This window comes from Vombatus ursinus, unplaced genomic scaffold (assembly GCF_900497805.2).
Source record: "Vombatus ursinus unplaced genomic scaffold, bare-nosed wombat genome assembly UNPS02014945.1, whole genome shotgun sequence".
NCBI classification, from domain to species: domain Eukaryota; kingdom Metazoa; phylum Chordata; class Mammalia; order Diprotodontia; family Vombatidae; genus Vombatus; species Vombatus ursinus.
Genome location: NW_020954723.1, coordinates 2,488,509 through 2,560,597, shown reverse-complemented (window position 1 = coordinate 2,560,597; position 72,089 = coordinate 2,488,509). Strand labels below are relative to the sequence as shown.

Here is a 72,089-nt window from a genome sequence, read left to right as displayed (position 1 = left end):
AAGAACAAGATGGACGGTTTAGCTGAATTCACGAGTTTATGAAACGGAGTAATGCATAATAAACCTGTTAAAGACTGTGTTTAGGGATCCCCTAAACCTCTTTTTGAGTTACTATATTTTCCAGAAACACCATCCTCAGAGCATGCAGGAGGCTCTGGAAGTGTCAAGGACAAAGTCCCCACCCACCCATCCAAGCTGATAGAATTTGTTGTTTGCATTCCAAACTGGACTCCTTGCGTGTCCTTGGGAGTCAAGACAGGAGCCAGTCAGGCTGCACTGAGTTGGAAAACTGCTTGTGCAACTGGAAAACGTGTAGATAAGTAGACCATCCTATCTTCATAGTCTACCAATTCCCAAGGGAAAAGAATGGGGTTTTTGCTATCACCTTGCTCCTCTCTTTTGGAAGGGATTTTGCCTTTTTCCCACCTTTACTGAACCTTTCCCCATCCCATGCCATACCTCTTTAGCTGTAGATTTCTAGTATCTCCCCCTTCCTTTGTTCTGATATTATAAAAATGCAAACTTCTGTATGGATTGTGAACACTTTGGGTTCCACATGCATGTTCATTTCTCTTATAATGAACCTAGTTTTCATGCCAGTTTTGCGTAGTTGAGATTGCCTGTTGACACCTGCAAAGCTAGATTAGTTAGTGTGCGAAGGGCTTTAAATGCTACAAAGAGGATTTTGTATCTGATACTAGACATAATAGGAGCGCACTTGACTTTCTTAAGAGGAGAGAGGCCTGGTCATACCCATGCTTTCAGAATATCACTTTGAAAACTGTATAAGGATAGTTTAGAAAGGGGAGAAGTCCGAGTCAAGGAGATAAATAAGAAAGCTATTGCAACAGTATGAGTGAGAAGTGAGGGTCTGAACTTGGATGGTCTTGTGTAAACAGAAAAAAGAGATAGCTATGAGGGATATTCATTTCTCTTTACCTATCCTTGCCTTCATCATCCTTGCCATGTCATTTTGAAAGTTCATTAAGAAGTTCCCTGGGACATGGGCCTCCATAAGCAACTCCCACTTTTCTCTCTAATTGGGTTTGTTTCTCTTTGTGTCTTCAGAATTTCATTCGTTAGAATTTCCTGGGATGACTTGCCTTATCAAATTTTATTTTGTGAGATACTAACCACCTTTTCTCTGAACCTTTTGAAATCTCTCCTTAAAACCAGGCTGCAAGTCAGACTACTTTTGGCTCTCCTTTTTTGCTGTGTAATGAGGAAAATTAGGTCCCACTTCTGATCTTCTCTTTCTAGAGTGTACCCCATTGGGCCATTTGTGGCATGGAGCTGATCTCCGCAGGTCACATTTTGTGGGCCACGTGTGCTTAGACTCGATGTTAAAGGATTTGACACTTTGGGATGGCCCTTGTGATGGAAGCGGGGGAAAGGGGGATGAATCAAGAAAGAATTGGCCATTGAGCCAGCAAGAAACACCCAGCCACCATTTAATAGACTTTAAAGGGAGAGGTAACTTTCACTCTTGTTCTCTTCTTCTTCTCTCCAGAATACGTGGGGTGGAGATATCCCTTCTCCCCCACCTCCACTGACTCTGGCAGCTTTTCTCACATATATGTTCTGCCAAGGCAAGTTTGAGCCTAGATCAGGCCTAGATTTTGAAGTTTTCGGCGGCCTCTGTTTCTTTCCTTTAGCCTAAGTGATGGAATGGTGATTCTGAAGTAAACGTTTCCAGCCTTGGTAGCAACTTTGTGAGCTTGAGAAGTAAGGATTTCTTGGTCTTTCAGTCAGAGCCGACAAGCAGCAGTAAGAATTATCGGTAGCTATAACCTAGTCTAATAAGATGACTACAGATAAGAAGATGAACCCAAACCCTGGCCTTATTTGCCAGAACACATAGCAATGCAGAGATGAGGTGAAGGTGAAATGGGTTACCATTTTATCTTTTAAGTTACAGGTTACTGTTTCATGTTTTAAATCTTTGTCAGTTGGCCTCTGTGAGTCAATCAATGACATTTTAAGAATCTGTTATGTGTGGAGGAAATAAGTAGCTATCTTATACCTGATCTAGATTTACATTGAGTATCTTTGTACTCCCTTTTGAGTAGCCCTAAATATTAGCTAAATTTAAACTTTGAGTGATTTTCTCCAGGGCTCCAAAATAGAGCCATGAAGAGCCATAAACAATAAGAAAAAAAAGGGAAAAAATTTTAAAAAAGAAAAAAAAAGAAAAAAGGAAGAAAAAAATAAAAAAAACAATGAGGAAAAGAGCTTGACATTTCTCTCTTTAAAGGCTCTGTGAGCTCAGAGGTGGTGTCTTTAGTGAGAAAGGGCAGCCCAGCTTTGGCACTACATCCCTATCTAGAATATTCATTTCTCCACCCCACCCCCACTCTAATATTAATTTCCATCCTTTCCACCCTAGCAACAGTTCCTCCTTTTACTAAAAATCAGACTGAGAAGAGAATCTCCTTCATTGACTCTTCTACCTGTAGAAGGATGAAATAATCATTGAAACAACTCAAGAAATTATTAGTTACTCTGCCTTTGGCAGAAAGAGCAAGTACCAAAGGTACTATTTTTATATATTGAACTCTATCAAATACAATATCATGGCACTATGCCTGCTTTGTGATCTATTTCCCCAGATATTCTGTATTCTCCAATGTTCTGTTCTCAAATGATGATATCACTTCTGTTTCTGCTTCCATTAATCTTCACCCAAGTATTCTTAACCATGCTTACCTCCTCTGTTTCTTTGATGGAAACACTGAGATGGTGTTGTTGATCCTTCGTTTTTGAAGAGGACCAATGACATCATAGAGTGATGTCTTAACTTGTGAGTGAATTGGATTTAAGTGAGGCAATGCTGTGCAAAGTTGTCAGCCTCAATCTCTCTTCCAGTGTCATCAAAGTCCAGTGACAAGACAAAAGTCAGAATGACTGCCAATGGCCCAGAATGCAGTGGATGACCTTGGCATCTTCAATGTCTGTCCAAGCTCTAAAAACTCCACAATGCCTGCTTTAGCTGCCTTCATGGCTATTGAAACAAATTGTTCTCACCCACCCATTCTTTCTTTCTTTCTCTCTCTCTTTCTTTCTTTCTGTCTTTCTTTCTTTCTTTCTTTTTTTGGCAATTGGGGTTAAGTGACTTGCCCAGGGTCACACAGCTAGTAAGTGTCAAATGTTTGGTCTGAGGTTAGATTTGAACTCAGGTCTTCCTGACTTCAGGGCTGGTGCTCTATCCACTGTGCCACCTAGCTGCCCCTCACACATTCTTTCAAGAGAAGTCTTCATGTGCTTGAGGTAGACATCCCCCTAATTCACCAATGGCTTTGAGGCCTGTCTATTACCCTCAACCTGGTTTAGCCCATCTACCAAGACAGTTTTACTAGGATGTGGCCCTTGTACATGTACAACTTCTTGGAGCCACAGGTGAGAGTTGGGTGAAGATGGACACCAAAGGTGGATGAGCAGGCCTGAAAAGGTCTCAGCAAGCCCTCACACCAGAGGTGTTGGTCCTCCTGAGCACCCTATAAAAAAGTTAACTAAGGCACACACCATACATGGAGGACGTCCTACACAGAGTCCAAATGGAAGCTGGACCCCTATAGAAGATAAAGTTCCTTTGATCCTCCTTTTTCCAGATCACATTGTGCTAACTGTATCAAACCTCCAAATAATACAATCCCCCAATAAGAGCCATGGCCACTAAAAAGAGATAGGCCTAGGAATTCATGCAAGAAAAACCAAATGGATGAAGAATGTCCAGACTATTCCATGCCATTATATGAGCATTGGATTGAAGTAATCTCTCTAGTACCTCTAGAATTGAAGAGGATAAATACTGAAGATTGAATTGAATTTGGGGGATTGTGCAGCTGTTTCAATGATTCAAAGTTACTCTCTGACTCCAAAATCCACTTTAAAAAAACAAACACCAGTATTATTCCAATGATGGCGCATTACTGTAAATCAAGGAATATGACATTTTTTGAAAAATCAGATTCATTGTATGTGAGGTAAAGAAAACATCCTGGAAATTTATGAAAAGGAGGAGGGATGATCGAGAGTAAAGGATGATAAATGGATAGTAAAGTGTTGGAGGGGCATCCATTAAATATTAAATAAGACCTAAATGAAGACCTTAGGTTGATCCTTGAAGGGAGCATTTAAGGGAAATAGATCAGAATCTCACAGAATGCGGTATGAATTGGTTGTCACATATAGAGACATTATGAACAGGCCCGTCCATATATGTGGTTGAAAAAGAATATCCAAGACTTATATGAACTGATGCTGAGTAAAGTGAGCAGAACAAGGAGAACATTGTACACAGTAACAGCCACAATGTGCAATGACTAACTTTGATAGACTCATCTCTTCTTAGCAATACAAGGATCCAAGACAACAAAGGACCCATGAAGGAAAATGCTGTCCACATCCAGAAAAAGAGCTATGGAATCTGAATGTAGATCAAAGCATATTATTTGCTCTCTCTCTCTTTTTTCCTTTTTTTTTGTTTGTTTCTTCTTTCTTGTGATTTCTCCCATTGGTTCTAATTCTTCTTTACAATGTGACTAATGTGAAAATACGTTAATATGAATGTATATGTAGAGCCTATATCAAATTGCACACCATCTTGGGGTGGGGAGGGGAGAGATGAGGAGAAAATTTGGAATTCAAAATCTTACTGAAGTGAATGTTGAAAACTAAAACTAAGTAAATAAATTTTAAAAAGAAAAAGAATATCCAAATAAATAAGGGCAGGGATTAATACTGAAGTACTGACACTTTCCTCCTTCTAGGTAGTTATTTGGCACAATATACAGAGTGCTTGACTTAGAGTCAGTAAGAACTGAGTTGGAATTCTGCCTCAGACACTCCTTAGCTGTTTGACTTTGGGCAAGTCATTTAAACTCTCTCAGCCTCAATTTCCTCATCTGTAAAATAGAGACAACAATAATTCCTACCTCACAGGATTGATATGAAGATTAAATGAGATAACCTATAAAGTGTTTGGCAAAACTTAAAGTGCTATATAAATTCTAGTTATTATTGTATCATCAAATCAATCAAATCAAATGAGAACACGTATAAAGTGCTTTGCAGACCTTAAGGCCCTAGATAAATATCAGCTATCATGATTGTTATATTATTGTTGTTATTATCATAGTTATCTTTCCCTCATACATCCTCTGATCTCTACCTTAGAAGAAGGTTAATACAGCCAAAAGAGCTACATCTTAGAGACCTGAATTCAAATACCAGTTCTGCTGCATCATTTCACTTTAAGGGGCTGCGGTTGCTCTCTTTGTAAAGAGTTAAGAGATGAACTCTACGGTCCCTGTCAGCTCCAAGACTACAAGGGAACCATGATGAAGTCGGTGACCCACCTCTTTGATAAATAGGGAATGAAGTGGGCATGCAGATGGAGATCTATTTAGGGACATGACCAAATAAGAGTCAAGCAAAATAAATTCCTACACTGATCATGCTCCAAAAAAGGTCTTTTTCTGCATCCTAAGTCCATCTTAAGGGTTTGACTCTTGCTTTTTCTTTCCTTCTTCCTTCCTTCCTTCCTTCCTTTCCTTCCTTCCTTCCTCCCTTCCTTTCTTCCTGCCTTCCTTCCATCCTTCCTTCTTTCTTTCTGTCTTTCAAATGGGGGAGTAGGAGGGGAGAAATGCTTCCTAAAAGAAAAAAAATTTTTTTAATCAAAAGTTTAAAAATTGCTTTGCACTATGACCCTACAACTGGGAAAGAAACTGCCAAATACCAATTACCCTTTTCTTGGTCATTTCCCTTTCTTTCCTGCCCTGGGTTCTGAACCTGTGGTTCTTGGGAGGGTCCAGGACTGGGAGGGTAACAAAGGGAGGGAGGGCGGGCGGGAGTTGGGACTGACTCTCTTCTGGCCAGTCCAGCCACGCGCTAAGTCAGTAACCGCCCAAGATTCCGAGGGGCTCGCGCGCAGCTGCCAGAATGTGGGGGCACAGCTGAAGGGCTCAGCTTCGGGTTCTGAGCTTTGGAGGTGCCTCCCTGAACCAGCTCTTGCTCGCAGCAGCAGCTCCAGCCCTGGACCCACCTTGCGGTTCCGGTTCTCCCTGTAGATCTGGCTGGAGCATGCTCATGGGGGTGGCAGGGAGAGCCCTTCAGTTGGTGCTCAGCCTCCAGGCGCTTCTGGACCCCGCAGACTGCCTCCAACCCCGGCCAGGCTGGCGCTTCGCCTCCTACGAAGTGGTGATTCCCTGGAAGGTGTCTCCCCCAATGGGTGTCCCTGAAGTGTCAGGAAGGCACACATACGTTCTGTACATTGAGGGTCAGAAACAAGTCGTGCACCTGAAAGTTAGGAAGCTCTGGATGCCCCGACACCTCCCGGTGTTCACCTACAATGACCAGGAAGTTCTCACAGTGGACCTGCCCTTCATCCGCGATGACTGCTACTACCAGGGTGCTGTGGAGGGCATCCCCGAGTCCGTGGTGGCAGTTAGCACCTGTTCTGGAGGCCTCCACGGGATGCTGAAGATGGAGAATCTCACCTATGTGATTGAGCCCCTCTCCGCCACAATCACTTTTCAGCATCTAGTATATCGTTTGGAGGAACTGGAGGACAGTGGACTTAAAGTGAAATGTGCCACAGCTGATGAGGAGCTAAGTCATCACAGCTTTCAAGGACTGTCAGACATAATACCAGAAACCCTAACCAAGGCAGACGCTTGGGCACCCACTAGATTTGTGGAGCTGGCTGTGGTGGTAGATCATAAACGATTTATTTTCTTAGATCAAAACAAAACAAAAGTGGTGGAGCAAGTTTTAAACATAGTTCATATGGCTGACATGCTGTATGATCCACTGCGAATTCATATATTTTTGGTGGGCCTAGAAATCTGGACTCAAGGTAATCTAATTGACATCATAGGTCCTATGTGGACAGTTGCTTTGGATTTTCAGGTGTGGCAACAGAAAACTCTTTCAGGACGCTTACAGTATGATACTGCACATTTAATTGTCTTCAACTCATATGGGATCTACCTTGGTTTAGGCTATGTAGGAAACATTTGTAGTGAAAATCATGCCACAGCTCTTCTCTCTTTCACTGACAACAACTTGATTTTATTTGCTGCCCTTTTTGCTCATGAACTCGGTCATAACCTGGGCATGCATCATGATGGGGAGAACTGCTATTGTAAAGGGGAAAAGTGCATCATGAGTGCTAATATATTTAAGGTAGAAACCTTCAGTAACTGTAGTTATAATTATTTTTACAAACAATTAAACAGTGATACACGTTGTTTGGCTGACCCCTCAGAAAAACAAGAAGTCTACTTTTCAAGGCACTGTGGTAATAGGATGGTAGAAAATGGAGAAGAATGTGACTGTGGGTCAGAAAAGGATTGTAAACAGGATCATTGTTGCCAATCCAATTGTCGGCTGTCTCTTGGTGCTGACTGTGCTGCAGGTCACTGCTGTAAGAATTGTAAGGTTGTTCCAGCAGGACAATTATGTAGAGCTCAGATTAGCAACTGTGACCTTCCAGAATACTGCAATGGAATTTCACCCTGGTGCCCAGCTGACACATATGTGCTAAATGGAAGCCCATGTGGAAGCGGAGCCTTCTGTTATGAGAAATATTGCCGAGGCCTTGACCGACAATGCAAAAGCATCTTTGGCCAAAAGGCAAAAAGTGGTTCCTTAAAATGTTTTAAGGAAATAAACATGGAAGGAGACCGTCTTGGTAACTGTGGTTTTTTTGGGGACAGATATATGAAATGTGCTGAAGATCATATTTTATGTGGAAGAATACTGTGTGAAAATGTAACAGAAATCCCTGTTATGAAGGATTTTGCCAGCATCTTTCAGATGAATGTTAATGGTACCATCTGCTGGGGGACAGATTATCACTTTGGGATGAGAAGTATTGATATGGGAGAAGTGAAAGATGGAACGAGGTGTGGACCAAAGAAAATGTGTAAGAATAAGAAATGTGTTGATATTCCAGAAGAAAAGAATGAATGTAATGCAACAAAATGTCATGGCAGAGGCTTGTGCAACCATAATCAGAATTGTCATTGCCTGTATGGATGGAAACCTCCCTATTGTAATTTTAAAGGCTATGGGGGAAGCATTGACAGTGGACCTGCACCCAAAAAAAAGTTCAGTAAACTCTTGATTCTTTACATTGGAATGACCTCCATTTTTCTCATTCTTACAACTACATTGTTGATACATTTTGAATCCTCAATCAGGGCAATGTTATTTAATAGAATCCACCTAAGTTCAACTGATTCATCGATGAAAATATAGACTTTAAGGACTTCACTGCAAGAATTCATTAAAAGAAAATGTTGACTACTGAATTTTTGAGATTTTTTTTTCTTTAGAGATGGCATTTTTTAAAAAGAAAAAAAAAAGATCCTTTGATTTTTTTTTAACCAGTTGTTGGGTCATGATTATAAAGTGTACACATTCCTATCCAATTTCTACCTCACCTTCTCCCACTCTAAAAACTTTTATAGCACAAGTTTGTTTCCCCTTTGGCATAAATTTTGAAATTAAAAAGTTTGGTCCAATTTTACTAGTGAGGGGCCTTAACCTATCTTAGTAAAACAACAGTCTGTGATGCTTCTTCCCAAAATGGTACGAGAAAATGTGTACGATTACTTTCTGACAAAGAGGTGATGGATTCAAGATGCAGAATGAGACATACATTTTTGGAAAAGAGCAATGTGGGATTTGCTTTGCTTGACTGTACTTATTTGTTGTGAGATTTTTTGTTCTTTTCTTTTCAATGGTGGGGATTGGGAAGGAGATAAAATAAAGGCTTGTTAATTAAACATCTAATTTTTTTAAAAGAGTGAGTTCAGTGTGCAAATTTAGAAACTCTCAATAAATGGGCCACAAAAGTTCAAGGGGAGCTAGCAAGATCAGTCTTTCAGACCTCCACAGTGCAATTCTGACACATACACAAACTTGCTCCTCCTGGGTACTTGTAGGAGCTTTGCTTGAAATGCTGCCTGACAACGGTTTTGATTTTCTACCAATGGTTTTGATTTTCTACCATTTTTGTGTCTTAATGGAACACTCTCTTGTTCCAGGTAAATGGGAGAATAATGACCTAATACTCAGAGATGCAAGGATTTGGAAAAAAGTTACACTCTGCTTAAAGCAAATAGTTTTACCCTTGGCAGTCGACCAGAGGAATTATGCGGTAATATGATCACAACTATACCCAATTTTCTCTATTGTTCATAAGACCATAATGTAGTGTATAATGACTTCTAGTAAGTGTGGTGGTATATATACCTCATTCATAAGAAGTACCACTGCATTATAAACAAAAACATATATTCTGCATGTGTGTTTGAAAATGGAAGTGAAGTAGTCTAAATGTGAACATAAATATAGTTCTGTTGCTTGTTTTTTGAGACAAGGTCTCCCTCTCTCTTCTAGGCTGGAGAGTAGGGCAGCCATTCACAGGCCCAGGCACATTGTTGATCTGTGTGGGAGTTTTAGCTAGCTCCATTTCCAAACTGGCATGATTTGACCCTCCTTAGGCAGCCCGATGGCCTCTGCTTTTAGAGACTCACCACATTAGTGCCAAGTTTAGTGCAGATATCTTATCAACTTAACAAACTGCAGCTCAGCACTTCCAAGCTCAATCTAACCATCAGCCTCAGTTTCCACAGATGCAGTGTTTATAGGAATGCACCAAATGTCCCACCAAACTGGGTTGTAAATATAGTTTCTAATTTCATTTTTGCTATATACATACATGCATATGTATGGGCACGTGTGTATGTGTGTACACATACCCATACTACATCTATGTATATGCATGAAGTTTCAACATTTTGCAGAAGTTGTCTCCAAAGTGTTCATAGTTTTGCTTTGCCAGGCTGCAGCTGGAGGTTCTGTAACCAGACCCATATTGCCAGTAAATTTCAATTTACCTTAAAAGAAAACTGACTGAGGATTGGGTTGCTTGAGATGTACAATTGTGAGAAAACTCCTTGCATCAATCTTTGGATCTGAGATGGTCCAGTTTGATGGGGCTAGGTTCAAACAATGCAATAAAGTTTCTCCTAATTCCCACAATTGAACAGAGTTTTTTTCACATGAGAGAAGTTGGATTAGACCCATAACTGAATAGAAAGGGAATTAAGCTAGCTCCAGAATTAAGTCACAAGATGGTGCCAGTGTGGTTCATTCAATTCCCAATACCATTTGTCCTAAATTCACTCAATTTTCCCCTTTTATAATTTGTGGGGGAGTGGGTTGCCCATTCCCAATGTCCATTTAATAAACACATTTTGAGTCCCAGCTGTTCCATGAAGTCATGGGGTCCCTGGATATCTTCTATTGGACATTTTGAAATAGGCTTCATTCTCTAGACAGCTCTGAAGGGATTCTTCTCTGGTTCCAAATCTAGAGTTTCCTAGATAATTCTTCTAGTAAAAAGACAATACAATTTAGTACAATCACTTAAATTTGGTTCTCCAATCCTGAAACTTCAAAGAATTTTATTTTTTTTATATACCACTTACTTTTTCTATCTTTACCTAAATCCTGTACCTAATGTAAGAATCTTTAAAAATTCATGAGGGTCCAACTGTAAAATGAACTGTAAAATTATCATACATATACTTTAAAAATGGGGAAATAATTTCACTTTCTTTATGATTATCAATGCAATTTTAATTTTATTAATCCTCAATCCAATTTTGAAAACTTATTACCAAAATATAATCAAAGACTGAATTTTCATACTAGATCTGTTTGGAAGCCAATCATATACATATATAGTTTTTAGAGGAAACAATCTAACCCTGCTGCTTTTTCAAAATTTACTGTTCCACTTAATTAGAAAACTTTTATATTACATCTTTGTCTTATTACTTTGTCTAATCTCCCACTTTAGGAAGATATCATTCCTATACTATAGTTGGACCACAAATATAGATTAAAATTGTAAGATTTTTCATACTTGCATTCTATTATAGTAACACAGAGGTGTTTCAGTATCAATCTATTAACTAACAGATTTAGTATTTTACTTATAAAACTTTTACTACTCACCTTTCCAGATTATAGAAATTTGCTATAAAAGGAAAAGGAGAGACATTATTACAAGAATATCATATATCATAACAGGGGGAAAAATCTCTTAGCTCTGTTCGATTCCAGGAATGAATCCATATCCAGTCATATCCAACAGCCCAATCAACAGGGTATGAAAAGCATGACTCAGGATTAACCAGGTGAGGAAACTTCCTGTTCAGAAAGGAAGTTATACAATGGGGAAATAGACTCAAGAGGATCCTATCTTAGGCCATGAAAAGGTCATCCCCAAAACTTTTCCCAGGCACAGACATACATCTCTATCAGTTCTCAGATTGTATCACATGGAATTTTCTACTACTGATTTCATGACAATGAAGACAACCATCCCTGTAATCAAAATTCAAAACAATAGTAAATTATAGTCCCAAGAATTTTTACCACAAAAGAGCAAAATTCTATTAACCAGAACTTAGGGCTTGAATATCTTTACTTATGTTTCCCTAACAATTAACATTTCATTTATCTTTTATTTATAAATTAAAACTAACCACATTCTGAGGTTTCAGACATATAGCAAATACCTGATAGTTGACTCATCATCAATGTATTGAAGTTATATCTTTAAACCACCCTATATATTTTCAAAATTTTTATGTGATAGCCAATTTTAAAAAAATGAAAACTTACTATTATAGTAAACTTATTATTATCTGTTTTAAAATAAAATATACCTCAATTCATTAAATATTTAACAATTTTCAAATATCTATTTTTATCACATTCCTTTAAAAGTTCAATTCATAATCTAACAACATCCAGATTAAAAAAGAAGTTATCTTCCTAAAAGCATTTCTGATCAATTTTACAATATAAGAGGATTTATAAATACAAAGACATACAAAATATCATGTATCTAAAACATGAAACAAAACTTAACACCAGTCAGATGACATCAATTCAACTGAATGCATTTCCAAATTATCCCATATAAAGATCATTAATTTTATTTACCTTTAATACTAATCACATTTAAAACCTGGTATAGAGTTACCAAGTATGAAATGATTGCACTCAATGAAAGAAATGATAATAATAATAGTCAACATTTATGTAGTGCTTTCCATATGCCAGTAACTATATTAAGCACTTCGCAATCATCATATCATTTGGTCCTCATAACAACCATGGGAGGTGGGTTTCACCATTATTTTCCTCTTTACCAATCAGGAAACTGAAGCAAAGAAAATAAGATAACTTGCTTATGATTAAACAGCTAATAAATTTCTGCAACCAGAATGTAACTCAAATTTTCCTGAAATTTTCTCGCATTTTTTCCTACATCTTTATTTAGGAACCTGATCTGAGATAAGAGGGGTTAATATGGTCTCTGAGAGAGAAGGTCTCTGAACTGGGGAGTCACAGTAGATCTCTGGTTTAAACAATCTTTTCTCTTTTCATAGTCAAAGAAAAGTTAACAAGAGGTGACTCTAAAGTGCAAAGTATATACATATTTTTTTCATCACTTTGGGTTTACTTCCAGACTAGCTGCCTTCCTCCATTATACTAAAACAATAAGCCTATCAATCTTCAGGGAAAAAATTATATAGGTGCTATTTACTTTTAAAACTTTTACATAATGTAATTCTTATTTTTCTCTAAAACAAATTCTACTCCAAAACTCACTAAGATATTTCAGCATATGTTGCTAAATGAAAATGACCCCAGGTTTCTTCTTGATTTTAAAAGGGAATGGATTCCTCAGTTGAGGTGCTGTCTTTCTAAAACAGGAGGAATAGGCTCTATTGGTGCTTTTTTACATTTATTTTTCCAGTTAACAGACCAACCAACAAAAAAAAAGAAGGAAAAAAAAAACCCTTGTAAGAGATGTGAATAGTCCAGAAAAACAAATTCCCACATAAGCAACATTAAAGTGTATGTTTCATTTTGCATCTTGAGGCCATCACCTCTCTGACAGGGAGGTGGGTACCATGCTTCATCATAAATTTTATGAAATTGTGGTCGGTTATTGCAATGATCAGAGTTCTTAAGTCTTTTAAAGTTGTTTGTTATTACATTGTTGTTGTAATTGTATAAATTGTTCCCCTGGTTCAGTTCACTTTACTCTAAATCAGTTCATATGAGTCTTTCCAAGTTTCTTTGAAATGTCCCTTTCATCATTTCTGAAAGTGCAATGATTTCTCCATCACATGCATATAACATAATTTGTTCAGTCATTCCTAAATGAGTGTCTCCTTAGTTTCCAGTTCTTTGATACTACAAAAAGAATTGTTATTAGTATATTTGTACATTGCTCCTTTCCCTCTTTCTTTTATTACTTTGGGGCACAGACCTAGTAGCAGTATCATTGTGTCAAAGGATGTGCATAGTTTATTAACTTTGGGGGCATATCTCCAAATTGTTTTGCAGAATGGCTATACCAATTTATAGCTTCACCAACATTGCACTAAATGCTTATTTCCCTGCAGCTCCTGTGATATTTATAATTTTCCCTTTTTGCCAAATTTTCCAATCTGAGAAATGTGAAGTGGAATCTCAAAGTTGCTTTAATTGCATTTCTCTAATTGTTAGTGATTTGGAGACTTTTTCCATGTAACTACTGATAGCTTGAAAGTCTTCCTCTGAAGACTGCATTTCATATCTTTTGATCATTTATCAATTAGAGAATGGCTCTTATTCTTATTAATTTGAATCAGTTCTTTATGTATCTTTGAAATGAGAACTTAATCAGAGAAACTTGCTACAAACATTTTTCAGTTTCCCTTATAATCCTGGTTGTATTCAACCTACATCCACTTTTTTAAAAAAACTTAATTTCATTTAAAAAAAGTTATCAAAAATCAACTCCCTTTCCTTCCCACATAGCCTTCTGCTCCTGTGTCCTTCCCCACCCCTACACACACATTGAAGAAGAAAGAAAAAAGAAAACCTTGTAATAAATATATTCAGGCAAAACAAATCTCCACACTGGTTATGTCCAAAAAATGTACATCTCAAACTGCACCATAAGTCCATCACTTGCCAGAAGGTAGGCAACATGTTTCATTATGAATCCTCTGGTGTTGGTGGGTAGTCATTGTGTTGGCCAGTTTCTAACCCCCTCTTTATAAAAAAAGAAGTGGTCTAGGGCTGTATCTCAAAGAGATCATAAAAATAGGAAAAGGACCCACATGTACAAAAATATATATATTTTTTTGCTTCTCTGGTGAGGCAATTGGGGTTAACAGTGACTTGCCCATGGTCACACAACTAGTTAAGTGTCAAGTGTCTGAGGCCAGATTTGAACTTAGGTCATCCTGACTCCAAGACTGGAGCTCTATCCATTGTGCCACCTAGCTGCCCCCTACAAAAATATTTATAGCAGTTCTTTTTGTGGTGGCCAAGAATTGGAAATTGAGGGGATGCCCATCAGCCAGGGAATGGCTGAACAAATTGTGGTATATGAATGTAATGGAATACTATTGTGCTATAAGAAACGACAAGCATTTGACAGTGCCAAGACACTGTAGGTGGTCATCAGGACCTCAAAGGCCCTACAATGCCACTGTAATATTCATCTCTCAGAGGACTGAACCTCTAGCCAGCACCCACAAAGACACTGTGGAAACCACAAGGCTGCAATGGACACTGACCAATGAGCAGTGTGCTGCTGTCATCCTTGTGATCTTTGCTGTGTTCTCCATTCTGGTTGCCTTTATCATTCAGTACTTTGTAATCAAGTGAAAATGTAATTTTCTGTTAGAATGCTTCCTTTACCTTTCCTTTGTCATGTTCCACAAATATTTCTGTTTTGCTTTTACAAGAGCAGTGGCATTTAGTACTGGCATTTGGATTGTAGCATACACCATTTTTGCCACTTAAAATGCTTATATTCTTAGATAGAGGCTGGCACTTTATTAAAATGCAAGCCACAGAAATATCAAGTATTTTTTGAACATGCCTTCTTATACTATAAACTTTATATGAGGCAAAAATATAATTGAGACTTTGACCAGTCAGCATGAGTGTAACCATGATACACCTATTTCTATTTTAAAAGATTACCAAGAGAAGCATTCAAAATGAGACCAAGCATTTAAAAGTTACACTAACACATGCTGCATAAAATATTAGTCAGATGGTGTGAAAGCAATCTTGCACTGTATTTCTACTTCCTCATTTGTCTTAATTATTTAGGAAGTGGGATTATGATAAATAATTGAGGGAACTTTCTCAGGCAGCAAGCAATAAACTGAATGGACAAATAAGAAAAAAAAAAGAAATGATGAGCAGGAGGACTTCAGAAAAACCTGGAAAGACTTGTGTGAACTGATGCTGAGTAAAGTGAGCAGAACCAGGAGAACGTTGTACACGATAACAGCCACATGGTGCAATGACTAACATTAATAGACTTGGCCCCTCTCAGCAATACAAGGATCTAACACATCTCCAAAGGTCTCATGATGGAAAATGTTATCCACATGCAAAGAAAGAACTATGGAGTTTGAATGCAGATCGAAGTGTACTATTTGCTATTTTTTTCTTCTGTTTTGTTTTATTTCCTCCTTCTGGTGGTGCTTCCTATTGGTTCTAATTCTTCCTTACAACATGATTAATGTGAAAATATGTTTAATAGAAATGTTTATGTATAGCTTATATCAGATTGCACGCCATCTTAGAGAGGGAAAGGGAGAAGGAGAGGGAGAAAAATTTTAAACTCAAAAGTTTGTGGAAGAGATTGTTGATAAATCAAAATAAATTAATTAAAAAAAGAAGTGGGTGGTAAGAGAGTAGTGATGCTCAGCAGCAGTACTCTAGATCTCCTTCTTCTCCGCTACCCCTCTTCTTTTTTCCTTCATCAGAGCCCAAACATAGGTGTATATCTTTTTCTTATTTCCTCTTAAAACCCCTCTTTGGAGGTCCAGATCCATCTTCCTGTTATTAGAGTTTGTTTTGCTTAGAACTAATCCCTACCTAAATCTGTTCTCCCTTTTATATCCCCCTTCTCTTCTTTCCCTCATTTTTCTGTTAAGTAAGAAGTACTTTTTACACCCAAATCTCTCTGTGAATCCTTCCCTTCTTTGGCCAGTTCAGATGAGAGTAAGGTTCAAGTATTAATCCCTCTCCCTGCTTCCTCCATATATATATATATATATATATATATATATATATATATATATATCTACTTGCACACCCAAATTATATGAGATAATTTCCCACACCTTTTCACTTCTTCCCCCTTCCAATATATTTTTTCCTCATCCCTTTCCTTTCTTTAAGCTATCAAAACATTTTTAAAAGCTTTTTCGTCTTATTAGACTCCTTTTATGATCCCTGATTATTATAGCATTTTGAGGAAATATATATATATCTTCTCCCCACTTTAAATGTAAGCAGTTCATCTTTTTTTTAATCCCTTACAATTTCTCATTCATATTTATTTTATATTTATCTTACTCCTGTGTTTGTCTTTCAGTGTTTCTATTCAGTTCTTGGTTTGTTTGTTTTTTTCCATCAGTCATGCTTGAATTTCATCAGTAATGATGAAAACCTATTTGCCTCTGTAGGACTATACTATTTTTTGGGTAAGCTATTCTTTTTTGTCAGCTTATATTTTTGGACTTCTTCAATTTCTTATTCCAAGCTCTCCAATCCTTTAAATAATTGCTGCTAAATGTTGTGTGGACCTAACCATGGCTCCTTAGTAATTCAATGATTATTTCCTGACTGCTTGCAATATTTTTTTCTTTTCTCTAGAAACTTATATTTTGGCTATAATGTCCCCAGGAATTTTCATTTTGTGATTTCTTTCAGCAGGTGAGAGAGAGAGAGACAGAGAGACAGAGAGAGGGAGAGAGAAGGAAGGAAGGAAGGAAGAAAGAAAAAGGAAGGAAGGAAGGAAGGAAGGAAGAAAGAAAGAAAGAAAGAGAGAGAAAGAAAGAAAGGAAGAAAGGAAGGAAGGAAGAAAGAAAAAAGGAAGAGAGAAAGAAAGAAAAAAGAAAGAAAAGAGGAAGGAAGGAAAGAAAGAAGAGGAAAAATGGCACGTTTCAGTCTATATTCAGACAATATCAGTTCTTTCTCTAGAGATGAACAGTGTGTTTAATCATGAATCCTTTGGGATTGTCTCAGATCATTGTATTGTTGAGAATAGCTAAGTCATTCACAGTTCTTCATTGAACAGTATTGCTGTTACTGTGTACAATGTTCACCTCATTCTGCATCAGTTCATGCAAGTCTTTCCAGGTTTTCCTGAAATCCTGATTGTCATTTCTTATAGCACAATAACATTCTGTCACAATCATATACCACAGCTTGTTCAGCCATTTCCCAATTGGTAGAGATCCCTTAAATTTCCAATTCTTAGCTACCACAAAAAGAGCTGCTATAAATATTTTTGTACAAATAGGCCCTTTTACCTTTTTAAAAATCTCTTTGGGATACAGATCTAGTAGTGGAATTGCTGGATCAAAAGCTATGCATGGTTTTATAGCCCTTTGGGTATAATTCCAAAATTGCTCTCCAGAATGGTTGGATCAGTTCACATCAGTTCACCAACAGTGCTTTAGTGTCCCAGTTTTCCTACATTCCTTCTAGCATTTATTATTTTTATTTTTTGTCACATTACCCAATCCGATAGATGTAAGGTGGTAACTCAGAGGTAAACTATTCCATACTCTCCTAATTTGTTTATGGTATCATCCTTTATTGTAAATCATGTACTCATTTTAACCTTGTCATAGTATACAATGGATCACAGTCCTTCTTGACATTCTCTTTTCTCTAGGTTTCCAGGACACTGCTCCCTCCTGGTTCTCCTTCTACCTATCTGACTACTCCTCTTCTGTCTCCTTTATGGATCGTCATCCAGATCAGGCCCCCTAATCATAGGTGCACCTCAGGATTCTGTTCTGGGCCTTCTTTTTTCACTCTATACTATTTAACTTGATGATTTCATCAGCTTCTATGGATTTAATTACTATCTCTATGCTGATGATTCTCAAATCTACCTATCCTACCCCAACCTCTGTATTTCCAAGGTTTTTTACCTTTGCAATATCTCCTGATGCCATTCTCCCCTCTGACTCTGTCACCACTATAGTGCAGACCCTTATCATTTCATGCCTAGACTATTGTAATAGCCGGCTGGTGAGTCTGCCTACCAAAGTATCTCTCCTCATTCCAATCCATCGCTAAATCCATCCTAAAATAATTTTCCTAAAATTCAGGGTCAGCCATGTCACTCTCCTCCTATTTAATAGACTCCAGTGGCTCCCTATTCTCTCCAGGATCAAATACAAAATTCTGTTTAGCATGTAAAGCCCTTCCTACCTTTCCAGTTACTCCCCTCCACATAATCTTGCTGTTCCATGATCAAGACATTCCATCTCTAGGGTCCAGGCATTTTCTCTGACTGTCTCACATGCCCAGAATGCCCTCCCTTCTCAATTTTACGAACTAACCTCTCTGGCTTCCTTTAAGTCCCAACTAAAATCCTATCTTTTTTTTTTTTTTTTTTAGTATGCTTTGATCTGCATTTAAACTCCATGGTTCTTTTTTTGGAGGTGGATAGCATTTTCCATCATGAGACTTTTGGAGATGTCTTGGATCTTTGCATTGCTGAGAAGGGCTAATCTATCAAAGTTAGTCATCGCACAATGTGGCTATTACTGTGTACAATGTTCTCCTGGTTCTGCTCACTTCACTCAGCATCAGTCCATACAAGTTTTTCCAGGTTTTTCTGAAGTGTGACTACCCATCATTTCTTATAGCACTATCGCATTCCATTACATTCATATACCACAACTTGTTCAGCTATTCCACAATTGATGGGCATCTCCTCAATTTTCAATTCTTTGCCACCACAAAAAAGCTGCTATTAATATTTTTGTGCATGTGGGTCCTTTTCCCATTTTTATGATCTCTTTGGGATATAGCCCTAGAAGTGCTATTGCTGGGTCAAAGGGTATGCATATTTTTATAGCCCTTTAGGCATAGTTCCAAATTGCTCTCCACAATGGTTGGATCAGTTCACAACTCCAACAATGCATTAGTGTCCCAATTTTCCCACATCTTCTCCAACGTAAAATCCTATCTTTTACTAGAAGTTTTCCATAACCCCTCTTAATTTTAGTGTCTTCCCTCTGTTAATCACTTCCTATTTATCTTGTATATTTTTTTTTTGTTCAGTCATTTCAGCATGTCCAGCCCCATTTGGGGTTTTCTTGGCAAAGATACTGGAGTGGTTTGCCATTTCCTTCTCCAGCTCACTTTATAGATAAGGAAACTGAGGCAAACAGGGTTAAGTTACTTGCAATATTGTAAGGATGATAAATTATGAATGACTTAGCTACTCTTATTAAGACAATGATCCAAGACAATTCCAAACAACTCAAGATGAAAAATGCTATCCACCTCCAGTGAGAGAACAGATGAACTCTGAATGCAGATTGGAGCATACTTTTTTCACTTTCTTTATGTTTCTAATTTTATTGTTGTTGTTTTACAACATGGCTAATATGGAAATGTTTTGCATGATTTCACATGTATAGTTGATATCATATTGCTTGCCTTCATATTGCTTGGGTGTGGTAGCAGTAGGAAAAAAGGAGGAAATTTGGGCCTCAAAAAAATTTAATTAATGTTCAAAAATAAATAAATGACTTCCAGGAACCAAGATGGCAGAGCAAGAAGTAAGTAGCTCTCACTCTCCGTTCCTGAGCTCTGAAAACCAAGAAAATATCATCCCAGGAAAAACTCTGGAACAGCTGAGCCAGCAGAAAGACAGGGAACAGCAGTCTTCTAGCCTAGGAAGTGTGGGGGATTAATGGGAAAAGCTCCTCTTGCTTTGTTGGAAGGGGAGCAGTACAGGACAGGATGTCACAGCAAACCAGTGGCAAGCCCCACCTCAGCAAACAAGGGGGAGATCCTGAGCCCGAGGGTGGTGGAGAAGGCAAGCACTAACATCAGGACTTCCTGAGTGCCTTGGCACAGGCAGGGGAACCGGTAGACTTCAGTTGGGAAAACCACCACATGCACTGGCAGGCAGGTGTTCTCCAGCAGCCAAACCTTCCAGTGCTTCAGAGTAGCCCAGGTGAGCAGGCATCCTCCATGGGCCAGACCCCCACCCCCACCCAGAGAGATTCGGTGTTGCTGACCCCAGATCAGCACCAGGTAAGCTGTCAGACCCCTAAAGCCTCCAGCTGCCAGCACCTGAGGACCCCCACACAAAGCCAGTGACCAGATCCCTGGGTCCCAGAACAAAAAGCTTGGGTTAGTGTCCCCTGTGCCCCAGCAGGAGAGTTCAACTTTAAAAGCCAAGAAATAGGCAAACACCATGAGTAAAAAAAAGGAGAAACAGACAATGATCATAGATTCTTATTAGGGGGACCGGGAAGATCAAAACACAAATTCAGAAGAGGATAACATTGTCAATATACCCACATCCGAAACCTTAAAGGGGAATATGAACTGGTCTCAAGCCCAAAGAGCCTTCTTGGAAGAGCTCAAGAAGGATTTCAAAAGCCAAATAAGAGAGGTAGAAGAAAAATTGGGGAAAGAAATGAGAGGTAGGCAAGAGAGAGTAAACAGCTTGGAAAAGAAAGGACAAAAATTGACTGTAGAAAACAAGTGCTTAAAAATACAATTGGCCAAATGGAAAAGGAGGCATAAAAACTCACTGAGGAGAAGAACTCCTTAAAAAGTAAAATGGACCAAATAGAAAAGGAGGTACAAAATCCAATTGAAGAAGACAATTTGGGGCAGCTAGGTGGCACAGTGGATAGAGTACCGGCCTACAGTCAGGAGGACCTGAGTTCAAATCCGGTCTCAGACCAAACACTTGACACTTACTAGCTGTGTGACCCTGGGCAAGTCACTTAACCCTAATTACCTAAAAATAAAAAAATAAAATAAAAAAGAAAACAATTCATTAAAAATTAGAATTGGGCAAACGGAAACTAATGATTTTATGAGACATCAAGAATCAGTCAAAATCAAATGAATGAAAAAATAGAATAATTAAAACAACTCATTGGAAAAGCAACTGACCTGGAAAATAGTTCAGGAGAGATAATTTAAAAATCATTGGTCTATCTGAAAGCCATGATGAAAAAAAGAGCCTGGATAACATTTTTCAAAAAATCAAGGAAAATTGCCCCTGAGGTCCTAGAACCAGAGGGTAAAATAGTTATAGAAAGAATCCACCACTCACCTCCTAAAAGAGATCTCAAATTGAAAATGCCAAGGAATATTGTAGCCAAATTCCAGAATTATCAGGTCAAGGAGAAATACTGCAAGCAGCATTAGTGGGGGACCTCAACCTCTCCCTCTCTGAACTAGATAAATCTAACCACAAACAAACAAGTAAGAAGTTCAGGAGGTGAATAGAATTTTGGAAAAGTTAGATATGATAGACCTTTGGAGAAAACCAAATGGGGATAGAAAAGAATATACCTTTTTCTTGACCTGGTGTTAGGGCATAAAAACCTCACAATCCAATGCAGAAAGGGAGAAATATTAAATGCATCCTTTTCAGATCATGATGCAATAAAAGTTACATGGAATAAAAGCCCATGGATAGACTAAAAATTCATTGGAAACTAAATAATCTAATTCTAAAGAATGAGTGGATCAAACAACACATCATAGAAACAATACCTTCATCCAAAAGAATGACAGTAATGAGACAACAAAACTTATGAGATGCAGCAAAAGCAGTTCTTAGGGGAAGTTTTATATCTCTAAATGCTTATATGTATAAAATAGAGAAAGAGGAAATCAATGAATTGGGCATGCAACTAAAAAAACTAGAAAAAGAACAAATTAAAAATACCCAATTAAATACTAAATAAGAAATTCTAAAAACCAAAGGAGAGATTAATAAAATTGAAATTAAGAAAACTATTGAACTAGTAAATAAAAATAAGAGCTGGTTTTTATGAAAAAAATAGACAAATCTTTGGTTAATTTCATTAAAAAAATAAAAGAAAACCAAATTACCCATATCAAAAATGAAAAGGGTGAATTCACCACCAATGAACAGGAAATTAAAACAATAATAAGGAGCTAGTTTGCCCAACTATATGCCAATAAATCTGACTCTTAGTGAAATAGATGGATATTTATAAAAATATAAATTGCCCAGATTAATGGAAGAGGAAATAAAATACTTAAATAACCCCATTTCAGAAAAAGAAATTGAACAAGCCAACAATGAACAACCTAAGAAAAAATCTTCATGGCCAGATGGATTTACAAGTGAATTCTATCAAACATTTAAAGAACAATTCCAATACTATATAAACTATTTGGGAAAATAGTCAAAGGAGTCCTACTGAATTCTTTTTATGATACAAATATGGTGCTGATACCTAAACCAGGAAGAGTCAAAACAGAGGAAGAAAATTATAGACCAATTTTCCTAATGAATATAGATGTAAAAATTTAAAATAAATTAGCGAAGAGATTACAGCCACTATCTCAAGGATAATACACTATGACCAAGTAGGATTTATACCAGGAATGCAGGGCTGGTTCAATATTAGGTAAATTATCAGCATAATTGACCATATCAACAGCAAAGCTAACAAATCACATGATAGTCTCAATAGATGCAGAAAAAGCTTATAACAAAATACAACACCCATTCCTATTAAAAACACTACAGAACATAGGAATAAATGGAGTCTTCCTTAAAATGATAGGTAGCATCTATCTAAAACTTATCAGCAAGCATTATACATAATGGGGATAAGATAGAAGCATTTCCAGTAAGATCAGGGGTGAAACAACAATGTCCATTATCACCAGTTATTCAATATTGTACTAGAAATATTAGCTTTAGCAATAAGAGAAGAAAACAAAATCGATGAAATTAGAATAGACAAAGAAGAAACAAAGCTATCACTCTTTGTAGATAATATGTTGGTATACTTAGAGAATCCTAGAGAATCAAGTAAAAAATTACTTGAAATAAGAAAATTTAGCAAAGTTGTAGGATATAAGATAAACTCACATAAATCATTGGTATTTCTATATATTACTAATAAAGTCCAACAGCAAGAGATGGAAAGAGAAATTCCATGTAAAGTTACTGTAGACATTATAAAATATTTGGGAGTCTACCAGCCAAAACAAATCCAGGAACTATATGAACACAATTACAAAACACTTCTCACACAAATAAAGTCAGATCTAAATAACTGGAAAAATATCAGTTGCTCATGGGTAGACTGAGCTAATAAAATAAAAATGACAATTCTGCCTAAATGAATTTACTTATTCAGTGCCATACCAATCAAACTACCAAAAATTATTTCATAGAACTAGAAAAAATAATAACAAAATTCATCTGGAAGAACAAAAGGTCCAGAGTATCAAGGGAATTAATGAAAAGAAATGCAAGGGAAGGTGGCCCAGCCATAACAAATGCACACACGTTTGACATTCGAACAACATGGCCAGCCCATCAGAATTGGGCATATTTGGCAGTTCAGCTTAAGAAAGGACCTCAGTATCAGTACTTTACCTTTCCAGGTGATCTTCAGAATCTTCCTAAGACAAATCAAATGAAAGCAATTCAGTTTCCTGGCATGGCATTGGTATACTATTCAGGTTCCACAGGCATATAACAATGAGGTCAGCACAATGTCTCTGTAGACCTTCAGTTTGGTAGGCAGTCTAATACCTCTTCCTTCCCACACTTTCCTTCAGAGCCTCCCAAACCCTGAGCTAGCTCTGGCAATGCATGCACCAACCTCATCGTCTATGTGAACATCCCTGGAAAATATACTGCCAGAGTAAGTGAACTTATCCACAGCATTAAACATTTTTTCCATTTGCTGCACAACTGATGGTTCAAAATTAGCACAAGCAGCAGACAATTGATCCATACTCTGATGCATCTCAGCCTCAGAGGCTGCATTGAGTGCACCATCATCTGTGCACCAACTCTCCCTCTACTTTAGTCTTGACTTATAGCCTTTTCAAGTTAAATAATTTACTGTCAGTGTGGTAGATGACCTTGATGCCATTTCTGTCCTCATCGAAGGCATCCAACAACAACACTGAAAACATTGTGCTTAAAAGGCATGGGAGCATTATATGATCTTAGGTAACCAGGAAGCCACAACAACATTGACAGAAGCTGCCAGAAAGCTGCTTCAAGGGAGACAAAGTTGAACCTCAGTCCCCTGGGCCAATGAAGTCTCAGGGATAGCTTTGTGACCTTTCAGGGAAAAAAACAAAACCTCAACATGTAGACTACCTTATATAGAGGGAGAGGGTTAGGATATATCTCCCACCACAGCTAAGCATTGAGGATGCAAATACAAAATTAAGGCAATCCCTGCCCTGAAGGCTTTTCATACAATTCTAATGCCAAATAACATATATAGAGAAATGGAAGCCAGGGAAAGGAATTATGAATTGAAAAATTCCAAAGAGGATGAATAGAATAATAGGGCAGTCCATTAATACATTTTTTTACAGAAGTGATGGTAGAATTAATTTAATTACAGTACTCAGAGCATGAAGCATGTGTATTGGGGGTTTTAGGTAGTGGCAGGGCCAAAAATAGAGTGAAGAAGAGGATGAAAGGTCCCAGGGAGTACAGAGCCTAACCACCTAAGTCCTCCTAGGCTTGGCCTCTGGTGAGACAATTTGAAGGGCAGAGCAGAGGGCACAAAATCACTAGGTCAGTGGTAATTTCAATAGAGTTTGGTGCCATAGGAGGAGGTCCCAGGTAGATCAGTGGCTGCCCTCGGTTATCTAGTGTGATGTTATTGTTGCTGTTTTTGCAACAGACTTCAAAAGTGGGATTTCATCAAAACACTGGCCCCAGCCCAGAGTTTCAAGGGGCTCCAGTAAAGTCCCAATGTATTTAAAGGTTACTGAGGAATACTCTGGGATCGAAAGATCAGTAGCACTTAAGTACTTAATCAGTAGCATTTATTAAGTACCATTAAGTAGCATTTATTAGACACCTACTATGTGCCAGGCACTGTGCTAAGTGCTTTACAAATATTTCCTTTGATCCTCACAACAACCCTGAGAAGCTATTATTATTCTGATTAAGTGACTTGGACAGGGTACCGGACATCCTTAGGGACTCTTGCTCAGGTGCTGTGGTTGCAGATTCTGGGGTTAAAATGGACAACAGCAGGGCAACCAGCAAAAGTAGAGAAGCCTCAAGGCATGCTCTAGGGACTTAATTGGAACCACAGACAGCTGACCATGAAGCTCACTCATTCAGGAGAAAGCACTGACTCCTCGGTGGAGTAATCTGGCGGCCTGAGTCCTAGTGACTCCTCCGCAAGGTCACACGAAGTACATCCATTCATATACTAGCATGCAGAGAGCATTCAAAGAGCTTTCAAACAGAATTTTGTCATATAAAACATATTTGAATTAGGCATTTTCTGACATCCTTCTGGGGAAGAGAGGTTTCCCTGGGGTGGCACAAAGAACAGTGAGCAATAATTTTACGACAGATAGGTTTTGGTCTTCAGCACTGTTGTTAGCCGGATCTAGGATAGGCTCTCGTGGACAACGGCCAAAGCTCAGCAGAGTTTGTTGGCTCCACGTTGTGATGGGGTCCGTTGCAGAGCCTGTTGATTATCAAGGAAGTGAACAGAGAGAAGCCAGGGACAGCGCTGAGGCAGAAAGCTGAAAAGAATCGAGCAGGAATTAAATTGAGGATCACCAGGGAATTCGGGCAGCCCTGGGTGTTTTAGAACTGTTTCCTTAGAAGTTAATGCCTCATCAGGGCTTACTTTAGAACCAACTGATTGGACTTGCCTCCAACTTGTTGTAAGTTTCAAGGAAATCCATGACTCTATCTCAAGGGAACCCACAGCATTCATTTCCAACTTGTTATTAGAGAAGACAGTATCTAACTGTGCATCTATCTAGACTCCGGAGTGTCCTAACCCACAACTCAGTGGTGCAGTGAACAGGCGGCTGGGCCTGGAGTCAGGAAGACCTGAGTTCAGATGACCTCAGATCCTTACTAGCCATGTGACCCTAAGCAAGTCACTTAATGGGAATAATAACAACACCTGCCTCCCAGGTTGTTGTGAGGATTAAATGAGATAACATGGGTAAAGCACTTAGCACAGTGCCCTGGCACATAGTAGGTCCTTTATAAATGCTACTTACTTCCTTGTGTGTGTGTGTGTGTGTGTGTGTGTGTGTGTGTGTGAGAGAGAGAGAGAGAGAGAGAGAGAGAGAGAGAGAGAGAGACTCCTCTAGCACTCTGATGAAGTCTACTGATACCTTTCTTGGAATAATGCGTTTCAATGTAAAAAATGAAATACATAGGATTTCAAAGGAAACCCGAAGTTAGTCACAACAAAGATATAATTTTTCCATCCAATTTTACAGAGCCCCTCCCTCCACCTCCTCCTTCCCTGAAACCTAACCCATGGCTGGGGGAGGGGAGAGAGGGAAAGGGTATCTGGCGACCCCAGGTTAAGAACCCCTGGTCCAGAGTTTTTCTGGCTGGGACATGGTGACTTATCAGCTGGCTATAAGGAAACATCAGGAAAAAAAAGGGACATCTCTACCTATCCTATGTGAGATTTTTCCTTCTCTAATAAACCAATATTTAAGATCTCTCTCTCTGTCTCTGTGTTTCTGTCTATCTGTGTCTCTGTGTCTGTGTCTGTCTCTGTCTCTCTCTGTCTCTCTGACTCTGTCTCTCTTTGTCTCTCTCTGTCTCTCCCTCCCTCCACTGCCATCAGATTTAGCCTGGCTTCAGGGATACTCATGTTCTCCCTAGAATACCCTGACCTGGGGTATGGGAGAAATCTCCTATTCCCCTTAGCTTACATGAAACAAAAATTAGGCTAAAAAACAAAACTTTACTATCAATGAAGGGAGAAGATAAAATAAAGCAAACAAGTTTATGAAGAAACATGCAAAGATAAATATATTAAGGATAGCACATTTATCTCAAGATAGCTGTAATCTACCCACAAGTATTTCACACAGTTTGTAGGTGGGAAGTAGAAAGCAAAGAAATTTTTGAGAGTGTCATCTACCTTGTTTCTCTTTTCAGTTTTCCTCCTTGGATTCCATTCTCATCCCTGACCCATTTCAATGAATGGGTGAGTAGCTTAAAACGTGCTTATTCATCTCTTTTTAGGCTACTTCTAAAACCATTAAGACTTAGTGGGAGCTACATGGGACAGGATAAAGTAGTCATTCCTAGTTTAAGGAATGATGAATGGAGTTTTAGCCCAGAAGTCCTTGGGCAAAAAAGCATCAGAGAAACTACAGATAAGATAAAGTGTCTAAATGGGAAACGGTTAAAATCAGGAATCACAGCAAGATCTAGGAGGGAGCTAGAGAAATCCAAAGACCAGAACATATGAATATATTAAATATGAACATGAACATATTTCATCAATTCAATACTAAGCAAATGACAGGATGTCACATTAGACAAGGAAATGTCTTAATTTGCTAAACTCAGTTGGTCTGTAGGCACATGGGTTATTAGGTCTGACTAGTAAATGTACAGACAACCCACGCTTTGTTGTTTTTCTTTCTTCAGCCCTTTTAGTTACAGTACTCTTTTAGCTGCTAAGTTCAACATTTCCCTTGTGAATAGCCCAGTTCTTACAGGATCCAACAGTTGTTGCATCCCTTAGCTACTTGCAAACTTTCAGAGGCTGGGGTGAGTTTAGTTTCATCCAATAAGTGCTCACAACTCCATTAGTTTGCATAGGCTACTCACCTGCTAATATCCTGAAGAGACTGTTCTCCCCTTGGTTCCAAACCTTGCTTCCCCTGCAGTTTTCATTGACTTCAAGGTATGTCCAGTCCTCCACTCAATGGTGGAACAAGGATGAATAGACATAACCCAGAACCAATGAACAATGATCTAATGAACAAATTATTTTTTTTCTGTCTTATGTATCCTAGGGCTATAGGACCATAGATTTAGATTAAACCCTAGAAAGCCTTAAGTCCAATCCCCTCATTTTATAGTTGAGGAAACTGAGGCAAGTAGAAGTTAAGTGATTTGCACAGTGTCACAGAGCTAGTGAGTGTCCAAGGCTAGATTTGAACACAGGTCTTCCCGACTCCAAGCCCAGTACTCTATTGACTGAACACTAAGCTATCCACTTCTTTATGTTCTTAGGTGCTCTCTCTCTCTCTGTCTCTGTATACATATATATATATACATATGTATATACACACACATATATATACACATATACATATATACATATATGTATATACACACACACACACATGAGTGTGTATATGTGTGTGGTGTATATGTATAACATATATATATATATTTTTTAAGATGGAGAATAATAATTCATCAGACCATTGAAAAGGGGTTTCGTGCATCAGTTTAGAGTTTGGCCTATGTGACATATAAGACTCTTCCCTACTCTAATAGTATGTCTATGGGGCAGCTAGGTGGTGCAGTAGATAGAGCTCTAGCCTTGGATTCAGGAGGACCTAAGTTCAAATCTGACCTCAGACACATGACACTTACTAGCTGTGTGACCCTGGACAAGTCACTTAACCCCAATTGCCTCACCAAAAAAAAAAAAAGCATGTCTATATAATTCTCTAATTTTAAAGTTTACTCTACCTCGGGGAAAAAATCAAAACAAATCACCTCTGTTTCAATTTAAACTAATCCATGAGTTGTGGCTTTCCACAAACATTCTTAGGTGATGTTTCTTCATGTCCCATTGGGGACCAAGTTTTAGAGGCAGCTAGAGAATGCGGTGGATAGCACACTGGGCCAAGAGTCAGGAAAGCCAAGATCAAATCTGGCCTCACACACTTACAGTCTGTGTGACTTTAGGCAAGTCATTTAACCTCTGCTTGAGTTTCTTCAATTCTGAAGTGGGGAAAATGGCAGCACCTGCCTCATCAGGTGGTTGTGAGGATCAAATGCAGTCATTTTTTATAAAGTGCCTGGCACATAGTTGGTGCTTAATAAATTCATTTTTCCTTCCTTCTCAAAGGCCAGGGTATGCTAGCAGAGTAAAACCTCTGATTAAAAAAAAAGGCCAAGTCTGTCTGTTGACAATTCAATGAATTTGGAAGAGGCTAATCATGAAAACACATAAGGTGATGGATTTTTCAACCACTCCACCACAACTCCCTGTTAAGTTGCAGAGGAGGTATAGATAGATCTATACCAGTGGAGGGAAAACCCATACTGTTGAAATCACACACCTTTGCAACTGCAGTACAGGTGACAAACATTTTGTAAGTGAAAATATTCAATAAAATTGGGGCAAAGTCAAAACACAAGCTATTGGGGAGCCCAAAACACAAGTTTTGGGTGGGCCCAAAACTAGACTTTGGTTAGCAGACCCAAACATTTGGGTCCCCCATCCCACTATTGCTACACATGAATTTCTCTAGTCACAAGTGTTTGGAGTGAACCTAAGGTCTGGGTGGGATTTAAGCATTCTTTGCAGCCATCTGGCTCCCCTGGACTGTCTTTGAGGTCAGCCTGATTTCTATGCTAAGCTTAAATTAGACAACTTTTACCACATAAAGCCAGGTTCAAATAATACTAATTTTTAAAAAATTAAGTATTTTCCCCACACACCTTTAGTAAAGGAAAGAGTAATAGTTGCACACACCTTCTGGACACATTCTAATACCCTTGGGACTTTCTGGATTCATGCCTTGAGATTATCAGGCCAGACCTGATAAATAAGATCAGAATCCATAGGCCATGATCAGATTGGAATGAGGATGTCTCCAGGGCAGACTGCTGAGCATTATTACTCTTAGCAAATCCTGCCAGGAGTAGGTAAAGTATACCATTTTTTTTTAACAGGTACAATGTGTAATTTCATTTCTTAGGAGGTGTGCTCTACTGTTCTTTTCTCTATGCTGTGATTAACAGAAGTTGCACCCTGAGACACCTTGTCCTGGAGATCTTGGGAGGAGCACCACTTTCCTTAGAGAAGTAGAAAGAAATTTCATGGGTAGGCCAAGCTAATATAATAAAAATGACAATTCTACCTAAGCTAATTTACTTATTCAGTGCCATGCCAATCAAACTACCAAAAAATTATTTTATAGAGTTAGAAAAAATAATAACAAGATTCATTTGGAAGAACAAAAGGTCCAGAATATCAAGGGAACTAATGAAAAGAAATGCAGGGGAAGGTGGCTTAGTCATTCCAGATCTTAAATTGTATTATAAAACAGCAATCATCAAAACTGCTTGGTACTGGCTAAGAAATAGAGTGGTGGATCAGTGGAATAGGTTAAATATGCAAGACACAGTAGTCAATGACTATAGTAATCTATTATTTGATAAACCCAAAGACCCCAGCTTCTGGGATAAGAACCCACTCTTTGAAAAAAACTGCTGGGAAAACTGGAAAAGAGTATGGTAGAAACTAGGCATAGACCAAAATCTCACCCCATATACCCAAATAAAGTCAAAATGGGTTCATGGTTTAGATATAAAGGCTGATACTATAAGCAAACTGGGAGAGTAAGGAATAGTTTACCTGTCAGATCTATGGAGAACTGAAGAATTCAATACCAAGCAGGAGATAGAGAACATTATGAAAAGCAAAATGGATAATTTTAATTACATTACACTGAAAAGTTTTTGCACAAACAAAGCCAATTCAACTAAGATTAAAAGGAAGGTAGAAAATTGGGAAAGAATTTTTACAACCAGTCTCTCTGATAAGGGTCTCATTTCTAAAATATATAAAGAATTAAGTCAAATTTATAAGAATACAAGCCATTCCCCAAATGATAAATGGTCAAAGGATATGAACAGACAGTTCTCAGATGAAGAAATTAAAGCCATTTATAGTCAAATGAAAAAATGCTCTAAATCACTATTGATTAGAGAAATGCAAATCAAAACAACTCTGAGGTCCCACATCACACCTATCAGGTTGGCCAACATGACAAAACAGGAAAATGATAAATGTTGGAGAAGATGTGGGAAAATTGGAACACTAATGCATTGTTGGTGGAGTTGTGAAATGATCCAACCATTCTGGAAATCAATTTGGAACTATGCCCAAAGGGCTATAAAAATGTGCATACCCTTTGACCCAGCAATAGCACTTCTAGGGCTATATCCCAAAAAGATCATACAAATGGGAAAAGGACCCACATGTACAAAAGTATTCATAGCAGCTCTTTTTGTGGTGGCAAAGAATAAGAAATTGAGAGGATGCCCATCAATTGGGGAATGGCTGAGCAAGTTGTGGTATATGAATGTAATGGAATACTACTGTGCTATAAGAAATGATGAACAGGCTGACTTCACAAAAACATGGAAAGACTTGTATGGTCTGATGCTGAGTGAAGTGAGCAGAACCAAGAGAACGTTGTACACAATAACAGCCATGTTGTGTGATGACTAATATTGATAAACTTAACCCTTCCTGTCAATACAAGGATCTAAGACGTCTCCAGAGACCTTGTGATGGAAAATGCTATCCACATCCAAAGAAAGAACTATGGAAGTTGGATTGCTATTTTTTCTCCACTGTCGTGTTTTGTTTCCTCTTTCTGATGGTTCTACAACATCACTAAAGTAAAAATATGTTTAATATGAATGTAAATGTATAGCCTATATCAGATTGTGCACCATCTTGGGGAGGGTGGTGGGGAGAAAGGGGGAAAAAATTTTAAACTCAAAAGCATATGGAAGTGATTATTGATAAATCAAAATACATTAATAAAAAAATAAAATAAAATTCTTAATAAAATAAAACAAAATAAAATTAGAAAAAAAGAGAAGTAGAAACAATTTGAGGGGTATTGGGCAAGCCAGAGCTGGGGTTGTATCATTATACTTCAAATAAATGGAGGTGGGCAATGACTTGATTGATTTACTCAATCAACTTCTACCCTTACACACACAAAAAAGTTTGTAACCCTAATAATGAGAGAGAAATAGAGTGAATAGGGGTTTCTCTTCAGCAGGTATCAACTGTGGAGCACAGAGACAGTGGGATCATGCTTGATAGCCATAAGAAAAAGGAAATCCCAGTCAGCTGGAATACTCAGTTGGTTAGAGAAGGTTATTTGAGGATCAGTGGCATAGGTGGCCAGGAAGATTACGTGATGGAGGCTGCCAAGCCCTATCACTCATAGAAACATCTACCATTTTACTCTTCTATTCTTTTCCAAAGTAATATTTGTTAGGAGCTGCCGCCAGATCCAAGAAGGTTAATGGTCATTGACACTAGAATGTCTCACGAAACAAACTCCCACTGACTTTTATTTTTTAACTAGACCAACTGGAAAACACATTAGCTTAAACAAAATACATTGAATCAGACAGCTTAACAAAATAAATTATAAGAAAGGGCTCCATTCATTCCTTCTTATAGGTTACCACACCACAAAACAGGGAAGGGACACAGGCAGGGAACACGTGACTAGAAAACACGAATAGAGGGGCACATATATAAGGAATGCTTGTGGCCAGAGTAATATGTAGCACTTGGTGGGATTGGGGGAGGGGAGTAGGAATGCTCTAAGTTAGGGGATGTCCTGTACAGGCTAAGCTAGTTTTACCCTAAAAGGCAATAAAATTATCCCTGAGACTTAAATTAGTTCGGGGAACTAAGGTTTAAAATAGTGATATAGCTTCCTGGTCACCTAAGCATAAAAAAGCCTAGTACAAAAAGAGTAGGGGGCTCCTCATTTTTAACATGTGCCGCTGACCAGATAGGCCACTGTGGTAAATGCAGAGACAGAGGAGTTATGGCTGACTGAATCTATCCTATGCCCTTGTTGAAAATCCTTTCCATGTTATTACTGAGTAAAAAAAATATATATATTTTTTTTATTAAATGTTAAGATGGTCTGTAAAGGTCTCATTCCATTACTTCTCAAACCTGAACTACTGGAAAAATGTGTCAGGCCTAACTCTGTTCAGGTTTGAGACTATAATGAAAACAGACCACCTCTAAAAAGCACCCCCATCTAAGACATGAGCTATCAGAAAAGGCGATGAGGTAGTTGAGTCAGCACAAGGGATAAAACAAGTGGAGAGCCTGTGTGCTACACAGCAATTGGTATCGGCAGCTTGGTGTCTTCAAAAATTTAATCATTGGTATCGGCAGCTTGGTGTCTTCAAAAATTTAATCATTGGCATTGGTAGAAGGACTTTCCTCACCTTTGAATTCCTAAATGAATGTCAAGGGCAGTCCTTGAGAGGTACCATAAATTTGCAAAAGGGCAAATGGATTTTTTAAAAAAGGGAATGGAAAAGAACCTACAAACTACAGGTTGTGATCTGGACCATGTTTCCTGAGACAATTCTAGGACAGAGGTTCTTAAACTTGTCTGTGTCTGCTAACCCTAACCCTAATTTTGTTTGTAACTCTAATTCTTCGGCAGTCTGGTGAAGCCTATAGACAGACCCCTTCTCAGAAGAATATTTTTAAAAGCTTAAAATAAAATACATAGGAATATAAAGGATACCAATTATATTGAAATAGTTATCAAAATGTTAAAAAAAGAGAGAAAAAACAAGTTCACTGACTCCAGCTTAAGAACTCCCATCCTGGAATATATAATTAAAGAGATAATTGGCAAACTACTATACAGAAAAGTGTTAATTACAAAGAACCACATGACCTCATCAAGGACAAGTCCTGACTAACTTCATTTCTACCACTACCACCACCACCCCCCTTTTTTTTACAACATTACTAACTAAATTAATAAGGGAAATGCTATAGATACATTTTTACCTAGATTTTAGCAAAGCTACATGTTACTCTTGAGGAGAAGATAGAGATAAATTTAACCGTTATACAATCAGATGGATTTGGAATTAGCTGGATGGCTGGGCTCAAAAATCGTCACTAATGGTTCAATGTAACTTTGTCAGGAAGTCTCCAGGAGAGTACTTAGTGGCATAAAGTCCCTGTGCTGTTTAATATTTGTACCATTGTCTAAAGGCACAAATGGTATGCTCATTAAATTTGCAGATAACGTAAGCTGAGAGGTACACAAGTCATTAAGTAGCTCTATGTGGCAAAGTCACCACTAAACGCTCCTTTTTCCATTGGTACACACACACGTACGTACGTACACACATACATCCATACATGCATACATACCGTGCACCGTAGCCAGCCCAGCCTTGACCCTGGATTGTTGCGTAAGTAACCGGGGAGAAGGGATTACGAGGTGGTCATCAGTTGACTGGCCTTGTCTCTCTCAGCGTATCCCAGGAGGCGTTTTCTCAAACCACCTCTGGCTTTGTCTTCAAGGCTCCTCAAGCCGTCCCCTGCTCCTGCTCCTTGCTTCTGGCTTCTCATGGGGACCCCTGTGGCCGAGGCCGGGCTCCTCTTGGCGCTCCAGCTAGCGCTCCTAGACCCCGCTGGCTGTAGGCAGCACCGTCCTGGCTGGCGCTTCTCCTCTTACGAAGTGGTGATTCCCCGCCAGCTAAGCAGCCGAAGAGCTCTCCGAGGATTCAGCGGCGCCCTTGCTGAAGTGCCCGGGCAGCTCGCCTACTCGCTGCGCTTTGGTGGCAAGAGGTACGTGGTCCATATGCGGGTCAAGAAGTTCCTGGTGCCCAGACACCTCCCGATCCTAGTGGACAATGAGCACGGAGCTCCCCAAGAGGAGTATCCGTACATCCCGAACGACTGTTACTATCATGGCTACTTAGAAGGTATCCCCGCGTCCATGGCGGTCTTGAACACTTGCCAAGGGGGTCTCCGAGGGACTCTACATTTGGATGACTTCACCTATGAAATCGAGCCTCTCCACAGTTCTTCCCAGTTTGAACATGTATTATCCCAGCTGGTGCCAGAAGAAGGGGAGGCCGGGCAGAGTCTTTTTCGATGCAGTTTAACCAATGAGGAAATGAATGAACAGCTTTCCAACTCAGAGCTTGGCCTTCGTCCTAGGGCGGGTCCCTTCAGCCACTGGTGGCCACATATCCGCTATTTAAAAATCGCAATTTGTGTCAGCAGTTCTAGAGTGGATACTCACAACGGGAATCTTACTATTCACATTGACCAAATGGTGACTTTGACTCATATAGTTGATTCCATTTATAAGCAGTTTCGGGTGTTTACAATCCTGGTTTTTCTGTATCTTTGGCGATATTCTGATAAAGTACCACTAATAGGTTCTTCATCTGAAATAGCAGAACATTATGGCTTATGGAAAAATTTAGTGATCTCTAACAGCTTTCCACATGATACTTCAGCCCTAGTTACTGGAAACAAGGCAGGGGAAACTGGTTATGCTACTTTTCCAAACTCAATATGCAATGGCAACTGGGCAGCAATACTATTGTGGTTTCAGGATGATAGGGTATTTTATTATTCAGTCATCTTGGCACATTATGTAGGTCACAACTTTGGCCTGCCTCATGATCAGATTTACTGTCACTGTACCCGAAGGTCACATTGTCTCATGGAAGACCATCCACTTTTTTCTGATTCTCTCAGTAATTGCAGTTACGGGCGATTTTTTGATTTAGTTAATTACTGGGATCAATGTTTAAACAGACTTCCAAACATTTATGATAATTATGCTTATGCATTTCGTCTTTGTGGTAACAAGAAAATAGACTACACGGAACAGTGTGACTGTGGCTCAATTAAAGAATGTCTTGCTGATCCATGTTGTAGCACAAGGTGTGAGCGGACCCCTGGTTCTGCATGTGCTTATGGAGCATGCTGTGATAACTGTAACTTTAGTACTACTGGGCTACTTTGCAGACGGCCGGTGAACACCTGTGATCTTCCAGAGTTCTGCAATGGAACTGGAGCCTTCTGCCCTCCGGATGTCTATGTTCAAGACGGAACACCATGCACCCCAAATGCCATTTGCTTTAGAGGGAATTGTACTGACCGACACATACAATGCAGAGAAACATTTGGTCCTGCTGGAGTTGTAAATGCTAATAAGGTCTGCTATGAACAGTTGAATATAAAAGGTGATAGATTTGGAAACTGTGGAGCTGAGCCTGAAAATAAAACTGATTCTAACGGACAGAAGGTGAAAGAAATAAAATATATTACTGTGCCTTGTCGACAATCAACTGTCATGTGTGGAAGGTTGCAATGTGAAGGTTTGAAGACAGTGCCAAAATTAGATGAGCACACTACAATTCACCAATTAGCAGTAAAGAAGGACGAAAAGGAATATTTCTGTTTTGGGACAGACTATCACTTTGGGACAGGGTGGATAGATTTTGGAATGGTGTGGGATGGGTCAAAGTGTACCAAAACCACAATGTGCTTAAATCGGATGTGTGTTCCTATAGCTCAGTTGAATTTTGACTGTACCCCTTCAAAGTGTAACTACAGAGGTGTTTGCAACAACAATAGGAATTGTCATTGTCAGTTTGGCTGGTCCCCACCATTTTGTACTCTATTGGGTTATGGTGGAAGCATAGACAGTGGACCAACTGAAAATGATGATGCTGATTATGTCCTTTTTGCAATTTTGCTTTTTATCATTATTCGCATTATTTTTTTCATAATATCATTCAGCTTGGCAGTTGTAATATACATCCGAAGAGGTAGGAGAAGTATTGCCATGGGTAGCGCTAGCTAGGGTCTTTTTTTTTCCTAAGGCAGTCAACAACTTGAAATACCCCCCCCCCAAAAAAATGAACATTCTGACAACTAGATGATTTGGTTCTGAAAGTCAAAAATAAATCGTTTTGATGCTTGGTTGTGTTCTGTGTGCTGAAATTGTGTTCTTACATCTGACCTGCTCATACCCTTTATGCTATTTTGGAAGGATGAAAGAATTCTGTGAAGGCAGTCACTTTTCCAATTTAGGTGCTTAAGCATTATCTATAGGTAAGGTGGTGGTTGAGTAAATCAATCAAGTCATTCTAGATTCTTAATTAAGGTAAGTGTCAAGATGTTAAGCCCTGATCTGCTAGGTAAGAACACTTCTCTATTGAAGCAATCAATAATAGGTTTTAGATTAAGTGAGAAAAATCTTTGATCAGTATTACATAGGAAGTATGTTCAGATTAGCTGAGGAAACTTGGCCACATCCTATGGGTTGTCCATAAAATATAAAGCCAGCGCCTGGGCAAAAGACTTCCAATGTCTGGTACCAGGGAGGAGAGAGAGCCAGAAGGAATGGCTTGGGTTAAGGAAGAAGTAGAAGGCTGAGACTGGATCCTGGGTCTCTGATCTTCCTCCCTTCCTCCCAGCTCCCAGTCGATTCCTTCTTAGAATTGAAACTGAAATACTCTCTTTTCTCCATTGTCAAACACTCAAAATCTTGAGCCAGAACTGGCTTGATATTTTACAGGCAACCCATAGGGTGTGATCAAGTTTCCTCAGGCAATCTAACTATTCAACAAGTTAATGGAGGAGTTTTACCTCCTCCCCATTCCCACTCAATCTAAAGTGGTAGTTACCATTTAATGGTTCTTCTTAGGGGTTTGAAACTATGGCCCAAGGGGTTCTTGCAAAAAAAAAATTAATGGAACCTTAAGCAGTAAATAACTGCCCAAATATGTTCAATAAATACAATTTTCCTATGTGACAACAAGCATATGCATGTTTGAAGCAGCATAGGCTTGTTCTACAGAGATTCAAAACATGCTAATGTGCACGATGATTGTGATTTGGGTATTTGTGCAGAGATTATATCAAACTTGGACCATTCTTTCTAAGCCAATGTGTTCTTGCATTTTCTTATCAAATTTCGCAATAAAGTTCTCATTGTCATTAAATTGTTTCCAAACTGTGGTAAGGTCTCAACATTTGAAGGCAAGCCAATCAATTCTCAATAGATGGACATTTAATGCACAAGCATACCTTCATTTGCATTTTGTATACTACACCAGAGTAGCCCCCTTATGCCCCTCTGTGATCTTGGAATTGCTTGTATCGCATCAGCTGTTATCATTTAATTGATATTTTACAAACATTTGCATTATTATAGCACAAATGTCCAAATGGTGGACTTTCTGATAACTGATTGCTGGGCACGTCTTACAAGCCATCTTGAAATTATAATGAAACATCAAAAAAACATTCTGCAGAAACAAACCTCATATTGTCACTCTTTGCAATAATAAGACTTTTCTGATTTAAACTTATCCTTCGCTCATATTAATATTGTTCTATCTGGCAGATTTATAAGTGAACTGGCTGGCAACACTGGTCAGTCATCTAGTAGACTTTCTGTGAGAGTGTAGCCAATATGTCAACAGTAGAACAGTAGAAAGTCATATCCGAAGAGATTTTTTCTTTACAAAGGTTTATATATAAACATTGTTAAAAACAAAAAATATATGCAATTATATTTTACATATATTTATCATTTAACACAGGCTTGTCATTAGCAGTAGAAAAATAAATATTTTACATGATAACAATAAGAAAAATAAATATTTTGCATAACTTTATTTTCATTGATTGGTTAGGTAACTAAAAATAAAAAATAAATTTCCATTTCTCAGCAAGACAACTTAAAAACACCTACCATTTTCTACTTCACATTTATGTGAGCAATCATTTTTAGTTTGTTCTTATTTTAAATCAAATAGGAAAACTGGATGAGAATCAGATTTAAGACTCAGAAGAATCAAATACTGACAATCTTTATTCAAATAAAAAAAATTCAATATTGAAGTAAAGTTTATATATGATTATTATATTACATTAAACATCATCCAAGTTGTAACTTATTTCATTAAACATGTTTCTACCCAACAAATTTTGTAAACTAAAGATATTTAATATGAAGTCTTACAAATAAAAGTAAGTATATGAGTCTTGCTGGATAACTTATTTTCATTATTAGAGAGTGTACCACATAAAATATTCATAATTATTTTATAATTGGTTTTCCAATTTTATATTTAGTTTTCATAATTATAGGTAGAATAAAATATATTTTATGATTATGATTATAATTATATAATGCACATTTTAATTTGGGGCACATTTTATCATTATAGTTATCATAAGTATCTAATGAATACATCTAAAAAAATATCATGAGTAGTATATTAAATTACCCTGGAGGCTCAAAACACATTTTTGTTGTTACTGGAAAGAATTTATGGAACAAAAGTTGGAAAACAATGGTTGAAAGCGTATGATAGATTGGTTCAATAGAAAAGGGCTCACACCTATTTAAGGTATCAGGGCTTAGCATCTTGACATTTAAGTAGATTAAATAATTTATCAACCACCCCCCCACCCTTACAGGGAGATTTGAAAATGTGCATGTATATTTGTATATAAAAAGTGTTCAGGTTCCATAGGGAAGTAGAGAGATTTCAGGGGTTCTATAAACTTGGATAGGAAAAAAATTACATCTTTGTTTTCACTAATCTCTAACTGAAATTTGACATTTCCTTCCATTATTTTGAGATATTATTCTGAAGAGATCTACAGTTAAGAACACCTATTTTAAAGGATTGTTTTGTAACAGAAAAAAAAAGATAAGCAATTTTATAAGATTTGTTCATACTTATTTAGAGGCAATAGGAGAGAGACAGCATGACAGAGTATGTCTAATACATGTATCAGACTATTATTTTGTCTTGGGTATTTGTGTATACATCATATCCTCCTACTAGATTATAAATTAATTCCATGAAAGTGGGGACCACACCCTACCTACACGTTGTATTTTTTCTCTAGTACCTGCCATTGTGCTCTGTGCACCACATGGTTTAAAAAATCTTCTTAATTGAATTGGATTTGAATGATAATGTAGAGAAATAATGACAGAACTTGGGTAAGAAATTATATATGGGAAGAAAGTGAAAAAAAGTAAAAGATAACATTGAAGTTTTGAGCTTGAGTGCCTGGTAAAGTAGAGAGTATCATTGACAAGAATAAGGAGGTAAGACCAACGGGTCAGTTTTGGGAGAAGGAATATAAATTCTGGTCAGGATATTTTGAGTTTGAGATTTGCAGGGCTATGGGTCTAGAGCTAAGGACAGATGTTGGAGCTAGAGTAAAATATGAAGTCCTTTGTTTGGCATCTAAACTCTTCACGACCTGCTCCCATCCCACCTTTCCAGTCCTCTTCTTCCTTTTTCCTTCCACATACTCACTCCTCAGCCTAGTTACACTGGCCCACTTTCTATTTATTCCTTACACATCATCCTTTTACCTTTGCAGTAGCTGTCTTCCATGCCTAGAATGCTCTCCTTTCTCACTTTTGATTCTTAAACTCCTCTGGCTTCCTTCCAGATTCAGCTCGACTTTTCACAACTCTGCCTCACTTAAATCCAATTCACAAGCAAGTCAAGACATCACCCTCCTGGTTTCATTGGTCCTCTTTGAAAACCAAAGACGAAGAACAACAGATCCTACCTTCCACAGCTTGCCTTTCCAGGCCTCCATTACTACTGATGCCTTCTCTGAAATTATCTTCCATCTGATCTCTATATCTTGTGGGTACCAAGTTAGCTTCATATTGTCTCCCTCATTAGAATGTTTCTTGAGCTAAGGGGCTGGCTTTGCTTTTCTCTGAATCTCAGATGCTTAGTATGGGGGATGATGTATTGGGAACTTGTGTAGACTGCTGGGGTTATTGAGGCTGTTGTGGCTGCAGCCAATGGAAGATCATAAAATGGCAGTCCACCCTGGAACAGTGAAGGAAGTGTTCAGTCTTAGGACAGTGGGCATTGTTAGTCTAGAGGGTGGGGATGAACATGCTGAGTCTCACCACAGGGGCAGTAATAGCATCTACACCAATACTCAGTCAGGCATAATGTGGCTCAGGTTGGCCCCAGAATAGGGAGATAACCTCCAAGCTCTAGTACAGGGAGAGAAGAGCAGGCCCTGGTACAGGGCGGGACGTAGTATCAGTGCCTGGGTCCCAACATTGTGTGCAGCCATATGGGCCTCAACAGCTGTGGACAGAGAGCTAGTCTCAGAGCCAGGAAGATTTTGGTGCAAATCTCACCTTGGAAGTATACTCCCTTTGTGACCCTGGGCAAATCACTTAACCTTTCAGTGCTCTAGGAAACTTTCTAAGACTTTAAGTTACAGAAAGGTGCCCATCTACATTCATGGAGGAAGTTTCCTCTCTCTGAGGTTTGCTATACCAATGAAATCTTAGCCTCTATTCCTAATCTGGAACTGATTAAGACCCTTCATATTGCCGCCAAGACAGTACTCAGTGGTGAATAGACAGCTACTTCCCAGGGAAGACTTGTAGGACCCAGGAGTGGAACTATTCAGAGATATTTTGCTTTCTAATGGGGGAGGACAGATGGAATTAGCCAAATAACTCTTGTGGAAAAAAGGGAGCAGTCTCTCAGCTGAGGCCTCAAAAGGCACAACGACTTGGTATCCCTCTCATCATGGGATTTCTAGGGAGGGGGAAGTCTTAATAGACCAGGGAACACTGATTGCAAGTGGAACAGGAAGAGTTTGTTTTTAAATATTTTATTCCCCCTCCCCAATTACAAGTAAAAACAATTGTTTACATTCTTTTTTTTTGAGTTCCAAATTCTCTCCATCCTTCCCTCCTCTCCTTACTCTTTGAAAAGGCAAGCAATTTAATATAGGTTATACATGTGTAGTCATGCAAAATATATTGCCATATTAGGTATGTTTAAAAAAAAACAAAAAAATGAGAAAAATTCAGTTAAAAACATATGCTTCAATTTGCATTCAGATCCATCAGTTATTTCATTGGAAATGGATAGCATCTTTCATCATAAGTCTTTTGGAATTATCTTAGATCATTGTATTGCTGAAAATAGCTAAGCCATTCACAGTTGATCATTGTACAATGTTGCTGTTACTATGTATAGTGTTCTCCTGGTTCTACTCATTTCACTTTGCATCAGGTCATTTCAGTCTTGCTAGGTTTTTCTGAGAGCATTTTGCTCATCATTTATAGCAAAATAGTGTTCCATCACAATTATATACCACAACTTGCTCAGCCATTTCCCAATTGATGGGCATCCCCTCAATTTCTAATCTTTTTGCCACCACTGAAAGAGCTACTACAAATATTTTTGTACATATTGGTACTTTTCCTTTTTGGTTTTTTTTAATCTTTCTGAGATTCAGACCTAGTATTACTAGGTCAAAGCCCTCTGGGCAGTGTTCCAAATTGTCCTACAGAATAGTTGAATCAGTTCACAACGCTACCACCAGTACATTAGTGTCTCAATTTTCCCACATCTCTTCCAACATTTATCATTTTCCTTTTCTGTCATTTAGTCAATCAAATATGTGTAGAGTGGTACCTAAGAGTCTTTTTAATTTGCATTTCTCTAATCACTAGTGATTTAGAGCATTTTATATGACTATTGATAGTTTTGATTTCTTCTGAAAACTTCCTGTTCATATCCTTTGACCATTTATCAATTGGGGAATGGCTCTTATTTTTATAAATTGACTCAGTTCTCTATATATTTGAGAAATGAGGCCTTTATCAGAGAAACTTACTACAAAAATTTTTTCACAGTTATGATTACTGTGTATTTCCCTCCATCCTACTTTTCCCATATATCCTTTTCTCTCTCTCCTTTCACCCTGTCCATTCTCAAGTGTTTTGCTTCTGACTACTGCATCCCCCAATCCAACCTCCCTTCTATCAGCCCCACCTTCTCTTATCCCCTTCTTCTTTACTTTCATGTAGAGTAAGACATATTTATATACCCAATTGAGTGTACATTGTGCATTTCTATACCAAAATGAGGGCCAATTCTGATGAGAATAAAGTTCATGCACTGCCCTCACCGACATTCCCCAACTTCTCCTTTCTCCTCTACTGTAAAAGCTCTTTTGTGCCTCTTTCATGTAAGATAATTTATCCCATTTTACCTCTCCCTTTCAGCTTTTCCCAGTGCATTCCTCTTTTCCATCCCTTAATTTTATTTTTTTAGATAATTATCCTATGGTATTCAATTCACGTATGTGCCTTCTGTCTATGTACACTCCTTCTAACTGCCCTAAAAATGAAAAAGTTCTTAAAGGTTACAAATACTGTCCTCCCATATAAGAATGTAAACTGTTTAACCTTGTTGAATCCCTTGTGATTTCTCTTTCCTGTTTACCTTTTTTTTTGCTTCTCTTGAGTCTTGTGTTTGAATATCAAATTTTCTATTTAGCGCTGGTCTTTTCATCCGCAATGCTTGAAAATCCTCTATTTCGTTGAATCTATATTTTCCCCTGAAGATGATACTCAGTTTTGCTGGGTAGGTGATTCTTGGTTGTAATACTAGTTCCTTTGCCTTCCGGAATATCATATTCCAAGCCCTCCAAACCTTTAATGTTGAAACTGCTAAATCTTGTGTTATCCTGACTCTGACTCCTTCATATTTTAATTGTTTCTTTCTGGCTGCTTGCCATTTTTTCTTCTTGACCTGGGAGCTCAGTAAGGTGGTTATAGTGTTCCTGGGAGTTTTTGTTTTGGGATTTTTTCAGGAGGTGATGGGTAGGTCTTTCAATTTCTATTTTTGCCCTTTGGTTCTAGAATATCAAGGCACTTTTCCTTGATAATTTCTTGAAATATGATGTCTAGGGTCTTTGTTTGATCATAGCTTTCAGGTGGTCCAAAAATTCTTAAATTATCTCTCCTGGATCTATTTTCCAAGTCATTTGTTTTTCCAAGGAGATATTTCATGTTTTCTTCTATTTTTTCATTCTTTGGATTTTGTTTCCTGATGTCTCATAGAGTCATGAACTACCACTTGCCAAATTCTAATTTTTAAGGAATTATTTTCTTCAGTGAGCTTGTATACCTTTTTTTCCATTTGGCCAATTCTACTTTTTAAGGCGTTATTTTCTTCAGCATTTTTTGTGCCTCCTTTACCAAGATGACTCTTTTTTCATTATTTTCTTGTATTACTCTCATTTCTTTTCCCAATTTTTCCTGTACCTGTCATATTTGATTTTTTTAAATCCTTTTGGAGTGCTTATAGCAGTTCTTTTTGGGTGTGAGACCAATTCATATTTTTCTTTGAGGCTTTGGATGTATCAGTTTTCACTTTGTTGTCTTCTGAGTTTGTGTTTTGATCTTCCCTGTTACCATAGTAAGTTTCTTCGTTCAGGAATTTTTTTAGTTTGTTTCTTGACTTTTAACTTTGTGTTGAAGTTGGGCTCTGCTCTCAGGGTGAAGAAGGCCCTGTCCTAAGTTTTAGGTTTTTTGTGCCACTGTTTCAGAGCTAATTCTGGGAGTCTGTAAGTTTTCAGTTCTTCTATGGTGGTGTAATCTAATCACTAATCACTAATCACAAATCACTAATCACAAGAGCTGGTTGTTAAATTTTCAGTGTGAGCTTTTGCACCTCAGAAATAGCCAATTGCTACAAGTCAGGGCTTGATTTATTGGTTTGTTGATTGCCTAGACTAAAAGAGTATTGAGAATGCAGATTATACTTAAAAATGTATGGAAACATTTGTCCCCCCAGAGAGCAAATTGTTAAATATTTACCAGTACACCCCTTATTGATCTAGGAAAGTTGCTTAAGCTTAACAGGAGGGCAGTAAGAAGCTCAAGAAATGAAGTCATCACCACACTGGAGGCCTGGGGACTATAGGGTATCAATGATAATAATAATTATTTATTATCATTATTATAATTATAATAATAAGCATTTCTGTAGCGCTTTAAGTTTTGTGATTAGAAGCTTACACAACCCGCTTACGTGGACCCTCATCACTGAGGTGAAGCCACGTGTAAGTTGGTAGAGAATCTAAAAGGACACCTACACAGTACATTGGTAATGAACCTTCCTTCTCAGCTCCTTGGCTCCCAAGTTTATTTTATAATGTCTGGGTTGTTGTGGGTTTTCTTTTTAAATTCACTTGAGGTTATTATTTTCTAGGCTTAATATCTCACCTGCTTTTCAGTGTGAGTTGGCTTGTGAGTACCTCCATAAATTGCAGCCAATAGATTTCTTGGGATCCAGAGGTAAATCACAACCTCTGCAACCCTCCCCCCATACCCCCATTCCTTGTGCTGAAATCTTTGTTCCTCTGTGTCTCTATTTCTTGCTCTCTACCTAAATCCACACATTTCCCCAAAAGTCTATTCATTATAGCAATCATACAAACAGGATTAACAGCCACCATGTTTTCTTTGTAGAAAGCCAGCTGGTGCAATGGATAGAGCACTAGGCCTGGAGTCAGGAAAACCTGATTTCAAATCCAACCTCAAACATGTACTAGTTGTGTGACCCTGGGCAAGTCACTTAACCCTGTTTGCCTCAGTTTCCTCATCTGTAAAATGAGCTGGAGAAGGGAATGGCAAAAAAAAACCCAATAAAAATCAAACTACCTTTCTTCAACTCTCCTCTATGTATTTTTCTAATTTTATTAATTTCTCAATTACATGTAAAAATTTTTAACATTAGCTTCTTAAAATTTTGAATTTTTTCTCTCTGCCTTTTCTCCCCTCCTCTCTCCCTGACAAAGCAAGCAATTTGATTCAATCATGTAAAAATCATTTCCATATTATCCATGTTGCAAAAGAGACACAGACCAAAAATTTTAAAAAATAATAAAAATAATAAAGTTTTAAAAAGTGTGCTTCATTCTGCATTCAGACTTCATCAGTTCTTTCTCTAGAAAGGGATAGCATTGTTTCATCATAAGTGTTTTAGAATTGTATTGGATCATTGTATTGTTGAGAATAGCTAAGTCATTCACAGTCGGTCATTGTACAATATTGCTGTTACTGTGTACAACATTCTCCTGGTTCTTCACCTTGTATCAGTCTGTGTAAGGGTTCCCAGGTTTTTCTGAAAGCATCCTAATGTCATTTCTTATAACACAGTAGTATTCTATCATAATCATGTGCCACAACTTTGCAGCCATTTCCCAACTGATGGACTTCCTTTCGATGTCTTTACCACCACAAAAAGAGCTGTATTTTTGTACATATGCGTCCTTTTTTTTTCTTTGATATCTTTGGGATACAAACCTAGTAGTGATATTCCTGGGTCAAAGGGTATGCACAGTTTTATAGATCTTTAAGCATAGTTCCAAATTGGTCTACAGAATACTTGGATTAGTTCACAATTCTAGCACCAGTGCATTAGTGTCCCAATTTTTCCACACCCCCTCCAACATTTGTCATTTTCCTTTGCTGTCATATTAGCCAATCTGATACCCATGAGGTGGTACCTCAGAGTTGGTTTAATTTGCATTTCTCTAATCAATAGTGATTTAGAACATTTTTATATGACTATAGATAGCTTTGATTTTTTCTTCTGAAAACTTCATGTTCATATCCTTTTACTATTTATCAATTGGGGAATGACTCACAGTCATAAATTTGACTCCCTTCTCTAAATATTTGAGAAATGAGGCTTTATCAAAACCATGCTGTAAAGTTTTTCCCAGGCAGGCAGAGCCATGATAGTGGATTAAAAATAAGGACTTACTCTCAAATTCCCCTCCAAAAAACCTTAAAGTATCACCTAAAATAAATTCTAGAGTGGCACCAACAAAAGGTTGAAGAGAAATAATTTTCCAGCCTAAGACAACTTAAGAGGGTCAGCAGAAAAGTTCTATCTCACCAGGGTGGGAGTAGAGTACAGTATAGCAGAGGTATCACCCAGGCAAGCCAGCAGCAGACTTTGGGGGCTTCCAGTGCTCTCATCCTACAGATGTTAAGGGGGTCAGACAATTGGTCAGAAGGGGATTACATGGGATGCTTTCCTGGCACTGGGTACAGGACCTCCATTGCATTGCCCACATGCAGATACAGGGCACAGTGCCAGAGTGAAGAAAAACACTAGTGCACTATAGCTTGTAGCTGCAGGGGAAGAGGAAACTTGGTCATACTTCTAGGACATAAAAGAGTGCTTGTGGTCACTCAAAGACCAGAACACAGGCCAGGAAAGCAGTGACCGCATCTCTCCTTAGAACATACCAACTTGGAAGAAATGAAAACTTACAGACCCCCAGAACTAGCTCTGAGAACAGCTGCATAAAAAACCCTAAAACTTGGGATAGGGCCCCCACCAACCTAGGAGTAGAGCCCAACTTCAACATAAAGTTAAAAGTCAAGAAATAGGTTAAAAAATGAGCTAACAATGAAAAAAATCTGACCATAGAAAGTTACCATGGTGACAGGAGAGATAAAAACACAAACTTAGAAGACAACAGAGTCAAAACAGCTATATATGCAAAGCCTCAACAACAACAACAACAACAAAAATAGGAATTGGTCTCAGGCCCAAAAAGAATTCCTGGAAGCACTCCAAAGGATTTTAAAAATCATATAAGAGAGGTAGAAAAAAAAAGTTGGGAAAAGAAATTAGAGTGATAGCAGAAAATAATGAAAAAGGAGCCAATGTCTTGGTTAAAAAAAAGGCACAAAAAAAATACTGAAGAAATTAACACCTTAAAAAACGGAATATACCAAATGGCAAAAGAGACACAAAAATCCAATGAAGAGAAATACTCCTTAAAAAAACAGAATTGGCCAAATGGAAAAAAATTAACTGAAGAAAAGCATTCCTTAAAAAGTAGAATTGGAGGTGGCACAGTGGATAGAGCTCCAGCCTTAGGAGTTAAGAGGACCCAAGTTGAAATCTGGCCTTAGACACTTGACACTTACTAGCTGTGTTACCCTGGGCAAGTCACTTAATCCCAATTGCCTAAAAATAAAAAATAAAAATAAAAAAATAAAAGAAAATAATTCCTTAAAAATTAGAATTAAAAATTTGGCAAGTGAAAGCACATGATTCCATGAGACATCAAGAAACAATCAAACAAAATCCAAAGAATGAAAAAACAGAAGACAATGTGAAATTTCTCCTTGGAAAATCAACTGACCTGGAAAACAGATCCAGAAGAGATAATTTAAGAATTGTTCAACTACCTGAAAACCACGATCAAACAAGGACTCTCCACATCATATTTCAAGAAATTATCAAGGAAAAGTGCCCTGATATTCTAGAACCAGAGGGTAAAATAGAAATAGAAAGAATCTACCCATTACCTCCTGAAAAAGATCCCAAAATGAAAACTCCCCAGGGACATTATAGTCAAATTTCAGAGCTCCCAGATAAGGAGAAAATATTGCAAGCATCTAGAAAGACACAACTCAAATATTGTGGAGCCACAGTCAGGATAGTACAAGAGTTAGTAGCTTCTACATTAAAGGATCAAAGGGCTTGGAATGTGATATTCCAGAGTGCAAAGGATCTAGAATTACAATCAAGAATAACCTACCTAGCAAAACTGAGTATAATCCTTCAGGGAAATAAAATAGACATTTAATGAAAAAGAGGATTTTCCAGCATTCCTGATGTAAAAACCAGAGCTGAATAGAAAATTTGACTTTCAAATACAAAACCTAAAAGAAGAACAAAAAGGTAAACAGGAAAGAGACATCAGAAAGGATTCAATAAGGTTAAACTGTTTACATTTATACATGGGAAGATGATACTTTTAACTCCTAAGAACTTCATTATTAGGGCAGTTAAAAGGAGTGTATTTACATAGACAGAGGGCACAAGTATAAGTTGACTAAAGAAAGAGGGATGCACTGGGAGAAGAGGGGAGGGAGAGGTAAAATGGGGTGTCACATAAAAGAGGTTGGAAAGGAAGAGATTTTACTGTGGAGGGGGAGATGGTGAGGTGGCAAGCAACATCTGAACTTTACTCTCATCAGAAATGACTCAAAAAGGGAATAACATACACACTCAGTTGGGTATAAAAATCTCTCTTACCCTACATGAAAGTAGAGGGGAAGGGCATAAGAGGACATGGGGCTGATTGAAGGGAGGGTGGATTGGGGGAGGCAGTGGTCAGAAGCAAAACATTTTTGGCTAGAGACAGAATGAAAGGAGAGAGGGAGAAGGCTAAATGGAGGGGGAAAAATGGATGGAGGGAAATACATACATTAACTGTGAATGTGAATGGGATAAACTCACCCATTAAACAGAAATGGATACCAGAATGGACTGAAAACCAGAATCCTACAATATGTTGTTTACAAGAAAAACACTTGAAACAAAGAGACACACCCAGAGTAAAGGCAAGGGGCTAAAACATAATCCATTATGCTTCAGCTTTTAAAAGAAAAAAAGGGAGAAAGAAAAAAGCAGGGGTAGTAATCATGATCTCAGAAAAAGCAAAAGCAAAAATGGATCTAATTAAAAGATGTAAGCAGGAAAACTAGATTTTGCTAAAAGGTACCATAGACAATGAAGTAATATCAATACTAAACATATATGCATCAAGTGGCACAGCATTCAAATTCTTAAAAGCAAAGTTAAATGAGTTACAGGAAGAAGTAGATATTGGAGATAAAGCTAACCAAAAAATAAACAAGAAAGAAATTAAGGAGATGAACAATTTTTTAGAAAAATTAGACATGATAGATGGAGAAAATTGAGTGGGAATAGAAAGAAATATACCTTTTTCTCAGTGGTACATGTCACCTACACAAAAATTGACCCTATGTTGGGATATAAAAACCTCACACCCAAATGCAGGAAAGCATTAATATTAAATGCATCCTTTTCAGATCATAATGCAATAAAAATTACATTGAATAAAGAGCCATGAAAACATGGATTAAAAGTGAATTGGAAGCTAAATAATCCAAATCTAAAGAATGAGTGGATCAAAGAATGAACCATAAAAATAATCAATAATTTCATCAAAGAGAATGCCAACATATCAAAATTTATGAGATGCAGTCAAAGAAGTACTTAGGGGGAAATTTCTATCTCTGATTGCTTAAATTAATAAAATAGAGAAAAAGCAGATCAACAAATTGGGCATGCAACTAAAAAATCTAGAAAAAGAACACATCAAAAATCCCCAATTAAATATCAAATTGAAAATCCTGAAAATGAAAGGATAGGTTAATATAATAGAAAGTATAAGAAAACCATTAAACTAATAAATAAAACTAGGAGTTGTTTTTATGAAAAACCAATAAAATAGATAAACCATTGGTTAATTTGACTTAAAAAAAAAAGAAAGGAGAAAACCAAATGACCAGCATCAAAAACGAAAAAGGTGAATTTACTACCAATGAAGAAGAAATTAAAGCAATTATTAGGAACTATTTTGCCCAATTCTATACCAATAAATCTAACAATTTAAGTGAAATGGGTATGTAAAAATATAAATTGCCCAAATTAACAGAAGAATAAAGAGAATACTTAAATAACTCTATCTTAGAAAAAGAAATTGAACAAGCCATAAATGACTACCTTAACAAAAAATCCCCAGGACCAGATGGATTCACAAGTGAATTCTACCAAACATTTAAAGAATAATTAATTCCAATACTACATAAACCATTTGAAAAATAGGCAAAGAAGGGGTCCTACCATATTCCTTTTACAACTTAAATATGGTCCTGATCCCTAAAGCAGGAAGAGCAAAAACAGAGAAAGAAAACTATAGACCAATTTCCCTAATGATACTGATGCAAAAATTTTTTAAACTGAAATACTAGCAAAGAGATTACAGCAATATATGACCAGGATTATACACTGTGACCAGGTAGGATTTATATCAGGAACGCAGGGCTCATTCAATATTAAGAAAACTATCAGCATAATTGACCATGTCAATAAAACCAACAGAAAACATATGACTATCTTAACAGATGCAGAAAAAGCTCTCAATATAATACAATACTCATTCCCATTAAAACATCAGAAAGCATAGGGAAAAAAATGGAGCTTTCTTTAAAACTGTAAGTAGTATCTATCTAAAACCATCAGCAAGCATTATCTGTAATCAGAATAAGCCAGAAGCCTTCTCAATAAGATCAAGGGTGAATTAAGGATATTCATTATCACCACTATTATTCAATATTATGCTAGAAATGCTAGCTACAGTAATAAGAGAAAAAAATGTTCTAAATCACCAATGATTAGAGAAATGCAAATTAAAATAATTCTTAGGTACCACCTCACACTCAGATTGGCTAACACAACAGGAAAGAAAAATGACAAATGTTGGAGAAGATTGGATTACTAATGGATTGGTTGACAGAGTTGTGAACTGATCCAACCATTCTGGAGAGCAACTTGGATCTATGCCCAAAGGGCTATCAAACTATGCATACCTTTTGACCCAGCAATACTACTATTAGGCCCACATCCCAAAGAGATTTAAAGAGAAAAAAGGAAAATGACCTATATGTAAAAAAAAAATACTTTATAGCTGCTTTTTTGTGGTGGCAAGGAATTGGACATTTAGAGGATGCCCACCAAATGGGGAATGGCATATGATTGGAATGGAATACTATTGTGCTATAGGAAATGATGAGCAGGATGCTCTCAGAAAAACCTGGAAAGATTTACATGAACTGATATAAGTTGAAGTGAGCAGAACCAGGAGAACACTGTACACAGTAACAGCAATATTGTACAATGACCAACTGTGAGTGACTTAGCTATTCTCAGAAATACAATGACTCAAGATAATTCCAAAGGACTCATGATGAAAAATGCTGTCCACCTCCCTTTTAAATTTTATTTTTCTTGTTGTTGTTGTTGTTGTTGTTTTGGTCTGTATTCTTTTTTGAAACATGCCAAATATGAAAATACGCTTTGCATGACTGTGTATGTATAATCTGTATCAAATTGTTTACCTTCTCCAGGAAGGGAGAAATGGAAGTAATTTGGAACTCAATTTTTAAAAAAAGAATGTTAAAAAAATTTTTTATATCTAATTGGAAAAAATAAAATACAAAAATTTTCACATTTAAAAAAGAAACTTTGGCATTCAAGGGACTCACAAATTAGCTGACTGATAGAAAGCTAACCCACACAAAGTAACTGAGAGACTGGACAATTTGTCTGTTTAAAAATAGCCCCAGAATGGCTGAACAAGTTATAGTATATGAATGTAATGGAATACTATTGTGCAATAAGAAATGATGAGCAGGCAGACTTCAGAAAAACCTGGAAAGACTTGTGCAAATTGATGCTGAGTGAAAAGAGCAGAACCAGGAAAACATTGTACACAGTATCAGCAACATTGTGTGATGATCAACTATGAATGACTCAGCTCTTCTCAGCAACACAATGATTCAAGACAAGTACAAAGGACTCATGAAGGAAAATGCTAACCACATTCAGATAAAGAACTGATGGACTCTGAATGCAGATCAGAGCATAATTTTTCACTTTATTTTTCTCATTTTTTTTCTTCTTTTGATATGTTTCTTCTTTTACAGCTGTGACTGATACGGAAATATGTTTTACATAATTGCATATATATAACCTATATCAAATTGCCTACCATTTTAGGAATAGGGGAGGGGAGATGGGAGGGAGAAAATTTGGAACTCAAAATCTTGTAAAAATGAATACAAGAATGGAGGAGACTCTATCAAGAGTATTCACCTCAACCACTAAAGGAGATTTAGTTGCACTTTATAATGAGCAGATGGAGAGAACTGATGGACATTCACCCAGGAAAAAGTTAAGAAAAAAAAACTGTTCACCATCTGTAAGACTTTCTGACCCAGATATGGGCACTGAAAGTAATACATGCAGTGAAGGAAACTGTGTATTATTAGAAGGCAGGAGAATTGAAGCCAGAGGCAACTTCTTTCCTGCTTAAAACTTCTGCCAAGACTCATGGGTACAGATTCAACCCACAAAGCTCGAAAATATTGATAGCCAGCCGGCATGGTTTTCGGCCCAGGTGCAGACACACAAAGTTATAATTATCCTGATGGTCAGGCCATAGCATTACCTTGGGTATAGGAACTGAAAGATCAGTCAGTGACGAGAGAACTAGCCTATTAGATCAGTCACTGGGGCAGCTAGGTGGCCCAGTGGATAGAGCACTGGCCCTGGAGTCAGGAGGCCCTGAGTTCAAATCCGGCCTCAGACACATAACACTTACTAGCTGTGTGACTCTGGGCAAGTCACTTAACCCCAATTGCCTCACATAAAAAAGAACAAAAACAAAAACAAAAGACCAGTTACTAGGCTGAGTTGGGATATTACAAGTAAACCTGAAAATATAGTTACAAATGTCCAGGCAATAATGCTAGAGATTGCCCATGTGAAATGTGGCTTACATGTAACTGCATATATTTACTGCTGTACATGTGAATTACATGTTTGAGTATGCTCATTTTTATTTTTCTCTTATGTTCATTTGACTGCTTTGTGTTATGTTCGTGCTATAGCAATGTCTGTTAATTGTTGTACATACATACTGGCTTATAGTTAAGTTGTACTTTGTAGGCCCACTGATATGGGTATTATTGCAGCTAGTTGGCTTTGCTTTTTTTTAGCCATGCTTATTGCTTTTAATTGATTGTTTAATTAATTGATCCATATATTATGGATATAAATGTACTTTCGAAATGTGCAGATGTTATGTCCTATGTGTGATTAGGGATGGTGTTGCTGGAGCATCCTCTCAAGCAATGCTCTGTCAAGTGCCATGTCTACTGCATAAACTGTTAATGTGCATTTGTTTTATTTTAGTTTCAGTAGTACTGAGGGTTGGCTACCAGAGAAGCCAGGAAAAGCACCCTTATTATTTTACTGCACTGATGTTTGTGCTTATACCGTATACTTACAGGTGTTGGACCTGCCCCAGCTGATCTTTGAAAAGGATTACAAAGAGTTTCAGCCCAGGAGAGGAATATAACCCCTGTCCCAAAGCCCATTGTTATGGGACTCTCTCTCCTCATTGGAGATGAATGCCCTGCCCTGAGTAAGGGGTATGGAGGAGTTGGTGAGAGTGCAGGAGCTCCAGCCTTCTTCATTTTTTCTTCTTTATATTATTCTTCAAGCTACAAGTCACTTCAGGAACTTCTGGCTTCCAGCTTTGAGAGGGAATTTAGCAGAGGCCAATCTCACTTCAAGTTGCTGAAGGGAAAAAAAAGCTATGGAAAAACTTGAGAGGAGGTGGCAATCTCAATTGTGTCCCTTTCCCCAGCTTGCTACTCTAGAGACTATGGGAAGTTTCCCCTCAGGTGAGATTCATTTCTCTCTCTGTCTCTGTCTGTCTTTGTCTCTCTGTCTCTGTCTCTGTCTCTCTGTCTCATTATCTCACTTCCAATGGGAAACATCCTTCACTCTGATATGTATTCTCTTATGTATACCTTCACTGATTTCTGTTCTGCCATTATTTGGATACGTGGGTTTCTTGACTATTCACTACGTGTATTCATTGTGGAACTGGTATTTTGATGGGAAAGGGGTCAAACTTTGAATATAAAGCTTGGATGTCTTCCTTTCCTCCCAATAATAATGACCCAAAAGTCAGAAGTTAAATTGAACCCTTTCATATACCTACACAAACAGTACTTAAGGGAATAGACATATAATTCTAATCCAGTACCCTCTTTTTCTAAGGAGAGCAGAGTGGCCTCTGGCCTCAACTTCCTACCTTCCTGACAGGGATTAAAGTCTCCCTTGGAAAGGTCAGAGAAGAGACTAGAGATGTCTGTCCTGCCTCCCTTCACGTCACACCTGACACAGCCCTTGCAACTCATGAGGCCTTGTCATATGCAGGCTTGTCCACCCTTAGAGTCATCTTTACACTTAAAACCTCTTACCTCCAGAATTAAATATAAACTACTATTTAGCATTTAAAGCTCTTCATAAGCTGGTTCTTTTCTACCTTTACAATCTTACCCTTTACTCCTCAATCCAAGCACTTTTATGATCCGGCTACTCTGGAATACTTGCAGTTCCTTGAAAACAATGCTCCATCTCCTTTCTCTGTGACTTCCCACCAGCTGTCCTCTATGCCTGGGATTCTCTGCCCCCCTCACCTCCCTCTTTGTTTTCTTAGCTTTCTTCAAGATTCAGTTCAGATTCCACCTTCTGTATGAGGCCTTTCTCAGCCCCCTTAGCTGCTTAGCTGCTAGGCGCAGGGGTGGGGAATCCACAGCCTTGAGGCCACACGTGAATGGATTTAGTCAAAGGGCCACACTTGAGGACCTAGAAGGCCACATGTGGCCTCGAGGCTGCACGTTCCCCACCCATTAGAGACTTCACTTTCTAGATCACCTTAAATCTATCTACTCTGTGTATTATCTTGCATGTACCTAATTATTTATTTACTCTCTCCCCCATTAGAATGAGCAGATTTGCTTCTGGATGGCTGGAACTGGGGTTTTTTGCTTTTCTTTGTAACCTCAGCTCTTAGCACATTAATAAATAACTGTTGCCTTAGAATTTAAGTAAAATCTCCTCATTCCAAAGATTTTGGGTCTCCACACTAATCAGCACGTGTCAGAGGCTCCCAACCTTTCTCTGCCCTTCTGGTGCCCGGACAGTGGCCAGGTCCTACCGGTCAGACTCCTTTTCAGACAGTCGATTAGGATTTATTACATATCTACTATGAGCCAGGCACCGTGCTTCTATTTATTCTTACAACGTCTCTTAGGGTACGCATGCTTGAACCCACCTATCATTTCTATAAGGATCAGGAAATGCTTGACTGATGTTGGTAAGTCATATCTGACTCAAAGTCCATGGGGTTTTCTTGGCAAAGATGCTGGAGTGGTTTGCCATTTCCTTCTCCATTGTGTCCTCATTTTATAGATGACAAAATGAGACAAACAGGGGTTAAGTGACTTACCTGGGGTCACACAGCTAGTAAGTGTCTGACGCTGGATTTGAACTCAGATCTTCCTGACTCCAGGCCTAGTACTCTATCCACTGCACCACCTGTTAGTTTTCCTAATATTTAACCAGCCCCTACATTCTTGGTGTAAATCCCACCTGGTCATAGTGTATGATTCTTATAATAGATTGCTGTAATCTTTTAGCTAGTATTTTATTTAAAAATCTTGCATCAATACTCTTCAGGGAAATTGGTCTATATATTTTTTCTCTGTTTTTGTTCTTCCTGGTTTAGGTATCAGTACTATATTTGTGTCATAAAAGGAATTTGGTAGTTCTCCTTCTTTGCCTACTTTTCCAAATAGTTTATATAGTATTGGGATTAATTGTTCTTTAAATGTTTGGTAGAATTCACTTGTGAATACATCTGGTCCTGGGGATATTTTCTTAGGAAGTTCATTGATGGTTTGTTCAATTTCTTTTTCTAAGATTGGGTTAAGTATTTTATTTCTTCTTCTGTTAATCTGGGTAATTTATATTTTTGTAGATATTCATCTATTTTGTTTAGATTGTCAAATTTATTGGAATATAATTGGGTAAAAGAGTTCTTAACAATTATCTTAATTTCCTCTTCTTTGGTGGTGAATTCATCCCTTTTGTTTTTGATACTAGTAATTTGGTTTTCTTCTTTTTTTTAATCAAATTTACCAATGGTTCATTCATTTTTTTTCATAAAACCAGCTCCTAGTTTTATTTGTTAGTTCAATGGTTTTCTTACTTTCAATTTTAATAATCTCTCCTTTCATTTTCAGTATTTCCAATTTGGTGTTTAATTGAGGATTTTAATTAGTTATTTTTCTAATTTTTTAAATTGTATTCCCAATTCATTGATTTGCTTTTTTTCTATTTTATTGATGTAAGCAATTAGGGATATAAATTTTCCCCAAAGTATTGCTTTGCTGCATCCCATAAATTTTGGAATGTTGCTTAATTGTTGTCATTTTTTAATGAAATTATTGTTTCTATGATTTGTTCTTTGACCTACTTTTTTAGGATTATATTAATTTCCAGTTAATTTTTAATCTCTCTTTCCATTGCCCATTATTGGATATAATTTTTATTGCATTATGATCTGAAAAGGATGCATTTACTATTTCTACTTTTCTGCATTTGGTTGTGAGGTTTTCATGTCTTAATACATGGTCAATTTTTGTTTTGGTGCCATGTACTGCTGAGAAAAAGATATGTTCCTTTCTATTCCCATTCAATTTTCTCCAGAGATCTATCATATCTAACTTTTCTAGAATCTTATTCACCTCCTTAACTTCTTTCTTTGTTTTGTTTTGTTTTTTGCTTTTAGGCAATTGGGGTTAAGTGACTTGCCCAGGGTCATACAGCTAGTAAGTGTCAAGTGTTTGGTCTGAGGTCGGATTTGAACTCAGATACTCCTGACTTCAGGGTTGGTGCTCTATCCACTGCACTATCTAGCTTCTCCCTTAACTTCTTTCTTATTTATTTTTTGGTTAGATGTATCTAGCTCTCAGAGGGGAAAGTTGAAGGCCCCCACTAGTCTAGTTTTATTGAATATTTCCTGTTATAATTTATCCAACTTCTTCAAATATTAGGTGCTATACCATTTGGTGCATATGTGTATCATATTGATATGACTTCATTGTCTATGGTACCTTTCATCAAGATATAGTTTCCTTCTTTATCCCTTTTAGTTAGATCATTTTTGTTTTTGCTTTGTCTGAGATCATGATTGCCACCCCTGCTTTCTTTGCTTTAGCTGAAGCAGAATAGATTCTGCTCCAGTGCCTTACCTTTACCCTAGGTGTATCTCTCTGCTTCAGATGTATTTCTTAGAAACAACATGCTCAGGATTCTGGTTTTTAATTCATTCTGCTACCCACTTCCATTTAATGGGTGAGTTCATCCCATTCACACTGACATTTATAATAACTGTGTATTTCCCTCCATGCTATTTTTCCCTGGTTTATTCCCCTCTCTCTCTTACCCCCACCCTTTCCCTCCTCACAAGTGTTTTACTTCTGATCACTGCCTTCTCCAATCTACCCTCCTTTTTATCAGTCTCCTCTCCCCCTTCTATGATCCCTGTCCCTTTTTACTTCCTTACAGGGTAAGATAGAATTCTATATCCAACTCAGTGTGTGCACTATTCCCTCTTTAAGACAATTTTGATGAGAGTAAGGTTTAAGCTTTGCCCACCACTAGCTCTTTCATGCCTCTTTTGTGTGAGATAGTTTACCCCACTCAATCTCTCCTCTCCTTCTTCCACTGCAATTTTCTTTCTCATTCCTTTATTTTATTTTTTGGGGGGCTATCATCCCATCAAAGTCACCTTATATCCACATGCTTTGTCTATATATTCTCCTTCTAATTGCTCTAATAGTAATAAAGTTCTTAAGAGTTCTTGCCATACAAAAACATAAACAGTTTAACCTCATTGAATTTCTTATATCTTCTCTTGTTTCTTTTTTACTTTTTTATGTTTCTCTTGAGTCTTGTATTTGGAGGTCAGAATTTTTTATTTGACTTTGGTCTTTTAATTAGAAATCTTTGAAAGCTTTCTATTTTGTTACATGTCCAATATTCAGTTTTGCTGGGTAGGTGATTCTTGGTTGTAATCTTAACTCCTTGGCCTTTTGGTATATCATATTCCAAGCCCTCCAGTTCTTTAACGTGGAAGCTGTCAAATCCTGTGTAATCTCGACTGTGGCTCCATGATATTTGAATGGTTTCTTTTTGGCTGCTTGTAGTCCTTTCTACTTGATCTGTGAACTCTGGAATTTGTCTATGATGTTCCTGGGAGTTTTCATTTTGGGATCTCTTTCAGATGGTAATTGATGGATTTTTCCAATGTCTATTTTGCCCTCTGGTCCTAAAATATGATGGCAGTTTTCTTTGATAATTTCTTTTTTTTTTTTAACATATACTTTGTTGTTGTTGTTGTTTGTTTGTTTGTTTTTATTTAAAATAATTTATTTTGAATTATCAACAATCACTTCCATAAGCTTTTGAATTTTAATTTTTTCTCCCCCTCCTTTCCCACCTCCCTCCCCAAGATGGTGTACAATCTGATATAGGCTATACATATACATTCCTATTAAACATATTTTCACATTGGTGATGTTGTAAGTAAGAATTAGAACTAATAGGAGGAACCACCAGAAAGAGGAAACAAAACACAATAGAAGAAAAAAATAGCAAATAGTATGCCTCGATCTGCATTCAAACTCCATAGTTCTTTCTTTGCATGTGGATAGCATTTTCCATCATGAGGCTTGTGGAGATGTCTTTAGATCCTGGTATTGCTAAGAAGGGTCAAGTCTATCAATATTAGTCATTTCACAATGTGGCTGTTGCTGTGTACAACATTCTCCTGGTCCTGCTCACTTCACTCATACTAGTTTCAGACCATACAAGTCTTTCCGGGTTTTTCTAAAGTTAGCCTGCTTATCATTTCTTATAGCACAATATTATTCCATTACATTCATATACCACAACTTGTTCAGCCATTCCTCAATTGATGGGCATCCTCTCAATTTCCAATTCTTTGCCATTACAAAAAGAGTTGCTATAAATATTTTTGTGCTTGCAGGTCCTTTTCCCATTTGTATGATATCTTTGATAATTTCTTGAAAGATGTTGTCCAGACTTTTTTTATCATAACTTTCAGGTAACTTAATAATTCTTATATTATCTCTCTTGGATCTATTTTCTAGGTCAGTTGTTTTTCCAATGAGAAATTTCACATTTTCTTCTATTTTTTTCTTACTTTTTGATTTTGTTTTATCGTATCTTGATGTCTCATAGAGTCATTAGCTTCAACTTGCTCATTCTAATTTTTAAGGAACTATTTTCTTCAGTGAGCTTTTGTACTTTCTTATCCATTTGGTGAATTTTATTTTTTTAGGGAGTTACTTATTTTCCTCAGTAAATTTTTTATCTTTCCCACGCCACTGACTCTTTTTTTCATGATTCTCTTGTTTTACTTTCATTTCTTTTCACAATTTTTCTTCTACTGCTCTAATCTGTTTTTTAAAATCCTTTTTAAGCTATTCAAGTAATTCTTTTTGGGCCTGAGACCAAATTACATTTTTTCATTGAGGCTCCACATTTAGTCATTTTGACACCAATGTCCTCTTCTAAGTTTATGCTTTGATCCTCCCTGTCACCATAGTAACTTTCTATAGTCAAGTTCCTTTTCATATGTTTTTTGCTCATTTTTCTGCCTTTTTTGGTGACTTAGTGTTTTTATGTGAGAGTTGGGATCTGGTCCTGCATTGTCCCAAGCTGCTAGGACTGGGGCTCAGGGTTTTATTGCTGGTTTTCACTGGGCTTCAGGGCTTAGTTGTTTGTTTTCACTAGAGGGCAGGCTACCCTTCTGGCTTGTATTGGGCAGGTGGGCCCTCCCTGCTGGCCTCCCCTGGGTATGGGGTTTAGCTGCTGGCCTGCCCCAAGGGTGGAGCCTTGCTGCTGGATTGCTGTGGAAACAAGGCCTCTCTGCTGGCAGGCCCTGAAGGAGAAATCTTGTTGCTGATCTACTCCAGGGATGGGACCCTGCTGTTACAGGGTTGCTATGGAAACAGATTCTCTACTGACCGGCTCCATAGGGGGTATCTTGCTATTGGTTCACTACTGGTCAGCAATAGGGTCAAGGCCTCACTGGTGCCTTGTCCTTGGGGGTAGAGTCACTGCGGTGGGGCCTTGCTGTGCTGCACAGACTGCTCATTTGCCTAAGAGGCTGCTGGTTTACAGGAGGGCAGGTGGATTGCCCCAGCCTTGCAGCCTTACTGTAGGCCCCCTACTGTGAGGCTGGCTGGCTGCTGCTGCTTCTACTCTTGGACCTCAATCCCCTCCCACCCCAATAATGAAAAAGACCTTTTCCTGCCATACTGGTAAGCTGCTTCCCTGCTCCTCGATCAATTCTGAGGCAGTTTACTAGGTTGGAAAGGAATTTGGGGGGGACTTCAGAGGTTCCTTCCTCACTCTGACGTCTTGTCACTGGACGTGAGCATTGCTCTCATTTCTTTTCCCAATTTTCCCCCTACCACTTTTGATTTTTAAAATCAGCTTTTTTTTTTTGCTCTTGTAAAAAAAAAATTGCTTTCCTTAGCTTTTTCTCAGAATTCTTGTTGGGCTTTTGTCCAATCTATACTTTTATTTGAGACTTTGCTTGTAGATGTTCTTAAGTTGTTATCTTGAGTTTGTGTCCTTAAGCTTCTCTATCACCATACTAGCTTTCTTTTATGTTGTTATCTGCTCCTTTTCCAGCCCATTTCTTGACATTAACTAGGTTAGAGTTGGGCTATGCTCACTTTGGGGGGTGAGGTGGAGAGAAGGAAGAGAAATCACCATCCCAAACTTCAGGATTTTTTGCCTTTCTGTTTTCACAGCTAGTTCTGGGGGTCTGTAAGTTTTCAGTGCTTCCAAAGTGGTGTGATCCAGGAAGACATGGGGTCACTGCTTTCCTGGTCTGCATTCCTGTCCTCACCTAGGAAGGGCCCCTGCTCTTTTGCAACCTCCAGTGCTCCTAGTACTCCTAGTACTCCTCTCTGCCCTGGAACTGTGATCTGGAACTGGGTAATGGGCAATGGAGTTGCTAAATGCTGACCAGTCTCATACCTAGTATCTGCACAGGGATCTCCTATAATCTCTTTCTGACCAATTGTCAATCCCCTTACTGCCTAAGGCAGTGAGAGCTCCTGATACTGCTGTTACTGCCACCTTCAAGGCCCACAGGCAGTGTGGTCTCCTTGCTACACTCCCAACCCCCACCCCAGTGTTACAAACCTCTCCTTCTGACCTCCTAAATTGTGTTGAGCTGGGAAAATGTCTTATCCCAACATTTTGTTGGTTATGCCACTCCAAAATTGGATTTGAGGCATTTTTTAACAGTTGTTTGGAAGGGAATATTAGGAGAGGTCAGCTAGAATGTTCTGTCTACTTCACCATCTTGGTTCCACGTCATAAACTGGACTTGTAATCTCACTTATGGGATTATACCCCAAGGGCTCAAACACAGAAGAAAAGGTCTCATGTAATTAGGACAGAAGCAATTTTGTGGCTAGAGACTAAATGGGTACATTATCAGTGAGAGGATGGTTGAACAAATGTAGAAAACAAATGGAATGGAATATTATTGTGACTCAAGACAATTACAAAGAATTTGGAGATTCTTGGGAAGACCCTGTATGAAGTAATGCAGAATGATGTGAGCAGAACCATGAGAACAATTTACATAATAACCATGACAGTGTGAAGGAAAACAATATTGAAAGATATCAATACCCTGGTTAATGCAGCAACTAAACTCGACTCCAGAAGACAGACAGACAGTAATATCTACAGGTATAGAATGAAGTACATGTTGTCATATAAAGCCAGTGTTTTGGTTTGTTTTATTTAACTACTTTTTTTCAAAGGGAGGATTTGATTGGAGCGATGGGTTCCATGGGAAATAACAGTGAGTTATTTTTATCACATCAATAAAAGATTTATTTGAAAAAATTTAAAGTGAGAGAATGTCTTAGTTACCAACAAGAAAGAGAATCCTGGGCTAAATGCTGAAACAAAGAGGAGGAGAAAGGGTTTAGTGTCAGGCCAGGCAGGAGTTTGCCCACCTGGCTCATGGGTTTTCCTCTTTTAACAAATATTTATTTTATTAAGTTCCTATTATGTGCAAGTTATTCTGCTAGATACTGAGGATCTAAAAACAAAGGTAACGTGACTATTTCCCTCAAGAAGTGAAGAAATGAGAAAAAAAGAAATGAGAAATCATTCTCATGGAAGATTTAGGTTTAAAGCTACAGATCAAAAAGAAAATACTGCAAGCAGCCAGAAAGAAACAATTTAAATATCATGGAACCACAGTCAGGATTACACAGGACCTTGCAGAGTCTACATTAAAAGATCATGGGACATGGAATACGATATTCTTTAAGGCAAAAGAACTTGGATTACAACCAAGGATAAACTACCCAGCGAAACTGAGCATGATCTTTCAGCGGAGGAGATGGAGATTCAATGAAATAGGGAACTTCCAAATCTTCCTGATAAAAAGACCAGAGCTCAACGGAAAATTTGATCTTCAAATACAAGACTCAAGAAAGACATAAAAAGGTAAATGGGACAGAAAAAAATGTTATTAATAAGGGCAAACTGTTTACATTCCAACAAGGGAAGACACTTGTAACTCTTGAGAACTGTATTGTTATTACACCATTTTAAAGGGGTATACATAGAGGGGATGAGTGTAAGTTAACTTTGATGTAATGATAAAAAAACTAATCAAGTGGGTTCAATGGATCTAAGTAAGTGGATTAATCTGATCTAACTAAGGGAATGGTAATGGGAGAAAAGGAAAGAAGGAGGCAAACAAGGGTAGATTACTTACAGAAAAAGGCACAAAAACCTATTACAGTAGAGGGAAAGAAGGGAGGGAGATGAGCATTGTTTGAACCTTACTCTCATCGAATTTGGGTGAAGAAGAGAATAACATAATTGGTTAGGTATAGAAATCTAAGTAGCCCTATAGGCAGTAGGAGGGAAAAGGGGAAAGAAAAGGAAGGGGGGATAGAAGGGAGGGAAGAAGTAGTAAGGATAAAGAAGAAGAAAAGGGAGGGGGCTAATAGAAGGGAGGCAGGACTGAGGGAAAGGTGGTAGCCAAAGGGAGAAAGGAGAAAGAAAAACATCAACAGGGGAAATAGGATGCAGAGAAAGACACAGATAGTAATCATAAGTGAATGTGAATGGGATGAACTCTCCCATAAAACAGAAGTGGATAGCAGAATGGATTAAAAACCATAATCCTACAATATGTTGTTTACAAAAAACACATTTGAAACAAAGGAACACACAGAGTATAAGTAAGGGACTGGAGCAGAATCTATTATGCTTCAGTGGAAATAAAAAAAAGCAGGGGTAGCAATTTTGGTCTCAGACAAAGTAAAAGCAAAAATAGACCTAATTAAAAGAGATAAGGAAGGAAACTACATCTTGCTAAAAAAATACAATAGATACTGAAGCAACATCAATACTAAATATATATGCACCAAGTGGTATAGCATCCAGATTCTTAGAGGAGAAATTCAGGGAGTTACAGGAAGAAACAGACAGCAAAACTATACTAGTGGGGAACCTCAACCTCTCCCTCTCTGAACTAGATAAATCTAACCACAAGTTAAATAAGAAAGAAGTTAAGGAGGTGAATAGAACATTAGAAAAGTTAGACATGGTAGACCTCTGGAGAAAACTGAATGGGGATAGAAAGGAATATACTTTTCCTCGGCGGTACATAGCACATACACAAAAATTGACCATGTGCTGGGGCATAAAAACCTCACAATCCAATGCAGAAAGGCAGAAATATTAAATGCATCCTTTTCAGATCATGATGCAATAAAAAATTATATGTAATAAAGGGCCATGGAAAGACAGACTAAAAAATAATTGAAACTAAATAATCTAATCATAAAAAATGAATGGGCCAAACAATAAATCATAGAAATAACTGATAACTCCATTCAAGAGAATGACAATAATAAGACAACATAACAAAATTTATGGGATGCAGTGAAAGCAGTTCTTAGGGGAAGTTTTATATCTCTAAATTCTTAATTAAATAGAGAATAAAATAGAGAAAGAGGAGATCAACGAATTGGGCATGCAACTAAAAAAACTAGAAAAAGAACAAATTAAAAATCCTCAACTAAACACCAAATTAGAAATACTGAAAAACAAAGGAGAGAATAATAAAAAAAGGATTACTCCCAGGTTATGAACCTGGTATTATCCTTAATGCGAGAAATTAAGCATACTAATGCAATGCAATGCTAATGCTCTGAATTGGTCCAGCCATTCTGGAAAGCAGTTTGGAGCTATGCCCCAATACTAACCAAACTGCATTCCCTTTGACCCTGTGATACCACTACTAGACCTATATCCCAAAGAGATTAAAGAGGGAAAGAACCCATATGGACAAAAATATTTATAGCAACTATTCCTATTCCTATCATAGCAAAGGAAAATGATGGGGGTATACATCAATTGAGGAACAGCTAAACACATTACAGCATATAAATGTAATATTATTGTGCAATAACAAATGAAAAAAGGAACTGTTTTAGAGAAAACTGGGAAAATTTTTATGAACTGATATAGTTACGTGAGCAGAAACAGGAAAACAATTTATATAATAAAAACACTATAAAGACAAACAACTTTGAAAGCCTTAAGAACCATGATTTCAGAAGAACAACAATGAAGCATGTTCTCCATCTCCTGACAGAAAGGTGATGGAAAGATGTAGAAGAAGGTACATGTTTTTTGGACACAGCCAGTGTGGTCATTTGTTTTGTTTGATTATGCATATTTATTAACAAAAATTTTATTTTTCTGTTCTTTTTTAATTGGGGGGTTGGTGAAGAGAAAGGAAGGCTAGAGGTGGCCCCTCAAAAAAAAGAAAAAAATTATCAAACCATTTTTAAAGGCACAGAAGAGAGCAGATATAGAGCGAGCAAGAAACACAGACAAGCAGGAGAGCTTTGAAAGTCACATGTTAAATTTATTATAGATTTTAAAAGAAAAGCAAACTGCATAGCAGCTTCATGTATAATCCTCTTTTTCTGTTTTGTTATGCATTTGGAAATGCTTATTTCATTTGTTTTTGTTGTTGTTGTTGTTAGATTCAGAAAAATAAATTTAAAAAACCAAAAGGAGGCAGAAGTCTGAATGTAAATCGAAGCATGAATCAGGGTGGGGTGGAGGGGTAGTTATTTCCCTCAACAGAAATTGTAAAGTGAGAAGGAGGGGTAGTTCTAAGGAGAAAGATAATGAGTTCAGTTTGGGGCATGTGATTTTTGAGATGCCTATGGTGTATCTAAGTGGAGAGGTCCAGCAGTCAATTGGTAATGAAAGACTAGAGAGCTCAGGAGAGAGAGGAGGACTTAGGAATCATCTTCATAGTGATGACAGTTGAATCCATAGAAACTGAGGAGATCAGGTCTGAGAGAGAAAAGAAAAGAGAGGAGAGGGCTCAGAACAGAGACTTGGGCTACACCCACAAATAAAGAGTGGGACAGGGAGAATGAGTAGTCAAACGGGTGAAAAGAGAACCATGACAAAGCAGTGTCATGACAATCCAGGGAAGAGAGAACGTACCTAAGACGATACAGCAGGAAGGGACTTCAGAGGCCTACTAGGCCAACTGAGGGCCCAAGGAGGCTTAAATGGCTTGCCAGAAGTGACATAAAAGTACCAGAGATGGGATTTGAACCCAAGTCCTCTGACTTCAGAGCCAGAGCGGCTTCCTTCACCTAAATAACACCCCCATTTTAGATGAAGAAACTGAGGCTCCAAGTTAAAATGACTTGCCCAAAGTCACAAAGCTTATAACAAACAGGAGGAGCTCAAACCTAGAACTTCTCAGCCCTGGAACAGCATTCTTGATACTACATCATGCTGATGAAATGCCTTAGGAAGTTGTAAGGGGAGATTTTCCATTTTTTTTGGAATGGAGAGTAAGGAATGGAATGGTCCAGTCCTATTATTTCATTGGTGAAGGGAATTCACCATGAAGAAACTCTACAGATGCAGACTCCCAACTGTATTGTGGTCTTAGAGCCTGGGAGTGCTGACAAGTTAAGGCACTTGCCTAGGTTGTACAGCCAGTATGTGCTCAACTTGGAGGTAAACCCAGGTCTTAACATCAATCTAAACTCTATCCACTATGTAATTCTGCCCCTTAAATCACACCTAAAACTCATCCTTGCTAGCCAATGAAAACAATGCTGTAAAGTCTATTAGATGATTGAGTAGACTGCAGCTAAGGCCTAGTTTGAGTGAGGATCCTGTCTTAATTGTACTGTAGGAAAAGACTAGGTCTTTTAAAATCATGCAAACGTATGCAAAGCAAAAACAATTTTAAATATTCAAAGTTGACTTTGAACAAGAGCTTTGACACTTTAAAACAAAACAGAAACAAAGCTCTGCTGGCATTCTTCTTCCTTGCTAAAGAAAAAATAATCAATCAATCCAAATTCATTAAGCATCTATTACAGGTCAGGCACTGTGCTAACCCACAAGGATTTCTAACCAGCAAATTCGGCATTGGGTTCAGTTACCAGTTACAGTGGGTAAGAAGATCCCTTGGTTAAGAATTATTCCCAGGAAAGGGCCCACCTGTACAAAAATATTTATAGCAGCCCTTCTTATGGTGGCAAAGAATTGGAAATTGAGGGAATGCCCATCAATTGGCAAATGGTTGAACAAGTTGTGGTATATGAATGTAATGGAATACTGTTGCGTTATAAAAATGATGAGCAGGTGGCCTTCAGAAAAACCTGGAAAGACTTATATGAACTGATGCTGAGTGAAATGAACAGAACCAGGAGAATGTTGTACACAGTAATAGCAGCATTGTGCAATAATCAACTATGATAGACTTAGCTCTTCTCAGCAATACAGTGACCCAAGACAATTCCAAAAGACTCCATGATGGAAAATGCTATCCACATCCAGAGAAAGAACTACAGTCTGAATACAGATCAAAGCATACTATTTTCACTTTTTTTGTTTTTTTTTTTCTTTCCTGTGGTTTTTCTCTTTTGTTCTGATTCTTTTTTCACAACATGACTAATGTGGAAATATGTTTGATTGTACATGTATAACCTATATCAGATTGCTTGCTGTCTTGGAGGTGGGGGAGGGAAAGGAGAAAAATTTGGAACTCAAAAACTTCTAAAAATGAATGTTCAAAACTAACTTTACATAAAAAGATAAAACATCTTTAGATATCTAAAATGGGTGGGAAAAGAATTATTCTCAAGGCAGGATCCCCAGTGTCAGCTCAAAAACTAAAGACACTGAATCTAGTTCCAGGCACAGTGAAGTTTTATTTTTATGCCTTATAACACTGAATAATCAAGATAAAGATGCTGGGAATTGGTTTCAGGTTGCAGTTAATTGACACCAGTAGGATGAGGGGAGGGGATCACTTTAGCGGTCCTGTGATCACTCCTCTTAGCCATTTCCTAACTTTTCTCTTTCCATAAGACAAAACATAATAAAGCAAAAGTTAAAGTACATTTTTCTAGTCTTATCTGGATCATGCCCAATCTTGAAAGCACATACACAACCCCATACAGAAAAATACAACTCTAGCACTCACATCTAGGAACATAATACCTTAAAAGAGGACATTTCCACTGGGGCAGGACCACTGTCAAGACTTCCTCCAAACCCAGGGAACTGGCAGTTGGGACAGGCCCAGCCTTAGCTACAGTGGCAGTGTTTTGGGTTTTTTTTATTATTATTGCAGACCTTTGTGGGTGCACATCTCAGGTGTGGAAGCCTACTTCAGGAGAAGCAAACTGGCACAGTATCTATGGAAACAGAACTTGCCTGGGCCACACATTGTGCCATCCTTCACTTCACCCACATCAGCCAGACCCGTGCCCAGATCATTAGTACCCCAGCATGTGGCTCCATTCACATACATTTGTAGTGAAATCGAGTGCTTTCGAAGAGGGGGAAAAGTTTTCACATTCTCACACTGAACTCTTCCGTATAAAACAGCCAACGGTGTCACATTTTACACGTGCAGAATCTCAGATACCACAGTGGCCAAACCGGTCACCTTGGCTGTTCACTTGGTAGCAGCCCAACAGCCCACTCTTTGACCCATGGCCAAAAACCTTTTCACAGTGGGCATCGTGGTTGTTGCATTGACGTGGATAGCACTAACCTGCTTCTCTGCACGGCGCTCCAGGTAGACATCTTCTGTGCGCTCTTGGGAGGTTCCACTGCACCAGTCAGGAAGGTCACATTCATCTGCTGCCTCTCGGCAGAACCTCCTCGATGATACAATCTTGCAGTTTTTGCACCAAGATCCAAAAGCACACAATGCGTCCAAACTTAACATGCAGTCGGCTGGACGACAGGGATCTTTTTCACAGAGCTTCAGGGAGCCACAGTCACTCCCCTCAATACCTGCCACCACTTGGTTCCCACCGTTTCGCCAGGGCGGGTGTTTGTGAGATTGGAAGAGTACTCAAACAAGATCCTGTTGCAGAGACAGTGGAATAAAAATCGGTGCAACTGCAGTTGCTGAATTCAGCTGCCTGGGAGCAGGAATTCTGCATGATTTAGTTGGTTTGCCCACAGATGCAAAATTCACTATCATGCTGCATACCAAAAATTTGGCCCAGCCCTTGAGCCACATTATGAGCAGAAAAAGGCAAGCTATTGCCAAAGAAAACACTAACTCTGGACCCCAGTGGAGGTGAACATATTCCTTCTAGGTAGGAAAGCCCAAGAACTTCAGGGAAGGAATGATTTATGAAAAGTTGAGCAGAGTCATGCTTCAAACGGGGTAAAGGGTCATGTTGTTTCTGCTTGCTGTAATCTTCCAGTAGCTGCTCTATGCTGTTGGTGCTAAGGAATTGTCCTTGGTTCCAGATCTCAATCCCAATCAAAAAAATGCAAATACCTACTGTCTAAAAATCGAATCCACTGCATTGACTGCATTTAATATATATTCCTGAACCTGTGTCTGGTTACTATTCTTATAAATGAAGAGAATGTTGTCCACCACTGCCACAAACTCCATAAACCTGGCCTGTGAACCCCAATCATAAGGAAGGCCTTGTTTCATAATTAAATTATCTTTTTTCTGAATCAGTAACCTATGGAGTCCAGTTCCCTCTTGTGTTAAACCCCAACTCTTGGTTCAGACCCCTTTTTCCTCCTCTATCCGATAGGCCACGTGTCCAAATTGGGAAGAGGTGAGAATGGGCTCATTTTCATATGTGAGATCATCTACCCACAGCATTTACCAGAGACCCTCGAATCAGGTGCTGAAGGCAGCCAGGGATGAGGTTCCCCCCCATATGGCCATGGTGGTAGCAGTCAGACCTGATGAAGGGCTCCTCCTTCTGCAGGGTGCTCTGGCCCAAACAGGTGAGCACTGGCAGGTGCCGGGGCAGTAGCAGCGTCTTAGGCCACAGGTGCACCATGTCCCTTCTGTTCTAGAGATATAGGTGGTAAACTAACTTCCCAAGTATATTCTTCTCTTTGGTGAGTGTCACCTGTCTAGGAATGATTATTTTGGAGGAGACCTAGCACTAGCCAGAAAGGGGCTGCAGGCAGTCAGAAACAATCAGAAAATCCAGAACCAAGCATCAGGAGGGTGGCTCTCAGGAGGGGCCCAGAAACATCCCAAGCCGTTCCCATATGGAGGCCTCTGAGACACTGCCCCCAAAGTATCCCCAAAGCAGCAGGAGGAGAGAGTAGGAGCCACAGGGCAGATCTAGGGTTGGAGCAACCTCGCACTCAGATGGCACCTACAGGGCGGGACCCGAGGTCCCTCAGGCTCACAAGCTCATCTTGTCTCTGACCAGGGCCAGGCTTACCCCTCTGCAGGCGGTTAGGGACCCCCACTAGCATGTGGTAGGTTGGACCAGCAGAGGGAAATGGAAAGAAACCGATTAAAAGAATTAGAGGGCATAGGGGGATGAAGAAGATCCACTAGAAATAAGAAGTGCAGGTAGGGAAGATGTGAAAACAAGTGGTGAGAGCAATCTCGCTCCATCCCATCCAATGGCACCTTCATAGATGAGTACTCTTATTCTTGAGGTTACTCCTGCCCTCCGACAGTAAGTTAGTCATAGATAAATAAGAAGGGGGCAGGGGATGAGCATCATTAAAACATCTTTAAAGAAAATCCCCCAAAAAGTGCAAAAGGAGACACAAATAAGACAGACTTGTTACTACCTTATTAAATTTAATATATACAGTTCCTGAAAAAAAACAAATTGCACATAAGTTCATAGTTATTATACAAGCTATTTTGTTATACTTCTCTCTATATGGAAATGTTTGTGCTTGTTATTTTAATTAAAATAAGAAGAGAAAGTAGGGATAGAAATCATTAATTCAGAAAATAGTTTGATGTGATAAATAGGAATTAATTACTCAAGGAGGTGAAGAGAGAATAAGAAAATAAGTAGTATAAAGACAACCAAACTATTGGGAATTGGTTTAAAAAATGGATGAGGATCAGTGGTACAGACCATAAAAGTAAGAATCAGTAAAAACTGAATTTAACTGCTCAGTATTGGGACAATCCTAAGAACAGAAACCACTTGAGCAAGAGCTCCTTTATATAGGAAAAGGGCCACAGGGGGAAATGCCGACGGTGTTGCCACAATGAAGTGTAACAGGAGCTTCAATAGCCTCTTTCACAGAGACTGGAGATGGCATTGCTCTCCCTCCAACAGGCAACAGAAACTTGGGAGGCTGGAGGTTTAACATTCTGGACTATTACAATACTAGGAGAACTGAAGGCTGAGTAAGGTACAGAGAGAAGCCGATGGAAGAGAGCTTCTTTCCTGAGAGATGTCTTAACCTTTTAATGTCTTGAAGAAAACATTAAGAAACTTTTGTCGGTATCCTGATAAATCAGAGTGTTGAGACCCATGTTTCCAGAATTAAAGAGAAGTTATTTACTTTAGTGATAGTTAAAGGTGACTATTTCACAGCCGAAACATGGTAAATAATTATTTGTCTCAGTCTTATTGTTTGTGTTAATAAGGAGTAACCTTGATATTTATTTAAGCAGCCTAGGAGATTGGGAGTTTGAGATATAGGTATGTATGTACATCTGGGACAAACAATGCAGATTTTTTATGTGTGTAATCTGAACTACATATAATTTTATAAATTTCACATATTACATCAGATTTCTATATTTTATACAATATATTTATATGACATTAACATTTCTATGCTATATTAATTATAATGTATTCATATTTTATATTAGATATAAAATTTCATACAAATACTTATATAAATACATAGCTAGATACACATATTCACATACCTATAAATGGAGCAAGAGATGAGCCAAATACTTATGAAGAAAAATGTTTTCTCCAGTTTACTAAATAAATAAAATGTCATAAACTGGAATAGGGGCTCAGACTTAATTGATATGATGTTGCAATTGTAGTAACTAATAAAGAAATATCCATACCTACTCGTGGATCATCTTAGAATTTAAGATGATGAGAATGAACATGGTAACTAAGAAGTCAAGTAGCAGGCTGAGTAGGTTACACATCAGTGTAGTTGCCCCTACAACCTTGTTGCATAGATTCAATCCAATGTGTTATATATTTCAATAAGCTCAAAATAAATATGGTCTACAAAGGTCATATCATTAAAAAAATTAGAAGAAAAACGAATCAGATACTTTTTACAGCTATGGCTAGGGTGGAATTCTTAATCCCACAAAGAACAGAAGAGATCCTGAAAGTTACTCATATCCAAAACAGTCAAAAGCATGTGTGATCTCAATTTGGGAGTTCCTTCCAACATACAGACTGCAGCCCATTCATATCTTTATGTAACTCCTGTCAATGTTCTTCTAAAAGTTTACCACAGGGGAGCCACCCAATACGCTGGAGCCCTTGTTCTCTTTATCCCAGTATTGCAAGGGTACCTTTGGGGCATTCTAGCTGTCAACCTAGCATCACTTGCTCTTGCCACACGA

General features: G+C 38.1%; 1 protein-coding gene across 1 annotated transcript; it reads left to right on the top strand.

Moving 5' to 3' along the window:
• The first annotated feature begins 34,323 nt into the window (after nucleotides 1-34,323).
• On the top strand, nucleotides 34,324-68,039 carry LOC114030030 (disintegrin and metalloproteinase domain-containing protein 20-like). Its single transcript, XM_027844694.1, has 5 exons — nucleotides 34,324-36,568; nucleotides 59,784-59,860; nucleotides 59,978-60,175; nucleotides 60,293-60,432; nucleotides 67,877-68,039. The coding sequence occupies exons 1-5, from the start codon at nucleotides 34,324-34,326 to the stop codon at nucleotides 68,037-68,039; spliced, it is 2,823 nt and encodes a 940-aa protein (XP_027700495.1).
• The last annotated feature ends 4,050 nt before the right edge of the window (nucleotides 68,040-72,089 follow it).

Coding starts and splice junctions, on each gene's coding strand:
- LOC114030030 (XM_027844694.1), top strand. CDS start 34,324: ATGGGGACCCCTGTGGCCGAGGCCGGGCTCCTCTTGGCGCTCCAGCTA. Junction 59,861..59,977: donor GGCTCAGGGTTTTATTGCTG/GTTTTCACTGGG, acceptor TATGGGGTTTAG/CTGCTGGCCTGCCCCAAGGG. Junction 60,433..67,876: donor GACCTTTTCCTGCCATACTG/GTAAGCTGCTTC, acceptor TGCACATCTCAG/GTGTGGAAGCCTACTTCAGG.